The following is a 60948-nucleotide window of genomic DNA, read 5'->3' as shown; positions in this document are numbered from 1 at the left end:
AAATCCGCCATTTTGAATGAAGGTTATGTTTTTAAAATAGGAATAGGGTCATGTGTTACATGATTTAAGGCACAAATTTAATCAGAAGAACAATAGTGACGTAATTTCGATTTACGCGCAATTGGTAAAAAGTTACAGGGAAATAAAATATTGTTGCAGCATATGTATTAGTCCTTTACTCCACCTTGTAAATTTTGTGTTAATGGTAATAATTAAATAAAATGCAGGTGGATAAATATTAGGTCTATGTTAAGAGTTGCCTTGGTGGCGGCCATGTTCAAATCCGCCATTTTGAATCAGACAGAAGTTTTAAATAGCGAGCGAGAAGTAGATGTGAACAGGATACAAGAAAAACAACGAAATGGCGTGCAAGTACAGCATCAAACAACTAACATTTTAACGCCACCATTGTATTTTTGATTAACTTCTAACCCGAAGTCATCTATTGCATTTCTCTATTCCCATTTAATTTTGTGCTGGTTAATGATAAAGCAAAAATGATTATACCGTTGGATTTATGGTAAATTTGCTATTAATAAGGTGTAACTGTTATGCGTTTTGTTTAAAACTTTTGTCTGATTCAAAATGGCAGATTTGAACATGACCGCCATCAAGGCAACTCTTACCATAGACCTAATATTTATCCACCTGCATTTTATTTATCATTAACACAAAATTTGCAAGGTGGGGTAAAGGACTAATACATATGCTGCAATAATATTTAATTTCCCTGTAACTTTTTACCAATTGCGCGTAAATCAAAATTAACGTCAGAATTGTACTTCTGGTTAAATTTGCGCCTTAAGTCATGTATCACATGACCCTATTCCTATTTTGAAAACTTAACCTTCATTCAAAATGGCGGATTTCAAGATGGCCGCCGTCAGGTATACTCTTACTATATGACTTCTCCCTAGTCCTAATATGTACCCATATATTTGTTAATCACCTTTTGTCGTTACAAGAGGTCTTACAGAGCTTATACCTCCAACTGTATGAAGACTATTCTGTACTTCCATGTGATGTTCTGGTAGCTGTATCTCCTAAACCCCTGGAGCTTCGCACCTACAACTTCACTGAAATACTGACCACATTTAGTACTGCTTTCTCATATATGTCTCAGTCAGCAAATCGATTCACCCAAACATAAGGTTTACTTGTTAGTGTGTTATCCATTTCTGATGTATCCTCAATCTTTCTCGGGGATTGCAATGAAGACAAATACAATATCCTGGCCACTATGTATTAAAAGTTTCCATTACCCTGACTTTAGACATCGCACTGATAATAATATTAACTAATTGTTATCAGACAATCTGTTCTTCATTATATAATCTTTGTTATTTACAGTTTTGAAGTAGCATTTTGGACTAGTAACAGTTCCAGTTCATTCATGTGTACGTAAGTAATTTAATTTTACTTACATTTATTATTCGCATTAGTATAATATGTTTCAGAGTCTGTATATAATACATACATATTTTACAATGAAACATTGAGTTTTTACCTATGAATCTCTACCAAAGCTACATAAAAATACATTTATTCTGATATGTCATATTTACATTTAATAAAAAAATAAATATTACTTATAGAATTAGACAACTTAACTATAAACAAGAGCTTTCATAACGTAAGTTGCACTGTAGAAAGAAATGACTTACAGCAATTATAAAATGTTGGTCTATTTCAAGCAGATGTCGTAATGATACGATGATGTCCACAACACTTTCCGAAACGGTATATTATGCCTCTTTCGTACAAAAGTAATATATAGATGCACTTTCTATCCTATTTTTTGGAATATTGAAAGTAAATTTAAAAACTTTTTTCATATTTTTCAAAAATCTTGTAGCTGTTGAGCCAACTTACAAGAACAAATAAGTCTAAATAGTTCCTATTTTTTAGAAAAGAAATTAACTTAACTTCATATAAACCTATATAAATGCATATAGTAACGTTTGTTTCACAGTAAAAAAAAAGTACATTACAAACTAAATAGGAACATAATCGTTTACGTATACGAATACAATTTGAACATTCTTTCTTGTGAGAGATTCCTGACTTGTACAAAATTACAACCGCACAGGTATTTGAAATATGTTTTATAACTTTTTTTTACGCGTAAACATCCAACTTCATTGAAGTATAGTTGAGAACTCATCTCAATCCAATAGGAAATATGTAAACACCACCAAATAGCACTACTTCGCAAAGAGAATTTGCGTTCATAAAAGCTTCCATTTAACTCTTTCAGGCAACGAGGAGACGAATGATATCATCTGTAAACATTTCAGTGATGACATCTGGACTGTTACTTAAAACCGTAGAGTCTCATTTCTGAAACAGAATTAAAGTTTTAAATAATAATGGGCTTTAAATATTTAAAAACAAAATCTAAAAATAGAGAGAGAAAAGATTATAAAGATAAACAGAGATTTAGCACTAAAGACAAGTACTAGGGATGAGCACGAGACGAGTCGAGACAGGATTTTCCTGACAAAATTCGAGTCGAGACACGGCTCTTCCAATAGAGAAATATACATTTTTCGAGTCGAGACATCACTTTTACAGCACATTTTCGAGACGAGCCAGCCACAAATCTTGTCTCGTGCGCATCCCTAAGAAACACCATACATATAACAATAGTTTTCTAATATCAATAATACAATAGCTTTCCTAATCTGTCTAAAGTCCACATTTGCTAGTAGTTCGACGGCGCCACGAAGTTAATAGAGTAGGAGTAGTGCCAATTTCTCTTGTTTACGATGGAAAAGATATCTGAAAGTTGGATATTAAGAGGAAGCAGGATCGTATACGGCTAGATTCTTCTTTCATGCAACCATCGTCATGAAGGGGCGGGGGCTGAAAACAGTTTCATTCACCATTCATTTGCATGTGTTTTGCATCCCCCTCAGTTGAAAACGTCGCTGTAGACTTGCGGTGAGTTATTGGTGAGAGGCCAATACTGAAAGTGTTTTTTCGTTTCAAAAATATGTTTACTTCTATTGGAAGATCTCTGTTTAGTCTTGTATCTTATCGCGAACATTTTGTGTCTCGTGTCGTCTCGCCCGGTGACACAATCGAAAGCCCATGCTTGTAGGAAAGGTTTCCGCGGAATATTGTCCGAAAAACAGCATTCCAATCTCGTTTCCTGTTCCGTTTGCCTCTGTTCCTGCTATTGCTCGGAAATCTGTGGCTACTCAGACATCTTACGAAGACTTGAAGGGAAAAACTAGTGTCGGTAAAACAAGTTATATAAATGTACAGTCACCTAACGTTTTACCGACCTCCATTCAACGGATATTGGAATCAACGGACAAAATCTAGAACAGCAGATTCACCCTGAAAATCCTGATTTCAAGCTAAAATTATCAAATTTACTGTATCATACTATATATTTAGAATATACAGATATTATTCACTGTCAGATCGCATAATATACTAGATTAAAAGTACAGTGCCGTATTAATCCTTTTTTTATATAATGTAATTGTGGATTTAATCACTGAAGACTTAGTGTTGAAAGTTACGAATATCCGGCAATATCAGTCGCTATTCTTTCCTTATTATTTGTTAGAGCGAGGGATGAGTATAACTTTGAGATTATATTGGACTTTCAATCTCATTACAAGCCCATTTCAAGTTGGTATGTAACTATGTACTTTTATTTTATCAGAAGCTATAACAGGACTAACAGAAGTGACAAAAAAAGTATTCTTTAAATTACTATACGAGAGAAAATCAATGAGCAAGGTCGAGAGCATTTTATAGAGATGCAAACAGTTTATCTATACGAGGGGGGTTCAATAATTATTGTCCCTGGCATATTTAAAATATCTGAGCTGGGATGGCTGGTAGGGATTATTGTAGCCTAATGTCTTAGATGTCTATATGCTAAATTTCATAACCATAGCTGCTATATTAATATTCTTTTTTGTCGTTTCAGGTGTGAGAGGTGTCACCTAGCTTGAAAAATGGAGAAAAGCGAACAACGAGTTGTCATCAATTACCTCCAGAAAAAGAGGTTAAGCCCAAAGGAGATTCATGAGGACATTATCAGTGTGTTGGCTGATGGGTCTCCTTTTTACCAGGTGGTAAAGAACTGGTGCCGCGACTTCCATTACGGCAGGGAAAGCTGTCAACAGGCCCTTGGTGCTGGTCCTCCAACAACAGCATGCACCCCAGAAAACATTGATGCTGTACACAATATGATTATAGCAAACATACGAATCACAGTGCAACAGTTAGCAGACATCATGCACATCTCCGTAGTCTCAGTGGAAACCATTGTGCATGAACACTTGGGATTCAGAAAGGTGTCAGCGCGATGGGTACCCAAAATGTTATCTCGTGAAAATCAGAAAGACAGAGGTCGATGTTCAAGGACTGGTTTGGAGGTTATGGGAACAGACCTGAAACAGTTCTGTGATAGATTTGTGACAGTGGATGAGACGTAGCTCCACCACTATGATCCCGAATCCAAACGACAGAGCATGGAGTCGCGGCATAGCAGTTCGCCTCCCCCACGCAAGTTCAAGGTGCAAGCATCAGCACGCAAGGTTATGGCCACAATTTTTTGGGATGCGAAGGGTGTGCTCCTTATTGACTACCTGGAGGTTGAACACACTATCACTGGGACACTATTATGCAGCCCTAATTCCTAAGTTACGCGAAGTAATCTAGGAAAAACGGCGCGGAATGTTGCAGCGAACAGTGCTGTCCCACCAAGATAATGCTCCGGCCAACAAAAGCCATATTACTGGTGCCGCAATCCATGCTGCTGGTTTTGATGTGTTGCAACATGCTCCCTACTCACTCGACCTCGCCCATAGTAACTTTCATTTGTTCCCAAAGTTGAAGGAGCACCTCAAGGGGAAGAAGTTTCACTCAAATGCAGCTGTTATTGAAGCTGTGGAGGAATGAGTCACGGCTCAGCCAGAGACTTTCTTTGAAGCTGGCATAGTGGCTTTACAGCATAGGTGGAAGAAGTGCATTACTATGAAAGGAGACTTTTTGAAAAAATAATACTGCTTATAGGTCAGGGACAATAATTATTGAACCACCCTCGTATATATAATTTTGTTCAAAACTATCTTGGCTATCCCACATCTTTTTAAGATTTTCCACATATCCACATATAAACCAGAAGGCAAAAATTGTATCTTCTCTAACACAGTGCACGCTTTCACTTGTGTTTGTGTTAACTATGTTTTATGATCATTTCTAACAGCCGACATATTGCTAAGGAGCGCGTTTTTACTATCAAAGGCAGGACAAAGAGAGAAAGTTGAACAAAGAGGAGGAGAAAGTGAAGTAGGTAAAGTAGAATAAAGAAAATGTTGTCAGTGTACGATTAGTCACAAATACAAGTAACGTATTTATAGAACTATCGACTACGCTTGTTTGGCTGACACCTGTTGTTTATTAACATTATATTTGCTCTCTCCTCCTTAATTTCTTTGTGTGGTTTACTGAGAATAGGAACAGCAAACTGTGACGTCACAGAACGTCCAGTTGGAAATGACTGACGTTAGTCCTCTTGAAGACGTTCTATTCATTTACAAGAATACTTTCCTTTCAAGTGTACAACTTACACATGTTGATTAATTCTTTTGATATAGTGAAAAGTATGTAATGTTGAAGGATGTGATTCTGGTCTCGCATCCAAACTTTCTTTTACCTTTGTAGTACAGAAGTTTGTTGAACATTGCAAAATGTGTATTGAAAAGAGCGGAAAATATGTTGATGATATGTGTAATTTGCATTTCAATAAAATGCGATTTGTGTTTGCTTACTGAATTCTCCTCGTGGTTTCACACACACAGTTTAGACAGAAAAATATTCAAAATATTACCTGTGAAAATTTCATCATTCGATTCTACCAATTTTCGTAACCTTACGTTTGTAAACTTTCCTTTCTGGCCTTTGTATTCCTCTGGAAGTATTTCAGGACTAATATGAGAATACAATCTTTCAATATATCTTCCATGAAAGTGTATCTGAAATTAACCATTAAATATTTAAACGTATTAAATGTAAATAGAAATAATATTGATACAGGTCAGTCACTTACAACTTGTATGCGCATAAGTCGGACAAAACAAAATTTCTAAGGGTTAAAATTAGAATATAATAGTTCTCAATGAATTTCTAATATTCAAATATAAATAATTAACACTTAACTTTAAAAAAAATGTGAAAAATTATTTTGATTAGTCAGATTGAGAAACTTCCAATATAAAATTCATTTTAACACATACTATAATTTAACACATACTACAATAAAACTTGCAAGAACTGAATAAACACTAAACTAATTGGAAACTTCGTTTCTTGTCAGAGTTTAAGTGTTAGAACTGGAAAAATAACTACTGTTGAAATAATGACCTGAAAATCTTAAAGTACAGGTTCATGCGATAAAATTATGCAATATTGAGTCACTTCCGCGTGCAAATAATCAGGCGTAAATCCTGTGATTCGGAACTATTGCACGATATTTAAGAGATGATGATCTAATATCATAACAATAATTAATAACAACGTCGTCTAGAATCATATATTACTCAAGCTGAAAACCCTCAACATCAAATTGAAACGTTTCTTAAGCCTTTCTTGAAATGGTCATCATTCATCGAGAAAGGAAAGGTTGGATTTTCGTTTATGTATGTATGCTATTCCTATGTCTACATAGGGGCAAGTGGCCATCAGATGTGAAAATAAGTCTCAACTATTTTGAGATAGGCATATACATATTGGTAATATCAACACCATGCTTCAGCGACCTATTAATAATATGTAAGTTGACCAAAAAGAGACAGATCCTCTGTGAGATTACTTTCCAAGAGAATGGACCCAAGTCAATATTAGATTTGAAGAAGGAATGTATAATCTGCAACTGTGCCTCAAATTACTCTTAACTATTATTCTGAACTAAGTTCCTTGATATTCATAAGAATACGTTTCTAAGCTCTGAGTTAGTCTTATGCATCTGTACAAAACTAAACATTAACACACTATTTATTCAAGAGATATTTATTAGTCTCTAATTTCACATTCCATATATGGGTATCTGATTCTAATCATCCTCCAACTAATTCTCATACAGTATAATCATATTAACATAATGAGACAAAGAAATTTCACTACATGAGAGAACATACGATATTTCATGAGTCCTAACCCATCCTGATCTGATTGCGATCTAACATGATTTGTTTTCACAGTATCTACGTATTCTAGCAACCAATAATCTGTACAGAGGCATGTGCCAGTATTCCATAACGTTGTATGTCTGTACCCTTGTAGCCTCATTTCCAACATCACCTTTATGAACTAGGTTGTTACAACCCTAATTTAGCAACGGCTGAGTAAACTGCTGAGTAGCATTGTATAGAAGGTTAGTGCGAGAAATGTAGACAATCTTACTTACTACATCACTAAAAATGATAAATAAGTCACCTAATAATTTATGTTCTCAAAAAACGAGGTTTTTCTAATTTTCATTTTTCTATCTTAAATCTTTCTGACGTGACAAGTATGTTTACGTAGAAAGAATGGATATTCCATCTTAAGTTGCTTTAGTTGTGTAACATACGATTGATTTGCTTTTTAATATGTTTATCATTAAATTAATATAGCATTGTATGTGTTAATATAGGACCTAGCTAGCTAGGGTGAGTAACTACCGGCTTTGGTTTGCAAATAAGAGATCCCGGACTCGAATTATTAAGTCCGCATTTCTGACTAGTATTTCCCAGAACTGAGGAATAGAGATGAAGTGTGCACGGTATACTTAAATACATGGAAAAGTGAAGTTCTTTTGGATTGTAAGAGTTATTTACAATATCTGGACATGAGTCTGTTAAGCTTCGAAAAGAAGTTTCAGATAGAGATCTTCAAGATGAAATACGTAACAAAAGTGGATTTGATTGGACTTGATGTGTAATGTTTGCTGTTGTTCTCAACAATATTTGTTTGAATATATTTATTTCAAACTCTACACTATATACACTTACCCATATACAATTTTTAAGATTGTTATCATTTTTAAAAACTTCCATGGCGAAATAATCACAAAAATAGACAATACCATCAGTATGCATTATATGTGGCAAAAATGCAACATGCGGTTACAGAAAGCTATTACTTCAGTAGAAAGAAAACAAAATATTCTTTCCACAAAAGAAAGCAAATAATTCGTTCCGTTATCTATCTTCTACATTAAAGTCATCATGTGCTGGTTAAGTGAGAAGGATGCAATATTCTTAGTTTCTTAGTACAATACAGATACAATTAAGTATTTTTAGTTTTTTTTAAATACTGACTGCCTAACTTAAACTACGTACGATTTGGGTTTTAAATAACAGAACAAATAATATGTTACTTCTTTTTCTCTCGAATCGGATTAGGCATTTACGAAAAAAAAAAACTTTGTAGAAGTGTCAACATCGAGGTATCACCCAAGATTTTCCTCTTTCTCATTTACTATCAATTTAAATCAATTCTCATGTTTTATTTGTAGATTTATTCAACTGAAACAAAACAAATATAAACTTACCCTCTTCTTTAATTTATCCTTCAAGAAAGGTTTAAATAAGGCGTAAATGGCATTGAAGACGAATGGCTGATTTAATACATGAATTGCCTTCATTTTACAAGGAAATACATCCTGAAATTGAAACATACATTATTATTATTTACTTAGGTATTTATTAGTGCAACGCTAAATAGGCATTTTTTAAAAAATATTTTAAAAAAACGAAGATAGGAATTGAAAATACTTAAAATGCAACTTATGGTTATGTAACAAATGACAATGAAACATGAATCTCCGCTATAAAGACTATTCTTAAATTAATTTTATTTGTTTAAAGTGTAAATGTTATGCAGCACATATTATAGTTAATTAAAATGAATTTGTGAATTATTTGTAAAATATTTTGTCCTACATTAAACAAAAGATATTTGCCGAAATATGGTTATGTTTCTTACATTCAAAGATTCAGGAGAAAAAGATGCTAATTCCTTTTTTCCTCCTATTTGTTTAAAGTTTACTGCAATTTAGAAAGCCTCACAATCCCTAAATGTTATAGGGAAAGAATTGATGGGGCCCCTTCAATATTTGATAAAGAAACAGGGAAAAACTAATATTTAGATGTATTTGAAATTAACAAATTTACTACAAGCTGTTTAAATAATAAGTTATATTGATTGGCTAATGGTCTACTTTCACTTTGAAGAAGCTTTACTGATGTCATGGAAGTATATCTCGTTTATTTATTATAAACTCACAAATAACAAAGAAAAATTGATGAATATACTAACAATACCGGTTGGTTCAAAAATGTATGCATTGTTTTATTGTAGGGTGACTAACCGTCCCGTAAAAACGGGATTGTCCCGTTTTTTCACTACCATTCCCGGTGTCCCGAAAAAATCTCCCGGGACGCCACAATTCTCGTATTTACATTGGGTACAAAGACACTTTCCATTCTCTAAAATTTCTCTAATTTATATTATTTTCTAAGCTATGTGATTATATTAGAACATGTCTAATTACTGAGTAACATCACTACGACGTTTGCGATTGTGGATGTGGTGACTGCACTGTTTCCCCTCCCAGGTCTCCTCAGTCGAAGACTTCCACTCCGCAGATGACAGTGCAAAGGATTGAAAGCCTTATGAAGAACAAATGTCACCTGTTTTTGCTCTCGAGCTCTTTCGTGGTTAAACTGTTAGCGTACGCGTCTTTGGCGTGGGAGACCCGGATTCGATTCCCGGCTGGAGCTCATATGGTTCGGATTCCATGTTAGTTAGTAGGTCCCGTCTCATATAGACTCGCTGCTGAAAGGGATGTTAAACTCAATATCAACTCAACTCAACTGATTTTGCTCTCTATTTTGGGCCGTGGAAAATTGAGGCACTGTCATCAGTACAGTACAGTGTCTCCGTGATTTGACTAGACAATAATTCTTTAAGTGAAGCATAAATATAGTTTATCTATAACCGGCTTAGTATCTTCCACCACGGAATTAAGAAAATTGAAAGGAAGTGCAAAAACAAGTGTTATGGATATCAATAATGGAAAGCATGCTTAAAGCTATGTCTAAAAGAAAAGAGGAACAGTTTTTATCATTTAATGTAAAATCCTTTTTTAAAAGGAATGAAAATACCCAACAAGACAAAATCAACTTCAAAAATGAAATTAATGAGTTTTATGAAACTTAAATTGAATATCTAAGGAAATGGAGTGTATTGTTCCCTACTTTTTCAATATTTAAATGGATGCTGTTGAACATCCTCAGTTGGGTGCAGGTTGAAAATAGTGTTGCTTACTTCAAAGAGAAAAGTATTGAAATAAATGATTCTTTCCTTTTCGATCACGTGGCTTCGTTGAAGGATTTCGTTAATAATAATATGAAGGAATGGAGATAGGATTTTAAAAGAAATCCCTCCAGTGCCACAAGAATTGGGTTTGTTTTTTCAAAACCGATACTAGGTCTGAACAGCACTCTGAATCTTTAAAAATATACAAATATGTGTTTGCGATCCCTGCTCATAATGGCAATACTGAAAGAATTTTTTCGCTTATGAACATCCAATGTACAGACAACAGAAACAGGATGGTAGTGGAGACCCTTTCTGCAATTCTTCAAGTGCTATACAATTTTAAAATGGATTGTTGTGATTTTTATAACTTTGTAAACTTGTTAGAAAAGAAGGAAGTTTTAAAGATGACTAGGACAACAGGTACGTATTCTCATGAATCTAGCTCATGAAATGAACTAATGTTTTGCATTACACTATTGTCACGAACATACCTCATGTTTTTTTAAATATTTCATAACATAATTGATAAAATATTTCATATTTTTTAGTAATGTTTTCAAATATTTCATTATTTTATATTTTCATTTCTTGTTAGCTGCTGATAGTTACTTCTTCTTTAACTGATTCTACAACTTTTTCAATAGATTTTAAAACAAAAAGTGTAAATTTGCCCCTTTTTATGAGAGATACAAAAAGAGGAGCAAACCTTTAAGGGGAGCAACCTATCCAAGTGCTAAAGGGGAGCAACCTATCCAAAAATAAAAAAGTGTCCCGTTTTTTCTTGTTGACGATTTGGTCACCCTATTTTATTGTGAATTTTGTAATTGTGAATAACTCTAAAATGGATTGATGGAAACGTCTCAATTTTTGGTAGTTTAATGTTTGAAGTTTTGTTATTACATTGCTTCCCAATAATGGTTTATTTTGTTTTCTTTTTTTTTGTGTGTGTGTGTGTGTGTAGGTGGAGTAAGTGAAATAACATTGCTACAAGGCTGACATTTGAAGAAAAGAAGGCGGTCTTAAGAAGATACATGAAGTAGGAAACCAGACAGTGTTAGAATGAATTTAGAATACAACCTCCAACAAGTTTAACAATTACCCGATGGTGATGTTACAGATGTGCACGAAAACTGTTCTGGGCGTGTCACAGCAACAACTCCTGGTAACTCCTGTACTAAGCAAGGACAATTCATTCGCTCACCATACAAGTCTATGACATAGTGTGTCCGTGAATCCAGTATAAGTTGTGGAAGTGTTCGTTGCATTTTGAGGACTGCAAAGTGGAAGATCTACATTCCAAAATTGCTACACGCGATAAAGGAAGACGACTCAGCTCGTAGATTGGAGTACTGCTTGTGGTTTCAAAATATGATGGGCAACGACGAAACGTTAGCAGAAATAATCGTGTGGTCTGATGAGACCACATTGAAACTCAGTGCTACAGTAAATCCATACATTGTGCCTAGCAGTTTGCTCAAAATGCGGAAATCCACGTGGACAAAGGTGTAAATTTACCTGGGGTGATGTGTGGTGTGGATTATCTTATCGTGGTTTGATCGAGCCGATCTTCTTTGACAACACAACTACCAGTAAGAAGTACCTGCAGATAATAGAGACCTATTTTACCTGCCATTAAATACCTTTAGCGGGACGAAATATTTTATCTCCAAGACAGCGCTCCATCCCACTACCATAATCTTGGCTGGAAGTTTTTCAATGAAAAGTTACTCGAACCATGAATATGTCGAAGTGAGTTTGTGGAATATCTTCTTCATTCCTCAGACCTCACTTCTATAGACTTTTACTTATGGAAGATTGTCAAGAATGTTATTTGCCGACAAAATCCTTGTACATTACATGCCTACGAAGAACCATCGAAAGTTGTTGTGCAGATATCGAATTTGGCACGCGGCATTCGGTACTTTGTGCAGTAATTCGGCGACATTGTCAGTGTATACCAATGCTAATTTTCAATATTTTGAATACATAAACTAACATCAATTCTTCATCACTAGTTGCAATGTAATAACAGAACAATAAACTATAACACTAACGAACATGAGACGTTTCCGTCAACTCATTTGAAAGTATTCACAATTAAAGAGTGTATATAGTTTTGAGCCACACAGTATCTATGTTAGGTTGTTGGCAAGTGAACCAATGAGTATAGAAAGAATATGAACCTTAAAAAAATAATTATTAATTTTCTTATGTAAATATTTTCCAAAAGAAAACCACATTAATCTGTTATTATGTAGTTAGTAAAAGGGAAATAACGTAAAAGATGATAAGACAAAGAAATTTATTAAATGTGTGAAGTGAAGTTTTGATCAGTTTTAACGAATTTGTTACTCTTGTGTATTATTTCAAAAATGTTTTGAACAATTACCAATTAAATTATAATATCAAGTAGACTATTTAATGTTTAAAAAATAGAAGAAAATAATGCCCATTTGTAATCAGTAAAATTAGCATTAAGCTATATTGTGAACATTTTATGTCAAGCTTTCATTATATTCTTATGAAATATGGATGAATGAGCATTTTAATGTTGAGTTCAATAGAAAATTATTTGCTGATTGATTGTCCTTTACGTATTTATACATAACTTTGATTTAAAAAGACAGGATCTACTATTTATATACGTTCCGGATCACTTTGGGGCTTGAACTTAATATATTTGACAAATGTATAAACTAACGTTCGAGATCGCCCCTCACAAGAAAACGGATATAGTCCTACCTAAAAGAAATGTCGATTACACGACCTTGGCATATGCTCCAGTCAAAAGAAAGAAAAAAGTATTCAATAAGGACACATCAAGCAAGATATTTTTTTAGAAACGTGTATATTAATATATACTTGAATAAATGTTAAGTTTGAAAATTGACAATGTAAAGATTGATAAGTAGGAATGTAGAATTTTTGCATTCATGATAACACCGGAGAAGTACTTTTTTCTGCAAACAATTGCTCAATTGAACGTAACAACGTATTAGAAGTTTGGATTTAAAAGAATTTACGTAAAAAAGAAATAACGACACTTTTGATCTATATTCTATTTTTTAATGATTTCTGATTATGTGTATAACAAATATGTATTAGTCATGGAAACGCTTGCAGATGTATATGATGTTCCATGGTCTAATGTTCAGTGAAAACAATGCTTTTCTCATTGTGATAATGTAGTAATTATTGAATTCAGGAGAAATTTAAAAAGGAAGCAGTGCTAAGGCTACGACAATGTTTTGTTGAATTATTTCTTAGTTTGTTAGAGCTTTTTATTCTTTATTAGCTTTTTGTGTAATTTTTAAAAGCATATTTTCAGATCATTTCAACTATATGTTGTTCATTGTAATTAAATTTTTGAATAATACTTCAATAACATATTACTTCATAAAGGAGCACCTAGATTTCTGTTTTTGTGTGTGTGTGTGTTTTCGTGTTTTAGTAATTAATATTTCAGGCTGCAGAAATAAAATTTTTTTTATGCTTTAGAATTCTAAATTAGAGTTGTTAACTAGAGTTAGTTTTATTTTTAGAAAATTTTGGAATATAACAATTATAAATATTTTGACAGTAAGTTGAAACCATAAGACACTCTCATTTTGAATGGACCAATATTTAAATGGAAGAAATTGTATTTATTTTCTGAATGATAATTTTGAATAAAGAAATAAATTAATTATACTCTTCTCATGCTCTATTTTGGCTTGATTTAAAAATGCAAGTGTGAGGGAAAATAACATAATTTTTAAGAAGGAAGATACATCGATGTTCTGTAACATTTACATTAAAATATCTAGGTCTCTATCGATAAAGTTATTGTCTTCAAAATTAATAAATATTTAATATAAAGTAGTACTATTGATGTAATTAAAAAATGAACTAAAATTAAATTTAAAGCATACTGATATATGATGTAAATATTTACTGGTATATATATCCTTAATCAGTAATAAAAGGTTCTCCAATGATTGTTCGAATTTATTTGTACTTAAATACGACATTTGATTCGATTAACTGAATGATTCTTTCAAATTTCTTTCAATTGGAAGGGTTGGGAAAATGTAGTCCATATTTTCTTTCCGTGTAAAGTAGTTAACGGATAATGATGGATAAAGTTACATAGCAATTTGCATAAAATATATATATCTGATGTCTAAATATTTCCAACTTCGTTACATTCGTAGTGCTGTTTAAAGTATGAATTATTTGTTATCTTAAAACACACTAAAAGTGAAGCAGCCCTATCCATCCCAAGCTCTTTAATTACTAATTAGAAAATTAATAAATAGAATGTTACTAAATGTAGATGTATTTAAGATATCTTCATGTAATAGGCAATAAACTTTCCAATTTTTTTTTCGTAAAATAGATATAACAGTAAATACTTTTTTAAATCTAAAACTCTTCACTAAGTTATTAAAATTAGGTATATCAATTTGAAACATTTTCTCAAAGATAATGAGATGATATAAAAATTAATGCAAAATTAAAAGAAAACAAGATATTACGTACTATCTTTGATCAATAGTGGGTAATCTGTATGTTTTATTAAATTAATGAAAGATCAAAACTTACTTGCAGTATGGCTAAGAGCATACGAACTACTTTTGGGGAGAAAAGTTTTGCATGGTGAATTCCAAACCCACCAAGATCAAGGAAAAGGATTACTCCGGTTACTTGCGTGACAGGGTCCAAAATAAGTTGTTCCATTGTGGCCATCATAGTGGCAAACATCTCATCGACGGTCACTAGGTTCACATCCACATTGCCTTTATTAGAAAAGAACAATAATTAGTTTATAACAGACAATTTGACAATTTAACATGTCTCTTCTAAAAACACTGCATTTGCAACTATGGAATTAACTCCAGCAACAATGAAGTTTTTCACTGGAAATAAACTTATAAAATAAATTGAAATCTTATTGTTCTTATAAAATAAATTGAAATCTTATTGTTCTTATAAAATAAATTGAAATCTTATTGTTCTTATAAAATAAATTGAAATCTTATTGTTTAAATTATAAAATTTGAAGAAGGATTAAGTCTTCTTCAAAACGTATTGTTGATGCAAAATACAAACATACTTTACATTATAAAAACAATTTTATAGACTATTCAGTATGTAATATCGAAAACAATGTTTACCCGTAAGGTAATTTGATTGTGAAATATAAAATATGAAATAACCAAACAGTCTAAAACTTATCCATTGTTAAGAAACTTGTCATTTTAATAAATAAAATCATTGTCACTGTACAATATCTAGTTGCTACTAGTCATCTCTCACTACATACAGTGATCCATCTTTTGTTTTTATGAATTCGACATACATTTAAAATATTACAAGAAGAACAATCGCTAGTATCAAGGTGATGATCAGTCTACTTTGAATACTGTAAACTAATAACTAAACTTGATATTTAAAATAAAGCCTATAAGCGTTTCCAAAATTGCCTCAGAAAGCCGCAAATGTTTTCACTAACCCACTGTTGACTTGTTCGAAAACACACATATTATTATTATTATTATTATTATTATTATTATTATTATTATTATTATTATTATTATTATTATTATTATTATTATTATTCAATGTTACTTATTAACATTAATGTCTTGTTTGAAGCTTTTAGTGATAAGAGTATGTGTTGTATCTTTTTTAAGTGAATATTCTCAATGCAAGTGCATGGTGAAAGTTTCCATGAAATTTCCTCTTAAATTAATTAATATCCTTAACGCAAATCAATATCACATGTATAGTCTTCTTTACTTTAAGAAATGAGAAAAAAGTAACAATTGTCTGCCACAGTTCATGAAGAATTGATTCATTATTTGTGTATATTTTGCATTACTCGATGTGATGAATCAATCTGTTTTCATTCTTTTAATACTGCCGAATAGTGGGTTGACCAAACCATTTGTAACTTTCTACAAGAATTTTTTTAGAAGGTTTAGGGGTTCGTTTTCGTTTTCAAATAGTAAATATTAATCCAATAGTATATTTAAATATATTTTTTTAAATAACTTAACTGCTGATTCATGCTAGACGTATAATCCCATTTCTTCTGTAGCCTGTAACTTGGGAACATATTGATGGAATAAAGTTTCATATGTTGAAGTCAATGTTATTTATGATCTACTGACTTTCGTACTGAAAGTGATCGATCTGTTCCAAAGTTACAAACAAAAGAACGGGTATAAGTTATCAATGCACTTACGATCCTGAATATACGAAATTGATATATTCCAAGATGCATAGAGCTGCTGTTCTAACGGCGAAGATGAAGTTATTTGCATTTACGTTTCTATTCTTCAGAAACGCAGAACACGAGTGAGAATCTAAAAATTTCTATTCACGAAAAATTTTGTGTAAAATCGAAGATGATATGAGTTTTGAAAATTCAAACAAAACTTATAAAACGTAGTTTAATTTCAAAATAGGTAAATCCACTTAATATGACTTCAATACACGGTAGTCAAAGATACAAAAAAGAAATCAAAGTTCCCGTTGTTCGATACTATTATTTCAAACAATGTATAACTTAATGCATTTTCCTATAGCTCCAGCTTACCACTATAGGATTTGAATAGAAATATAAATAAAATACAGAAATATATCAATAGAAATCAACTTAATACTTAAATATACACATTACAGAAAGTATGAAAGCGTACCAATTTCAAAGAAGAGAAAATAAAATAGAGCGAGATTAGTAGTAACAGCATCCATTCTTGTACAACATATTTCGTAAAAGTAATTTTCCATGTCTTAGTATCTTTATATGAAATTACCTGCACGAATAATGAACACAGGTCTTCCGAGTTCATCTCTGTCGTCCAATATTGTATGAGCTTCCATCGTATACACATTAAAAGTTTCACTGAAAGTTCCGGCATGCGCATAGTTTGGATACCTCATTTTCATGTCATAATAATTCTTTATCTAAATGATAATAAAAATAATACATTAAAATTTAGTAGATAGAAAATATGTAATATGAAGCTAATTATAGATTAAGTCATATTTTTACACATAACATTAATTGAAGTTTTCATCTGCATTGCTCATTTAGAAAAATATTTTACTGAAACTGTTTGGTTTAATCTTCAATTAGAAATCCATGGTAAAATATAACCTAATCATTTTATTGTATGTATATTATACAAAAAGATATTGATGTCTTTCAAGATTAGTTTGAATATACTAGTTCAACTTCATGGTTAACAGTTTTGAGTGTCTAAGCCATATATTATCTAGACTATTGATTTATATGGGAAAGTATTTTTTTCTGTTCTTTGAACTCACTTGGAGTTTTAATAGTTTGGCTTTGAGCCTGATGATTTTGTTCTTCAATTCTATTTTAATGCGCGTTGTTTTGTCAAATCGAGTTTGAATTATAAATGCATTTAATAAATTAAATTTATGATTATTAAAATTATATGTTACAAAACTTATTTTAAAAAAATTACAAATGTTTTTAAAGTAGAAAGGGGTCACACACACGTTAGTTCTTGAGTACACTTCACGGTAGAAGATGTTATTGTAGCTCAGCTCACCAAGTGAACACGAGTGTTTGAAGAGAACATACCAATTAAGATACGGACGTCTTCTGAGACAGTCCTGCACAACAGCAAAGACATAATGGAAACGAAGGATAACCTTTTACGATAATTCTGTCGCTCTGTCAACGCAATTTCTGGAGCAAACAAACACCAACTTACACGCATACACAGGATGCATATCACGGGGAATTGTGTCCGATTCCATATCGGCATACCTCTGGGTAGATCTAAGTTCGTGACGTGATGAGCACCATGATCCAGCCGCTTTACCCCCAGATTTCCCCAGGTATCTATCTTAAGAGCCTGACTGAGAACCTGAGCTATTTTGGAAGCGATACAATGGGAATGCATCTTCCTACCGGAAACCAAACTCGGGCAGTCAGGTTGGTTAGAAGACGCTTTACCAACTACGTCACCGCGAATGCAGAACATGAAAGGAAAAATCATCCCACTATATTTTCATTTCTATCGATTACAAACGTTAACTATTTTAATTTAAGATTACTTACCGCTTGAAATGCTTTGTCTACGTTATGTTTTCTGCAACGAAGGAAGGAAAGTAAAAAGTGATCGTCGATACGAGAAAACATACTGGAGTCAGCTGAAATGAAATAGAAATTTAATAAAATTAATTAACAATATTTATTTTATTTGACAATAGTTGTTAGGAAAATAATTTAGTAGTACTTGATTTTTTCATAAAAAATATTGTTCCTAATAAAATACTACTCATTCTTATTAATATAATTGCAAATAAAACAGAGATAATATTATTTTCGACTAAAATATATAACAAATTTATAACCTCAAAATATGACCATTGTGAACTTTTCATTTGAAAGGAAATTATTCAAAACTTTTACTATTATATTCTATAGAGCTTCCCATGTTCTAAAGTGAATCTTTGCTTTCTAAGTTCAAAAGTTTTACTAGTCACTTGAAGTGAAGCGTTTAATGGGGCAAAGTAAGTATTGCTAAGAAAAATTAGAGCTTACAACACAGTAATTGTTTGCGTTTTGTAAATCGACCCACTTATTATAATCAGCAGTTAATTGATGTGTTTAGTTAAGTTGTGTCTGGATTCTGATAAACACAGTAGGCAGCAGGCAATTTTTCCGTGAGTGGATATAATTTACATATACCACTGTCAATGATTCTTATTACTTCAGAGACATATGCGCTAAGAAGTAATATGTACCACTTGTTCGAGACTAGAACTCTGCTGTCATAGAGTTATTCAAGTAGTCTAGTCCCTGGCCATATTACCCATAGGAATTTCGAGGTGGACTAAGTTTCTCTTTCGACCCAAGTAAAACATGTGTAAGCGATGGAAAAAAATCTTGGGTAGACATCTATCAACCAGACATAAGTTGGAAATTTGAAATTCAATGTGGCGAAATACCATATATTTCTGAAGCTAGAATATCGCATCATATAATGAAACTTGTAACTTCCTTTTTATTCGAGACTAAAGAAAATGTATATTGAAAGTAAGAAAAGTGATAAAGTTCTTACATAGTACTGCCATTTCAAAATATGACGGCCACTATTTAGACATTTTAGTTTTTTTTCGTATATTCTTATAATTTCATCGAAAATAACTATAAAACTATAACAGATACCAAAACAAGCACCAAGTAAAAGTGATAGAGCAGAATAAAAGCTTTCCAACTGTACCAATATATTTTTCCTATCTTTAAATTTGACGGAGTTTGTGAAGTTTTAGTAGCTCTGGGTATTAAGTTTGAGAGCAAATTAAGAAAGGTGAAGCCAGCCTGTCCATGATTTCAGCAGCCGATGTTAATAATTGATGGACTAGTATGCATTACATAGCTCTTTACTTCACACCTGAAAATGTGTTTTTAGAGTTCAGAGTGGATCTAGAATAAGTAGGTATACGTATAGCAGTAGTAGGTAGGACACGTAGATTTAATAATATTAAGGTACTCATTTCTCCTCATAGGTCTACCCGCCTCGCCCTTAATGTTCTGACGAAGTGGGTAATTCGCATGTCCTTTAAATCATGCACATGTTAATTCCTGTAAGTATTTGCACTATTTCAATCGTGATACTTAACAATAGGATAGACATAGTGTATATATGAAAAAAGTTTCCAATAGACACTACCTGCTAAGATAACATGGCTTATAATTGAAATATACTCCCCCTCCCCGTATTCTATTTCATCGCTTAATTTTCTAACGTCCTGTGCTTCTGAAGTTTAAAAATTTAATAGAGCTTCACATGTTCAAGGGTAATATATTTCCCAAGTTTGAAACTTATATTATTTTAGTCTATAGTGCTTCGCACGTTGTAGAGTACTATGATATCCAAATTCAAAACTTCGTGTTTTATTTCATAGCGTTCTCCATTTTGCAGAGTCTTATGTTTTCTCAGCTCAAAAATTTATATCTTCTATTTCACAATGCTTTCCGTGTTCTAGGGTACTATTATTCTCAAGTACAAAACTTTTACTAGCGCTTCTTCCCTTCTAGGATGTTATGATTCCGAAGTTAAAAATTTTTCTTTGTATTTCATAGTGCTTCTCGTGTTGTAGGGTTATATGTTTATTATTTATTTATTTATTTATTTATTTATTTCGTTACTGTCTGTAGTTTTATACTTAGTTAAAGTAAGTATTTAACCAATAACAACTTAATCTTGTTTCAAAATCGATGTTTATAATAATGATTAAGAATTAGTCAGAATCGATTATATTTCCAGGTATTCTATAATGTTTAGTAACATCAGTAAATTTTGCTTACATTTTTAACTACAAAATAGAAATGTTCCAAGTATAGCTTCAGATCAATTTTCAGAACAAAAACTGAGATACCAAATTCTTAACATCATGTTTTCTCTTGGAGAACCAAAAAGTATAGAAATGAGTTTAGCTCGTAAATTTTGACTCACTAGAAAAAGAAATATAGCTCAAACCATTTTCAAATTAATTTTACAATTCCTCAAATTCAGAGCATTTATTATGACAAGATGTACTAATATATTATAAGCAGCGTCGTGAATTCCACAGATTTCTCTTCTACAAATATTCTGATGTAGTGTCTCATCTGTTATATTTCAGCACTTTATTATTATAATCGAATGATTCTTGAAATGTTCAATACACAAGTAAGTACTTACCTAATACCTTAGATCTTAGAGCAGCAATGTTTTTGCGTGCTATGCTTGGAGTCTCCCCCAAATCTGTTTCGGCTCTTTTTAGCCATTCTCTCGGTAAGTGATATTCGAAACGCCTTGTGGCGAATACAGAATTTTCCCTGCCCAAACTGCTGAACAGCGAATCTAGCTGAGGCATATCGAATCTGCAATAAAAATTAGGATCACTTAGAATATTAAAGAGTTCAAATTATTTAAAATATAAACATCTTGCAGTAATATCAATGCAAAACCTAATATTAAATTAATTTAGGAACATTGTGCTATTGTACTGTAGCCAGTCTCCCTTAATCTATATAAAGAAAACTGAAAGTGTTCTTGTTTCCATCACGGGAAACGGCTGAACCATTTGAAATTATTTTTTGAACATAGTGTATATTTCAAGCAAGGTTATTATTATATGATTTTGATTGAAGTACGTACCTAAAGGGGTGAAAGGGGGTTTAAAATTTATATCAAATGTATAGTAGTTCAAGAATCTCTCCAATTAGGAAGATGAAACTTGGTATATACATTCATTTAAAAAAAAAAAAAAAAGTTGTCGCAGCATTTTCGAGAATTCTATTTCTAAGGGGATAAGAGGGCAATGATAGGAGGGAAATTTCTATAATATTTAATTTCCCATTTTATATTCATAAAGTAAGGATTGAACAGTTTAAAACACATTTTTTAACTTACTACTTTGGTAGACCTGGGATTGTATCACTACACTTTGATTGAAATGGGTATTCTATGGGGGAACGGAGTTCAAATATTTCACAAATATAACGGCTGCATTGCTTGAAATTAATTTTTGAGCATAGCACTTGAGTCAAGCTGGATTTTTATCATTTTATCTTGATTCAAATATGCGTCCGAAGTGGAATAAACTTAGTTCGAAAATATGGTAGCCGCGAGGGCTCAGTGGTAGAACGTTCACTTCTGGTGAATGGGGTTCTTGGTTCGATCCCAGCTCACGCCAAGTGCGCTTTGTGGTGGACAAACACTGTGTGCGTCGGTTTTCTTGGGGTTCTTCCGTTTCCTCCCACTTTCTTCATTCCAAGATTTCGTTCATTTCTCTTTATCACCATGTCCTTTAGCATAGCCGGCATAACCGTGAGACGTAAAACTTAAAGATTTCATTTAATATTTTGAGTTCAAGTATACCTTTCTAATACTTACAACAAACCTATTTTCTCTCTGCGAAGAACGAGCATTTAAGCTAGTAATTAATAAATTTATTATACTACACTTATGTTTCGCACTTCGATTCTCCCTGTAACAGTTTGAGACAATCTAGCAGCAATAAATAAACTCATTGAGTTATTATTACTTCGCAAGTTCTCATTTTGAAATGAAATATACTTATATAATGCACTTATTTAAAATTACTGCAATCATCACCTACTGTTGAATACAACTTTTTCTTCTAGTATGCAGGTAAAAATAATGTAATTTTATAACTCATCAAGAAATAATAAACTTTTGTAATTATAGAAAGGACCCAGAAATTAAGGATACAATAGACTTATGTTTTTTTTTTTTTTTTTTTTTTTTTTAAGGGAAAGGAGGAAAAAGTGAACTCTTTGGCTGGAGAGTCGAATGAATGTGGTCGATCGATACACACACTTACCTGGGTGGTGGTATTTTTAAGTTATGCTTGAGGTCATCTGCTTACTTTAATTTCTATTTCCGACTTACCTGCAGAGACGGCTACCTCGAAATACAAATGTTTTCGAAATATTTTATGATGATCAACACTAAAGAAAAATCTTTGCCATTATCGGACACCAAAAAAAAAGTGAAAATTATCTAAAAATCTTTAGATAATTGCAGTACCCAGAAAAATCAGACGCATACGATGTTGTCCATCACAAACTTACTTGGTAGGAAATCAAACCAGGGACTCCACGCACCAGAGGTAAGCGTTCTACCACTGAGCCACTGTGCTACATACCAGGAATTAAGCCTCAAACATATAGACCCTACATATAAGGCATGCATACTAATCCATTGATTTCAAAGTTAACACCAGTTTGGAAAGTGCCATTTTTTGAACTTGTTAGTTGTACTAAATACATGACTAGACTCTGCAATGTGTTAACATATTTCTCTGACAAAAACTCCACGAGCAATTGACCTAATAAATCGGGCCATTATCAGCCTACGATTGACCCTGAACCAGGGGTAAAAGTGGATCTGAAAAGGTAGGGGAACGTTTACGTCACGCCGTCCTCAGTGCCTATCTTTACCAATTGATTTTTTTTTTTAAGAAAGTGGGGAAGCGCCACGGATATTTTATGGAAGCGGGGAGACGACGTCCCCATGCGTTTCCCCTCACTTTTAGCCCCTGCCCTCAACCATAAATTCAGCCTACTATTGGACTGAAGGCACCATACCATGTTGAAGAGGATAATTTAAGCAGTTATTAAATAAAATAAGACATATGAAAATTGTTAAGATCACTGTTTCACCTCTTCCAAATACTTTAGTAAACCCGAAATGAAGGTATATCTTTAAAACTAATCATTTTGGACGGAAAACAATAGTTTTCTTTTCTTCTTCTTTTTTTTTTTTTAAATCTTGAGCTTGAAGGTTGTAATAGAAATTAAAGAGTGCTCTCCAAGCACACAGTACGCATACAGGTGTTGTGCTTATAATGAAAACTTAGTTTAATAACAAAGTAGTGAACCATTATGCTCTCTACTACCAACGTTAATAGTATTTTGATTTCCGTCTAGAGCAGTAATCGCCAAACCATTAATCGTTGGCTACTAGGTCTACTAGCTTGCGGGGTCATTTTCGGTAGGTCGCGTTAACGCTCCGGTTGGCTAAATTTGATTCTTTCACTTCATAGGCGTTCATTTATTGGCATTAAGAGTTCTAAAAGTGTGATATACAGTGTCATTGGAGAGCATGCTTTAGTGTGTGAGGAATTGACTGAAGTTTATAATTTTAATAATGCAATTTTATAACTTAAACACGTTCAGTAATATTGTAGTATTTTAAAGCGATAGCTTAAATCCGGTGCTTCTTCTTTCTTTTCTTTTCTTTTCTGTATTCCTGTTACTCAGTAGGTGCATTTTTAAAAGAAGGTTTCACTCCACACTCTACTCACTGCAATGAATAAAAATTAATTTTTAATCGGGTGTTGAGTAGGGGTGTTCGGAATTGAGATTTGAATTCCGGAATTCGGAATGTCGATAATTCCGGAATTTTTCGGAATTCCGTTTTTCGGAATCTCGGAATTTCGGAGTTTTCGGAATCTCGGAATTCCGGAATTTTCGGAATCTCGGAATACCGGAATTTTCGGAATCTCGGAATTCCGGAATTTTCGGAATCTCGGAATTCCGGAATTTTCGGAATCTCGGAATTTCGAAATTCCGGAATTCCGATTATTAGAAATTTCCGATGGAGTTTTAAAATTCCGGAATTCCGACCTTCCGCAATTTAGTATCGTGTTCTGGATTCCGGAATTCCGATCTTCCGAAATTTCAGATCTTGTTTCGAGATTCCGGAATTCCGAACTTCCGATATTTGCGATGAAGTTCCGGAATTCCGAACTTCCGATATTTGCGATGAAGTTCCGGAATTCCGATTTTCCGAAATCAAATCTGTTGGAGGCTTTATATTTTAGTATAGATATGTGGGAAATACCAACTGAAAATGTTCGTTGTGTAACAACAGTAGTGCCAATATTGTAAAGGCCATTGTTGACTTGAGCGATTTCCAATCTTTGAGTTGTTTCGGCCATACTTTAAATATTAGAGTAAACAAAGCCCTTGAGCTACAGGGACCTTCGGAAACAGACAAATTATGAGTCAAAGCAGGAAAATGAGACATGCGCTGCAAGAAGAGTAAAATGCATTAGGCCTTCTGAGTAAAATACTTCCGTCATGCACGCCAACAAGATGATTGTTTACTTTCCTTTTGATGCTGGTAGTTTTAACACGCCAAGAAGAAATAGCAAAAGTTCTGTCTCAAACAATATATAAAAATCTTATCCTTCAGAACGAAGAAACAGAATTATTAACTATGATTATTAATTACACTGGTATACAAATTTTGATCAAAGTCGTGCTTATGTTTGTTTTTCGTCGGTTTCTTAATGATTTGCACCCACTGAACACGAGTATGGCAGTTATTTTCCCGTAATGTCAAAATTTGTGATTATATAAGCATATCAGATTTTATTAAAACAGTAACATATTATACAATTGTATCTTATGAGAACATTGAACTACAAGCATAACAAACTTTGTAGTCGTGCTTCTGTTGATTTTTCATTGGTTTCTTAATGATTTGCACCCGCTGAACACGAGTACGGCAATTATTTTCTCGTAATGTCAAAATTTGTAATGATATAAGCATATCAGATTTTACTCAAACAGTAATATATTATACAATTGTGTCTTATAGGAACATTGAACTACAAACATAATACACACATTTTGGACATCAACTTTCTGGATAACAAAAAGCTACATAACAATACATGAATACTAAAATATATGAATATTACATTTCGTATAAAAATATATACAAAAGTACTTGAGATTGGAGGAAAGTGTTCATCAGGTACTGGAATTCCATAGTCAAAAGTGAAGATTGGTGGTTCTTTGTCTTTTGTGGGAAACGTTCACTTCGTCACGGACTAACCCCAAGCATAATCACCCATTATTGCACAGTCCCACCTTCCTTGGTATCTGCTTTCTATTACCTGAATGTCCTTATGCAAACGTTCCCCGTGCTCTTCGCTAACATCTCCTTAATTCTCCCTAAAGAAATCCAGGTATGAATGAAGCATATGTAATTTTAAAGACATTCTACATCCCAATGCTCGATATTGATCAATGAATGTCTTAACTTGGTGATCAAACGCTTCACTTCGGTTATGCACAAGAAATCTCGTCACCAATTTATAAAAGGCTTCCCAAGCGTTTCTTTCCAACTCCGTCATTTTTTGTTTAAGTGTAGTACTATTAAGCATGACATAAATCTGAGGCCCTGTGAAAATATGAGGCCCTCGTACCAGCCAGAACTTTTGCCTTTGATAAAGGTGGAAACATTTGTTTGATACATTGTAGGGCAGGTGAATTGTGATCCAGAGCTTTCAGAAATTGTTTTGCCAATTCCAGCTTAGTATGTAATGTTGGCATGAGAATCTTCTCCTTGGGCACTAATGCTTCATTTATCACATTATGTGTTCCTGGAATAAGCTCCATTCTTTCAGGACACACGGTTTTATCATAATGCTGGTTAGTTACCAGGCTGTCCCACAGACATAGAAAGCACGGATATTTAGTATAACCACTTTGCAACCCAAGAAGAAAACCAACAATTTTGAAATCTCCACACACGTCCCATTAATGTTCCTCATATTTAGTTTTCTCCAAATCAGCTTCACATTTGAATAACTCTATTTAATCAATTTACAATTCTGCTGTGAATCTTTAGAATTTATATTCTCTATTTGCTACTCCAAACAATTATCTTTAATAACAAATGCGATAAAACCTAGCGAGTATCGAAATAAAAGCACGCAAATTGCTCTGCATAAATCAGTATAGGAGAAAAATAAAACATGCTTATATCATTGAAAATATTGACACTACATAAATATAAGTGCCAGATTCGTGTTCAAGGGGCCAAAATACATAAAAATTCATCTAGAAATAATCATAAGCAAAATGTTGTATACCAGTGTTAGAATTATTAACTATTATCATCCTTACAAATGCTTTGTGACGGTATGTCAGCAGAAACATCTGTTACAGCGTCGGACATATGGCCATCATATGAACAAATTTCAAAACATTTTCAAGTCGAAGAATCTCAACTGAAGACGATATATCATAACAAGATGAAGCAAGTACGCAGGAAACACATCTTTCATTCTATGACTTTTTGACTGAAGAGGGAGATAGTGAACAGATCTTAGAAGCAGCCTCAAAGAAGATGAAAGAAGCATGAAAATGGAAATTTTGTCTCTTCTGAAATCGCGATTCGAGAAGGATGAAAGAAGCAGAATTCTGTAGAAGATTTGTGCTTTCTTAGATCTCAGGTTTAAAGAAGATAATTTGGGTAAAAATATTGAGATAACAAAAGGTAGAGTACTGTATAAGTTGAGACTTATTCCAGCAGGAAATCCTAAAAAAAAGATAATCGAGGGAATGTTGGTACTAAAAGATTAGACAGTTGCCTAAAACGCAGGACATTTGGTGACAGGATAAAGAAGGCAGTCAAATAGAATAATTGAACCTGTACTTAAGCCTTAGGGATGCAGATTTGGAGGAAGAGCCACTACTTTGGTGGAATAATCATTCTCACCATCTTTCAAGATTAACAAAATTAGCGAGAAAATATTTGTGTACACAAATAATCTTACCGCTGAGCATGCTGGGCAGTTAATATTTCTGTCCATGAACAAAGCTATTGTCCCAAAACATTTTAAAATACTATTGAATATAAGCTAAATTTTCTCATTGTTTCACATCTCTGGCTTAGTATAACAGGGGATTCATAAATCAACACGAAGTACAGAGTCCGACATAATTATTCTAACATAAACATTTTACTAGATTTATCATTTCTATAGGTATGCAAAGAAAGTAGACAAAATTACAACTGCTACAAAATAAATTTGAGTCTTCTACTAAATATATAAAATCATGAAAAGCATCGGATACTTATTTCCACTACCAGAAAGGATGAAAATAGTTTGTTTACATCTGGATATCAGCATTCAGCAGAGAACAGCTAGTAATTAGTTATGTTCCCCTCTCTATGGATTACTACGATAACTTTTTAACATGTCTCTACTTTTTTGTGCTGACTGCAGAGTTCATATTTCTCCACTCTGAAGAAGTTCTTTCAGATGGTCCTTACTTCTAATGTGATGTTTCCTAACACGATCTTCGAGCTCGTTCCAGATGTTCCCTGTAGGATTTAAATCTGGTGATTTGATTGGTATCTTCAAAGTGTGAGGAGTGTTATACACCATCCAAAGCCTCATAATTTCCGCAGTATATTTTGGATTATTGTCCTGATGGAAGTAATAACCATTTCCCAATTCTAGCTTCTGTGCACTCCTCTTAAGATTGTTTTCAAGAATTCTCTTGTATTCAAACTTTTCCATGATTCCATCTATGAGCACCAGTTCCCCAACGCCTGATGAAGCCATACATCCCCATACCATCACACGGTTGCCTCCATGTTTCACTGTAGCTACCATGTTCTTAGCTGTATTTGATAGCCTTCACACTGTAACACGTCCATCACCCCTGTATAAGCAGAATTTGTTTTTATCCGACCAGAGAACGAGATCCCAGAATTCTGTTGGCTTCCCCTATACAGGTTAACAAATTTTATACTCTTTTTCTAATTCACACAATTGACATATGGTTTCCTCGTAGGAAAATTGGCATTGTAACCGGCACTATGTAAAACCCGTCCAACTGTTCCTGTGTGCATCACAGTGTCAGAATATTGTTCAAGTCTTCCTCTAATCTCAGATGCCGGATTCTGCTCGTTTGGCTCCTGTCTCTAGTAGTAAGTTTAGAAGGAGCGGCGTATCTCGGCTTATTCACAACACTATTAGTCTGTTTGAAGCGCTGAATGATGGAGAACACCATGATTTTGCTTCTGTTGACTGTACTATCAATTTCGGAGAGTGGTTTGTGTTGTTTGTACAGATTAATTACAACATTTCTCTCTTCGACTGTTGTCTCCTTACCTTTACACCCCATGTCACTTGTGAATCCTTAGCTTTACACTACAATTGCGAGCTGCTGTTGCGAGGCACAGTATGAAATCACCGACTGTGTGGTGGGGGCATAAAACATGCATCCAGTCATGTGTCTACTCGTTTGGAGACGTTATGTCGTTCTATAAGTGAGACCGCAGGAGAAATATAGTAGACTCTATATATTGTATGCTAAATACATGCATTATGATATTTTAAATATAGTTTCGGAGACCCATAATGGTAACGTTTATATGTTTACAAATTCAACACTACTAAGCAAATATGATGTATGTTGTTTATAATACATACAATGCAAATAAAGTATTAATTATACGTATTATTCCAATACTTCTGTCGGTCTGTGTATCTGTTTTTTTCTTATTTTCAAAGGTACGGTGAATTTAAGCTACTGAGAAGGGTAAAGTCACCACTGTCATTATCACTGCATAGATGTATCTGTATATTATTCAAATAACATTTCCTTTGATTTCATAATGTTAATACATTATTTCAATATAATATTTCAATTAATATATTTCTTAAGTTTCATAATATTTCGTATTTAAAATGTTGTTTGTACAGCATAACATTTTCTTAGTTTTCTAGTGTTACATATTAAATATGCGTAATATATATTGTTATTATGTTATTTGTATAACATTTCCTTATGTTTCATCGTGATAAGTACTTTTTATTTTAATTTGTAGTTAATGTACATTTCCATTCTGCCTTTTACATATGTCCTAGTGAAACTAACCAGACTGAAAACGCTATGAAAGGATAAAAAAATTTTCAAAAGTAACATTTTGTAGTAGAAATAGTTTACAGATACAATCAGGTTTAATGGCATCCATCAAATATATAGGATATTATTTCTAATTTCTAAAACATTTATTCTTTTGAAAATTTTCGCGAACATAACTATCCTCCCACGAGTCGGGATCGAAGAACTGATTTTATACATCAGAGTACGACGAAATAAAGGTTGTTCTATAACCGCGAGTACCGTGTTCAGAAAAGTATTAAAATGTACAATGATAGTATTGGATTTGAGGTAATGTGTATTTTTTTAGTTTGTAAATTAATTGTAATAATGTATATTTATTCTAATCTATGAAAATTTATACGAAATTTATATTGCATTAACCAACATCTTTAAACATAATAAGGTATTTTTTGTTTGTTTATTTAATTGATCTTATGAACAGGTAGCCTAACTTATAAGAGTAAGAATCCGCTATTATGTAAAGCTCTGATAGAAAAAATTACGGTAGAAACTAAAATTATAGGTTTCCTTTAAATTAAAGAAATTTGAGAGGATTAACATTCTATTGATATGGCATTTCATTATTACTTTATGTTGAAAGCTAGATTGATTGTATATTTTCCCACTGCTTTTACAAATATTAAATACAGTAATTACAAATATACTACATTGTATTTCCAATCTTCCTCAGTTCAGATCTATCATATTTTTATTTCTTCTTTATATTAACGCAAAATACATTTGACATTAAGGAAAGTTTTCATTTTGTGTATTAAAAAAGGTATCATGGTATAATTGAATTAATTTTTGTGCCATGCTATCTACAAAAATTACATAATTATGGTATAGCATTATGCAAAACCTACGTTATGAAAAACTATTTGCTATCAGCTAATTACGGGACCGACTACGTATGTGAGCTCCGAACCACATGTTTTCGTTGAAAAGTTGTTTTCCTAATACAAGAAAATAAAAACTAAGAAAACTATGAGGGAGAAGAGCTAGATGCTTTGTCTTATAAAAATGGATGTATGTTTGTTCCAGCATAATTCTGGAACACCTGAAGCAATTTCAACCAAACTTGGTACACATATGACTAAACTAATTCTATGGCCTATGGAACCCGGAGGTTCAATGCCGCGTTCACAAAAGCTCTCCACTGACTTCTATCCTTAGCTAACTGCATCCAGTTTCTACTTTGTATTCCAATCTCTGTGAGATCCACCTTAATATTGTCATCCCATCTGCGCCTAGGTCTTCCTAATGGTCGTTTTCCGATTGGTCTTCCAGTCAAGATTTTGAAAGCGTTTCTACTTTCTAGCGTTTCTACTTTCTACTTTCCACCTAAGCCTCCTAGACTTGACGACACTAACAATGTTGGGTAGACCGTATAAATTATGTAGTTCCTCGTTATGAAGTTTCCGCCATTCCCCATTCCCATTCCTCTTGGGTCCGAATATTCGTCTCACGATCTTGTTCTCAAATACTTTCAGTCTATGTTCTTCCCTCAGTGTAAGCGACCATGTTTCGCAACCATACAGAACAACAGGGATGATTATCGATTTATATATTTTAAGCTTCAAATTCCTCCACAGAATTCGCGAGGACAAGATATTTTGCACCGAATAGTAACACGAATTCCCTGCTTTTAGTCGACATTTAATGTCTTCGTAAATATGATTTTCCTCGGTTAATATTGATCCTAGATATTTGAAACTACCCACTTTATCAAAAGTATTATTTAATATTTTAACGCATCCACAATTTTCCGTATTACGGTCCCGACACACTTCCATGTATTTAGTTTTCTCTGCATTTACTTCTAAATCCATGTCCCTGTAAGCGTTTAATAAGATCTCTGCATTTCTTTCTATTGTTCTCCTATCATTTTCTATTAAATTTACATCATCAGCATATGCCATAACCTGGTGAATACCGTTCAACTGTAGGCCCTGGTTGCTATCTTTGATTTTCTTTATAGCGTATTCCAGAACAAAGTTAAATAATAATTGCGACAACGCATCTCCTTGTTTCAGGCCATTTTCGACGTGAAAGCTCGTGGACAAAAATTTTCCTACCCGGACTTTACTTTGGGATTCATTTAAACATATCTTAATTAATCTACGAGCTTATTATCTCGTAATTAGCTTTCTCGGTATTCTAAGTTCTGTAAGAACGTTGTATAATATTTCTCTCCTAACCGAGTCGTATGCCTTTCTAAAATCTAAAATCTCTTCGTGCGCAGAACAAGCATTTCAGCTACGTATCCAGAACCTGGCTTCTAAACATTAAGGAGTACGAGGGTGAATATCGGCTCAAGTGTGCAAGTAAATATATAGGTAATGAATACGAAACTAGCAATCTATGGCTTCACCCTGTTTCTAAGTTTTTCATTTTGTATTTCTGCATTTTGAAGCCACGCAGGGAAGAAACTGGTCGATACTCTATCCCAGCGTTTCCCAACCTTTTTCAACTTGCGGCACACTTCAGGGTAACTTGAATTCTCGCGGCACACATATTATTATTATTATTATTATTATTATTATTATTATTATTATTATTATTATTATTATTATTATTATTATTATTATTATTATTATTATTATTTGAAAATATAAAATACTGTATTATTTTTGTCTGATTAATGACATCCTTCTCACAGAGAAGAAAGCTAGACCACTGTTTTTTTCCCCGTGGTAAATCATTATGCTTATTTTTCATTTTAATTTAAAAATAGAAAACAATTACAATCAGATATAGGGCTCAAGTTGTTAAAAATACACTTTTTTTTTCGAAAACTGTATCCAACCTTTCATTAAGAAGGAGGATCACTAAATAACGAACGAACAAACGAATCTCTTTTACTTTTAAAACACAAATATAGGTAATTCGTATGCATGTTTACTTTGCCGGAAGGATTGAATAATATTTTAAAATTTCAAATTACGAAATAGTCTGCAACAATAAAGAAGCAATAATGGTCATAACAATGATAACAAATACTTTTTTTTTTTAATTAGAAATGTACAGAAAAATGTTCTACAGAAAAGTAACACAGTATGAAACTTTAAATTTTAGATTCATAGTAATAATTTGAAATACAAATATACCTTTTTCTGTATGTCTTGCAATTTGATTGCTATAGAATTAATAATTTTGTTCCGATTTCCTCGCGGCACACCAGTGACCCATTCGCGGCACACCGGTTGGGAAACGCTGCTCTATCCGTATTGCACTAGTGACCCAGCTAGCAACGATGTATAAACATGTTAGAGCCTGCCCTTGGGTAGAACATTAGAACAAGACAAGAACCAGTAAATGAAGTCTTTACACTTTGTTCAATGAGTCCTTCTTTTCAGCTCTTTTCGTTCTGCAGAAAGACGGAGTATTGCCGCCACTGACAATGAGTAAAAAAGAGTAAGTTTCATCCTTACATTGTCTGAGTGTTGATGTCTATCTCATAATCATGTTACTTGAAGATTTCAGATGCTGACATTTCAGCATTCCGAGATTCCGATATGCTGGATCGACGTACCGTTATTGGGAATTTCGAATTTCAAAGATTCAGAAGTGCTGAACCGAAGTCCTCATATTCTGGAATTCATAAATTTCTAGCTGAAGTTTCGAGATTCCGGAATTCCGAGTTTTGGAAATTACGAAATTTCTGACTGAAGTTCCGGAATTCCGAGATTCCTGAATTCCGATATTTCGAGGTGAACTTTCGGAATTCCGAAATTCCGGAATTTAGAGATTTCGAAATTTCGGAATGAACTTTCTGGATTCCGAAATTCCGAGATTACGGAATTCCGAAATTACGGAATTCCGAGATTCCGAAATTACGGAATTCCGAGATTCCAAAATTACGGAATTCCGAGATTCCGAAATTACGGAATTCCGAGATTCCGAAATTACGGAATTCTGAGATTTCGGAATTCCGGAATAACTAAATTTTTAATTCCGATTCCGGAATTAAGATTTTCATTCCGAAGTATTCCGGAATTCCGGAATCCGGAACACCCCTAGTGTTGAGCTCCCTCGTGGCTAAGCGGTTAGCGTACGCGCCTTTAGCGTTGGTGACCCGGGTTCGGTTTCCGGCGGGAGCTCATGTGGTTCGGATTCAGGGACGTACGCAGGGGGTGGGTCATGGAGGTCCGGACCCCCCCCCCGAAATTTCGACTTTTGTGTAAATTTAGCCTAATTTTAGGGGTAATTTTAGGAATGTTAATGGAAAATACCCTCCTATTGAGTTTGGACCCCTCCCGAGATAAATTCCTGCGTACGCTACTGTTCGGATTCCACGTTAATCAGTAGGTCCACGTCTCATATAGCCTCGCTGCTGAAAGGGACGCTAAACTAAAATCAACAACAACAATAATCCGGTGTTCAGAAAGGGATGGGGTAAGAGAGGCTGACAGACCCGTAGCCAACCCAAGAATGTATGGGGGACCGGTAGAAGTTAAGGGGGCCATCCAACCATATTATAGTTCATTTGCAAGCCTACTGTGATAATTTTAGGGGGTAGTAAAGATTTAGGGGGCCCATCCCCCGTGCCCCCCGGATACGGTCCTGGGGCCGATGATCTCGTTAGCTCTTTATTTTTATTTGAAGGACTAGTAAACTTTCCTATTGTGACAAATATTCATACGTACTTTAGTGATACTTTAGCAAACTTCTAATATAACTAAACACTGCTTTTGAAATATAGTCAATCGACTGTCTCATTATTTACTTTTTAAAATTAACGTTTAATGATAGGTTTGCTCCATGTGTTTTTGTTCTGCATAACAATGAGAAAAATAAAAGGTATACAGGACACCGCACTAAACTTTCCGTTTCATACAAAATGATTTATACCTATTATAGAATTATAAATTAAAGACTCGCTATAGAAAACAATGTAAGTGCCAAAAGCAAAAGTTACTGTAACAGTAGAGACAAAAGATAGTAAATTGTGCCCAAATATCACAAATGACAACCTCCCTGCATCTGTTGCCTGAATAATGGGGATGAAGAATGCTTAATGAGATGCAGTTAGATCGCTTCTGTCCACTATCCGGAATGGACAGGAATAAACCATAATTTAGCGAGAGGTTATAATTAAATGAATGACATTAAATAACTTTAAATAACAATTATATTCTGATTTAATAAGTTAAGTGTGACGTGTGATGTTAAGTGTTTGGATATAACATGACACTCTCAGATTCAGAACCTACAAACTTCTGAGAATTTAAACATAGGCCACAACACAGCCGATAACATACCTTGATACTCCTGTTGTCTAAACCATGGGAGACGATTTGGAACTGGGTACTCCATGTCTGGTGTCCAGGTGTCAACCGACAACCGGAGGTCGTCTGGTCTCGAACCTGAGACCGAGGTTTCACGCACCTCGTTCACTTCTTCCTCGGATGTTCACGCTTGAATCGCTCTATCCAAACTTCCCTCACAATGCAACAAAGAATAGGTTTTTATTTCATCTTCCAGACGATGGAATGTGTCTCCTCAACTCTGGAGTGACGTCAAAATGTCATAGCTGTTAGAAACTTTCGTTTCTCCATTGTTGTGCCATGTCCAAAATTCTCAGACAGCTTATTTCTGCTAGTCTGCATATTATGTCATATCCGAAATTATGTATTCTGTGAACAAAGCTGAATACACAAATATTTTACATCATCATAGAGCTTACAAGCTCTTTTCTTAATTTCTGTCTTTTCATCATAATTATGTCTAGACGACATATAAACAATAACAACCTCATGCGTAATTTCTTACTACATGACAATGTTTACTTTTTCTCTGATTCTTGATTAAACACAACATGACTTTATTATATTAAGATTTTGAATCAGATTAATTTTAAAAACAATGAACAATAAAATGATACTAAAAATGACTAATTATCGGATCCATCCACACAAAATAGAAAATATTATTGCTTAGAAATATAACCTAGCATATAACGAAGTATGAAAATCTAACTAAGGCAGTAACATATTTTAAAAAATAAAATAAGTCAAACAATTTCAAGGTGCCACTTACAATGTTTTCTACAGCTAGTCTTGAATTAAATATTTAATAATGGAACTACACCAAATCAGTTCAGCAATTTCTGACCAAATTGGCCGAAAAGACTCATTCATAAGCGCAAACTACCCATTGTAGTTTTTTTTAATGAAAAATTATTTCTACCATAATCTACGTATATTAATATTGTATTTATTTATGAAATATGGACAAAATTGCCTGAGTCGTTTAAAAAAAAAAAAAATCAATGAGGGAAAACATGTTGCCAAGAGTGAACTACCCTTTCTGAATTTTAAAATGAAAAATGATTTATACTATATGGTAGGTTTCGTAACGGAACATTTATTTATAAAATATGAACAAAATTGCCTCCGGCAGAAATTCACCTCCAGGAGTAAACTAGCCCTTTTGATTTTTTGCTAAAGAAACGACTTATGCAGTTGCTGAATATTCATTTATGGAAAATGAACAAAAGCCTTAGAGACCTTTTCGAGAAAATAACACTTTATTTATTTCACTACCCTTATTTTTGAGGGTAGGAAGAAACTTGATACCCTCTTCCTAGAGATTCGTATAGAAAACTTAGTTTCAGATTTGGTCTCGATAGGGTGACGTGGAGCACTTCTGGCACGGGGCAATTATGACAAGGACCTATAATTTTTGTGTATTTCAGTTTGTTTTAGCTCAGTTCAGTATAATATGTGCTATTTAACATAACCCCTAAACAAGGCAAGATATATTCTTTTTAACCGGTTTTAACACTAGAACGCCCGAAGGTGTCATTTTGATACTTCTTGTCGTAAAACCATGAATAAAATATTTATTTCTTAGGCTAGAGGTTTGAAACTTTTTGATTTTTTGCAGAATAATAATATGAGCACGGGAAAGAACCTGTGCCCAATTAATTTGAGTATTAAGGAAAGTATGACCAGATTTGTTAAAAACGCCCGAAGTGTCAAATTGATACTCTAGCTTACATTAAGAAAAGTTGAGCTTTCATTTTGTATTCTGTGATCATATTTACTGTTTTGCACTGCACTGAGCTAATTTGCACTGCAAAAGTTGTTGAAGATCTGTTTATGCTAGTTTTAGTCTTTTGTTGTAACACGTGACCAGAGTGCTTTATAAGTATTTTAGTCTCATTGTTGCGTCAAGTAAACAAGATTTTATTTTTGGACATCAGAAGTGTGAATTTTCACTGAATAAACTTCCAAGACAATATCGCATCGAGAACAATTTATGGTAAATGCATCTCCATACTTAGGTAAGCATGAACAGGGACCAGAAAACCAACGGCTTGCAGATTATGTTCTTATGAAATTAGTGGAACGTATCTTTAACACTGGTCGTAATGTTACCTGTGAAACTTTTTGACTTCGCTCAAACTTGCAAAGGAACTCCAGGAGAAGAAAATAACCATTGTTGGTAGCTTGAATAAGGTGAGAAGAGAAATACCTGATGCCATTAGAACGTCTCAACAGCCATGTTATGATTCGGCAATGTACGATCACAAGGGAATAACTCTTACAGTTTACCAGTGCAAGAAAAGAAAGAACGTTCTGCTTCTCTCCCCTCTTCAATCTGGTGGCGTCAAATTATCAGCAATAACAAGAAAACTCCAGAAAGTGTTTTCTTCTACAACACTACTAAATAAGGGGTTGATATTATTGACCAGATGACCATAAAGTATTCGGTCAAGACAGGGTCTCGACGATGGGTTGATCATAGCTTCTACAATGTTTTCGACTTGGCAGCCAACAATGCTTGAATTGTCTGTAGGGAGGAGGCATTTAGCCCCCGTTATCTCCAAGAATGTAGGAGTGGTTGCGGCAAATTGGGCTTCAGAGGATACTGGGAAACGGGTGAAATGTCAAATCAAAAAATGCAAGGGAAATCTCACGACGAAAAGGTGCTCTACCTGCTTGAAACTGATGGGGAAAGTGCACTACTCGGGTTCGCTATATTTGCATCAATTGCGATGAAAATAGAAGAGTCGAAGTTACAGAACTTTTCTTGTGTCATTTTTTCATTTACTTTTCTGTGTACCAAAGTAAATTGAAAGATATGTGAAACTAGTTTCTTTACTAAGATGTTACTATTTATATAAAACACTGTAAAAACAGTGACTCCCATGTATGTAGTATTTTCAAAATTTTTAAACTTAAAACATATTAGAACATGTATATTCAGTAAGAATTTTTCTGTTTTAAAATATATTTAGTAGGAGAGTATATTCGAACACGATTAAACATATTTTAAATTTAGTTTCTTTATACTAAAGTAAGCGGAGTCAAAATGACACCTCGCGGGCGGACTAGGGGTCAAAGATACTGGGCGCTCAAGTGTTAATAGCTATCAATATAATGAACCACTTTCACCCACCGCACAGTGATTTCATTACACTTTGCCTGGCGCTAATTTTTAAGCTAGTCATATTTTAAATGCGAGACAGTAATGCCATCTCGTGCCCAAAAGGTTCAATACGTTTAAACTTCCTAATAACGTATTTAACCGCACGTAAATATAATTGGATTGATAAGCCCTTTCTGGGACCACATTGTTGGTTACTGATTTTCAAAATGTTAAATAACTCATTTCGATTAAGTTTGGTTTTACAAACGAAACTTTTTTTTTATATATATTTTAACCCTGTCTGCCAGTGGGTCCGCCGGTCCGGGAGACAAAAAATCTCAAAGAACTACCGGTACTTAATGGAGCACCATCAATTTTGGGTACAATGTAGAGGGTCAAAAGTTAGAAATGGAGTTCATTGATGGAGATTATATTCAAACCAGAAGTAGTAGAATCAACCATTTCCGGTTTTAATGTTGATCTCTATTAGTGTTGCTACGAGACGAGACGAGACGGAACACTTTTAGACGAGACACGAGACGAGACAGACTACTTGTCCCGTCTCGAAAACGAGACGAGATACGAGACGAGACGAGACGTCTCGTGAAATGTCTCGTCTCGTCTCGTGTCTCGAAAGTGAAAACGCTGGCGGGAATGGCCAAGATTGAAATTGCCAGTGGTCCTATAGATTGCAAAAGGAAAATCCCCTTTGTGAGAAAACATGTTGAAAAGCCTTCATAGAAAAGTGTCCTCTGTCTATTGAATGAAACAATCGTGATACATGAGCTTCCAGGAATATCATCCTTAATCTCTTGTCCCAAACTCCCCTTGCTGTAAACTGAGGAATTCTCATTTTTTTTTCATTTCTGGCTGGAATAATGACGAACAAAACAAAGACAGGGAAGATTTTTGCAAGATCAAGAAACCGAACTACCATAACCAGCTATTCAATTTGAAAACTGGGTAAGGTCTACACTCATCATAGCCTGTAGTTGAAAGTTCTGGCTGAGTTGGCAAAGGAGAACAGGCTACACTTGCCTTTATTCTCTGGTGGCGCGGCGGTATTCTTTTGGCTAAATGTACAGAAACGGAAATTGAAGTACGTCATCTTGCAACTAAAATTTTGTCTTCTCTCTTTCTCTCCCTCCCTCCCTCCCTCTCTCTCTCTCTCTCATACACACGCACACACACACATATACACATTAAAGAACGCTTTTACCATTTTACCAATCGCCCGCTTACAGCAGTCATGTTGTAAAATTCACCTCTTCGTTTGGAAGCCGGGAGAAGGACAAAGAAATCAACAAACCCTTCAAATTGTTTGCTTTCTGCAGATTTATGGTAGTAGCAATAACACTGGAAGTGAAGAGGTTTTACAGGGGGCCTTCCTTTTGTTACGCGGCAATGTTTGATCTGACCAGAGTGCGAAATTGCCCTCTGCTTCCATGTTTAGAAGAGGGTAATACTTCCCTTTCCTAGTGAAAAATATTCATTAGGACCTGAATTATCTTCAAAAATGGTTTCTTACAGGCGGATAAAACCTTCTGAACTTAATAAATGTAAAGAACATTTGGTATAATATTCATAGAACTGCGTTGAAAGCAGAAAATATCATGAGAATGATCAAAATTCGAACATTGAAGAACATAATTAACAGAAAAAAAATAGGATACCCAAACCATATTTTTAACCCTGCTATAAAATGTGTATCCTATATTTTTACTAATTCCTTACTTCCATGAAAATAACCTGGCGAGGATATTCTCTCCAAATTATTCAGACTGAAATCCTTTTATTCCGTACGATTTCGCCCCCTGACACAATACGGAAAAACAAATGCTGTTAAAATCCATACACATGACCCTTCCGGGGCTCAACCCGGGGAATTCAAGCCTATAGTCTATTGCCGCACACCGCTCGGCTTGGTATGAAGGTGTACCTTGTATGATTACGAATAGATCACGACAATATAAGAAACTTTAATCCAAAATGGCCACCCAAAAATCATTTTTTTAGACCACTAGCTAATCTGGGTGTACTGTCATGAGTTTGTTACACAAACGGGGCAACCACCATATAGGGGCACACACCCCGCGGGTATGGGAACAGATTTGCCCCATTGCAATGGCACTTTAAGTAGAGCTTACTGTGCAGTAACCTATAAAATTTCAATCAAATAATTTCCATTACTCAATAAAATTATTTGGTTCTAAGCTTTAAAAAAAATAATTGCAACAAATCTAAACATGCTAAAATGGAAAGTAGTTTTTGGATTGGTATGGGTTAACACTACGAAACCTAAAGGCTGGAATATACGAAATCAAAGTGTACACACACATCTATCTATCTATCTATCTATCTATCTATATATCTATATCTATCTATCTATATATATATATATATATATATATATATATATATATATATATATATATATATATATATACCGACACTATAAAGCAAGTGGGCTGATAGTATACGGTAGTGTCGGGCAAGGGCGTCCATCAGGGAGGGCAAGGTGGGGCGCTCGCCCCCCTTAGAGGAAATTGTACTTGGGAATATCAGAAACACAATCGATTTTTTATATTAGTTACAGCAAAATTTGAAACTATATTTGAAACGTCGCTTATACTTCTCCCCCCCTTGGAAACCAGAACATGGGCGCCCTCGTATGGTGAGACCTTTACATCGAACTTTGTTTGTCGTGTGAACATTATTTGACATTAGTGTTTTCATCTTCTACGTACCTATGAGCAATTTAATATATATTCGTGTATTGAAACTGGTAAAACAAATTTGTTTCAAAATGTTAAAAAAAAAAAAGCCAGGGTCGAGATGCCTCAGACAACTAACAGCAGAGATATATTATCTTGTAAACTATTTGTCCTTACCTTGTGAGCTTATTTGAATTTATTTTTAAGACCTTTAGGCAACTTTGGCCCACTCCGAATTGATGATGATGGAAAAATTAGTGGAATGAAGAAAGTAATAGGATACAAGACAACTTCAAGAAAACACACACACGCGATGTTTGTTCACCACAAAGCTCACATGGCACTAACCGAGATCGAACCGACTACCACACACACCGGAGGTGAATGCTTCACGGTGTAGCCACAGTGACATTTCTTCTCTTGTGTGTTCTGGGTAATAACTTAGTTGTATCTTGATTAGCATGGTGCAGTCTCCTACATTTTACTTTCGTTCCCATGGTATGCTGCTATATTTTTTACGAGACAAGACGTGACAAAACGAGACAAACGAGACGAGACGAGACGGGACAAAACCTCTCGAGACGAGACACGAGACGGGACGAGCACATTTTTTCGAGATGGGACACGAGACGAGACATGCTTTGCACGAGACAGCCTGAAGTCTCGTCTCCTCTCGTCTCGTGGCAACACTAATCTCTATAGAACAATACGAGTGGTTTCTTACAATCGACACACAAACCAATCTCCTTCACGTGGTGTACATGTGACATTACTACTTGTTAATGGTGTCGTTGGTCAGACCAATCGATGAATTGGTGATTTTAGGTTTCTTTGTCGTATGAGATTTATTTAGCATTACTAAACCTTAGGTACACGTAGGTCAGAAGGACTTTAATTAATTTAATCAACAAATAGTGGGATGATAGTTGGAAATAAAATTAGTAGAACCATGTGTTGCGGCTGAAAGATCTACAATTTACTCAAAAATTTTTATTTCTATTCAAAATGAGCCACAGCATTGAATACTTATGTTATTTTATTAATATCTCAGTGAGAAATGAAATAAGCTCTTTAAGTTAGTATTCCGGTTATGTCCATAAGGCTGAAGAAGAACTATGATTAATGAAATTGAATGACCAAGAAATAATAGATAAAATGAGAGTGTGTGGTAAATGGAAGAAGCCCGAGAAAACCCACCGACATGATTCTGTCTACCAGAAACACACATGGTCTAACAAACAGAAAGCAGACTTTGGTAAATGAACTTCGGGACCATCTTTCGCACGGTAATAGTGCACATTTAAAGTGTTAATATTACAAACTGGAAGAACGCAATAGCCAGAAAGCGTTTTAAGGTTTCCGACTCGCCGCATATATGATAGGACGCGTTAAGGTATTAAGTGACGGCGGGGCAGAGTGAGGAAGATCTACATCTCACGTGCAAAGGGTCCCTGGTTAGATTTCCGCTCGAATCATTTGTTTTGCTTTTTGCTTTAACCAATAAAGTAGTCATTTGTAACTACAAGTAAAATACTAATTCACCATATGTTTATAACGCATAAAACAATGTAAATATTAAAATCAGTTGTAAAACCTTGCAATGTTCCATGTTAACTAGCAAACACATGTAACCTATTCTGTAAATATATTGATAATAGAATCAATTACCCGTCGCTGGATTAAATTAAGAAAAAATAGTAATATGTACCTTAGTCAGTCACTTTTTACTATTACTAAAGCGTTTTTGATATCGGTCATTTTCGATTATTTTTATATATCCTCTCCCCTCCGCATGTAGCGAGGCACGGCATCGGAAGTGTCATTGTTCATCTCAGCGACTCCGAAAACTATGAATTCGACACTAATATTGGTCATTTAGATCATTTTTATATATCTCGCCCCTTCCCCAAGTTGTGGGGCTGAATTTGAATTTAAACAGCATAAGAAGTGTCACTGTTCATCGTAGCGACCCTGAAACCTGTGTTCGACACTAATATCTGTCATTTTTTATCATTTTTAAATATCTCACGCCTCCCTCACCTTTAAGTTACACCGTCAAAGTGATGTGCCAAAAACCATCTCAGGTCTAAACTTCATCTTGGTTGTAAATTTGATCGAGATCGGTTCAGTAGTTCAAGAGTTCTTAAGCTTTATTTGTTTTTAAATATTTTCCCCTCCTATCTCCTAAGTTCTACCATCAAAGTGAAATGATAAAAAACCATCTTAGACCCGAATCTTATCTATGTTAAAAATTTGATCCAGATTGATCATTTGGTTCAAGAGTTATTTAAGTTTTATTTATTTTTAACTTCTCCCTCCCAATCCCCTAAGTTCTATGGTCAAAGTGAATAGATAAATAGCATCCCTGGCCCAAACCTCATCTTTAAAAATTTGATCTAGATCGGCCGAGTGTCAAGAGTGATGAACTAACAGATAATCACTTTCAATTTTATTTCTTACATACTGCTTATATCTCCTCCTCCTTCAACCTCTACGTTGCACCGTCAAAGTTAAATAACAAAAATTATCCCAGGCTCAAATATCATCTATGTTAAAAAAAATGATCAAGATAGTTAGATGGTTAAAAAGTTGTTTTATTTATTTTTATATATAAATCCCCCTCCCCTCCCTAGATTCTAGTCAAAGTGAATATATAGAAAAACCCTTTCCAGGCCCGAAACCATATCTATGTTGAAAATTTATCGAGATTGGTCGGGTGGTTTAAGAGTTATTAAGATTTATTCATTTCATATATTTCCCTCCTTCCCTCCTCCTCCCCTAAGTTCTACCGTAAAAGTGATACGCCAAAAATCACGTCAGGTTCGAACCTCAACTATGTTGAAAATTTGGTTAAGATCGGTCGGATAGTTGAAACATAATGAGGTCACAAAGACAATCACTTTTATTTTTATTTTTTTAAAAATTATCTCCCCTTTCTCTACGTTGGACCGTGAAAGTGAAATGACAAAAACTTCCGAGGTTCGAACCACATCTATGTTAAAAATTTGAGCGAGATCGGTCTGGCGGTTTAAGAGATTAAGAGTCACAAACATAGTCACTTTCAATTTTATAATACAGATCACAAGTTATATTATAGTTACCACATTCGTTGTGTAAGAAATGTTCTTGACGCTTCGTGTGTATATCTGTGGCCACTGTGCGAATTACAAGAAGATGATGGTGAAATCCCCTTTGGGAATACTTGATGTATGCTAGAACCAGGGTCGTCATTTCAGACGACAATAGCATGGGAAAGTATGATAGTTGCAGTCAGGGGCGTCATTTATTAGAGCAAGAAGGGGCAATTGTCCTCCCCGAAGAGTTTGAGAAATACATATACTTTAATCGATTGCCTACTAATACACTAGTACAAAGTCTTATGTCGGTGGTGCTCATGTTCCCCTCAAGGGAAGTCTGAAATAACGCCCCTGATTTTAGTACACATCAAGTTTAACCAAAGGAGTTTTCTTTTCATCCCCCTTGTAATTCGTACACTGTCCACAGATATACACACGAAGCGTCAACATTTTTTACACAACGACCGTCGTAACCATAATATAACTTGTGAAATCAATATATTTACGGAATAGGTTACATTTTGTTACTAGTTAAAATGGAATGTTGAGAGATTTTACAACTGATTTGAACATTTCTATAGTTTTATGCATTATAAACATGTGATGAATTAATATTTTACTTGTAGTTGCAAATGACTACTTTATTGGTTTAAGCAAAACAAATGACTCGAGCGGGAATCGAATCCGGGATCCATTGCACGTGAGATGTAGATGCTCCTCACTCTGCCACACAGTCACTTGATAAATTAACGCGTCGTATCATTTATGCGGCGAGTCGGAAATTTTTAGACGCTTTTTGTCCGCTATTTCCGACTATTGCACTCTCCCAGTTTGTAATATTAACACTTTAAATGTGCACTACTACTACTAAAGTCTGCTTTCTCCTTGTAAGATTCAACCAATGAACTCCCGCGTTAGATGTAAGCGCCCTACCACTTTCCTTTAATTCGCGCTATGGTCTTAAAAACTCTCAATATTCTAACATGACAGGGACACTAACAGAAAAATTTCGAGCACAGTTAACACTTTCAGTCCTAGGGTTATTTAAATTGACAAAGTCCTGTGTCCTGGAGAAAATAAGGGTTATTTTTAAAAATCATATCTTCTTCTTAAGTTTTTACTCTAAACGGTTGAAACTTTCAGAAATATAAGAAAAAGTACCAATCTACTAGAAGATATCAGTTTCCGAACAAGAGCTATTTAAAAAATCATTGCAAAAAATAACTTTGTTTATTGCAAAGTAATAATGGTAGAGTTTATGAATGATAATGATATACCTTCTTTAGTTCTCTTTCTACAATGACTGAAAGGCATTCTTGGATCAGATTCGTCAATAGATAATTTACAAAGAACTCAAAATTACTTTATCGAATAAAAGAGCGTACAAAATTAATTTTTGGTTGGTATTTTAAATTTTAAATGAACGTGTCGTTCCCGAACGACACTCGGATTTAACGTAAGTTTACAGCCTGCCGTTCCGGAACTACAATAAGATTGAAAGTGTTAAAACGCTCATGTTCTTGAGTGGAGTTCGAACCCAGATGGATTTCTTCTCGCAACTCGTATTGCTCACAAGACGAGAAATTTCTCGCCCCGTCTCAAAATTGAGACGAGAAACACACTTTGAAATTTCATACGAGACGAGAAATTTCTCTAGTCTCATGGATAACACTAGTCACCCAAGTCTTAGATCTCAAACCTATTTTAGTATTTATGGTATAAACACTATGAATTGATATAGTTATTGTATGAACCTAATTGAAGAGCATTTATTAACGTTTCAAGATACGTAAGCCTTTACCCACTATACTCCAATAATAATTATAGTTTAAATGCTGTTATATCATACTCTTTGTGGACCTCTCGTGACACAGAAGGATTCTGATAACTTCTAGATTAAATTACGAAAAGAAAACAGTGCATACATTTTGTACAAAAATTTACAACTCTAGACGACACGAGAAAAAATTTCTGAGAATCGAGATGATATGACAAATATTCTTCAAGAATCGAAATAAGGCAAGATTTCTGCAAAATTTACAAGATGAGGAGATTGCAACATTCTAGTCTCTTGGTTAACGTTACTTGCACCAGAGAACATTGACAGAATCCGAATTGAGTGCCAGGAATTGAACTCGCGAATACATACACTATAAATGAAATCTTTGAGTTTTACGTCCCACAGTTATGCCGGTTAGGCTAAAGGAGACGTTGAGGGTGAGAAATGAATGAAATAGTGGAATGAAGAAAGTGGGAGGAAACGGGAGAACCCCGAGGAAACCTACGCAAACGGTATTTGTCAACCGCAAAATTTGCTTGGGGCGAGCTGGGATCGAACCAAAGACCCAATGCACTAGAGGTGAACGCTCTACCACTGAGCCACCGCGGCCCACGTACACTATAGGAACACGTGTTAATCATTAGGTCAGGGGGAAGGGCACCACTGATTCACCATGGCCCCTAGAATACTTAAAGACATAGTTAATATTTCTCAGAAAAAAATCTAGTTTATAAGTATGTAACGAACTTTCATACTATATACTATTTTCTCTTTCTTTCTTTTTATCATTTCTCTTCTCCGTTGAAGTTGAATATTACGTTTAAAAAAATCGAAAGGTCGTAGGTGAAGATATGAGAACGCGGAAGAGCGGAAAAGTAGAGTATTTAAGTCAGTAGGTACAATTCACAGTTGGTCTTAAAAATAAAACAAAGAATATCTTTTGTATTATCTGAAAGGGTCATTCACTTTTTAGCTTCACTTTTTCTTCGGTTCTTCTTTCTCTGATCGCGTAACATAGTGAGAAAAACATTTTTGGTCTTTTGATCATGAATTAGAACAAATGTTTTTCTTCCGAGAAAAAAACTAATAAAATTAGTGACACACATCTAACAAGGAAGTTATTTAGCGTTACAATTTTATACACTAAGAACACTTGAAATCAACGAAAAAAAAAATGATCTACATTCGCTACTAAGGAAAAAGCTCCTATAATTGTATCATATTTCGTAATTTCGTGCAACACAATTAACAGAGCGCTATGAACGGATAATGATTTTTAGTTGTGTGATGTGTGATTAGCACATTCGTTATAGCAATCTTTTCTAGCTTCCTAGACAAGAATTCGATAAATCGTAACTAAAGTAATTCCCAAAATGTTACCCGATGCTGCGTCACCACCGAAAATTATTTTTCCTCACTTAAAATCAAACCTGGTACTTTGCAATAACAATGGATAGATCAAGTTTGACTCATCTCCATTATTGTTTCCGGATATGCCATTTATTACTAGCTCGTATTTATGCACACAATATTGAGTTAAATATTAAAAATATCTATTCGTAAAATTTGCGTCTTAATAATTTATTTTCAGAATTCGGGACCCTATCTTCTAACTTTATCTTACCTCTTGCTATCTTTTAAACAAAGAGTTTAATTTCAAATATACAATGTTTAGCTGGACATTGAAACGAAGAAAAAAAAACTTATTCGTAAATTCGTGTGTTAGTGAGCATTTTCTAAATGTGGGACTTTCTTTTCTAATTTTCCTGTCTCTTTCACTATTTTTTAAAAATAATTTTTATGACGTGTATTTGGGTACATTGTCACTTTACAGTATTAATTTGTTTTCATCTACTATACAGGGTTAGCATAAATGATTCGTTTGTTTTAAAAAGGCTATATTTTCAAAAGTATTACAAGTACACGCATGAAAGATATATTAAGAGAATTACAAACTCACTAAATTTGCACTGTGTGGCAGCACGAGTCCATGATCTTTCCTATTGGGTGTGGCAATGTCCGGTTCTTTTCATTCTATGGTTCCGGTTCTGTGTGGTTCTTTTCATATATCTTTTATATGTGTACTTGTAATACTTTTGAAAATAAAGCCTTTTCTAAACGAATGACTAATTTTTTTGTATTTATTTTTGAAGATAGTCGAAAATAGATAAAAAGCTGGTATGAATGTGTAATAAAACAAATTCTACCTGTTAATAGAAGAAAGCAGAACAGGTAATTAAATGTATAAGATTAAATTTATTTTATGCATTACACAGTAGTTATAATGCACTTAATCTTCTATAACTATATCATATAGATATTGTAACTACATCAGCTGTAATTTCTATTTTAAAAGATAAACTTTCAAAACTATATGTATTTTTTTTTTTTTTTTTACAATTGTCTTACTGTTTTATTAAATTTCTGCTACTTTTAATCCACTCAGGGAAATAAAAAACATTTGGCACGAACATGAAATTTCGTGAGGTCAATTTTGTGTACACTTAGATAATTTTGCACTATATTTGTTTTTAGTTTTCTTCGAAAATTTACTGATAACACGTTATTAAAATATAACTTTTGATCAATCTTTCGTACTTTGTCAATTTTGTTTTACCCTTATGCACAGATTAAAGATAGTATTTCACGGAACTAATACTTTGAGCTTTTTAATGTATTGTATGCAGCTCCTTTTTACTGCTACCCACTATTCTCGTTTGAAATTCGATTTTTTCTCGATTCAACTAAGTAACACGTTTCGTTTGAAAATCATTGGAGATTGTACACTACATTGTTTACGGTATAATTATTATGTGATGAATATCAAAATTGCTGAGTTAGCCTTCTCGTAAGATAAATAATTCAACTGTAACTTCTGTTTTAGTAAAAATACTTCCTGGAATAAGAATTTTGTATGAAATAAAGTTTAAATCTCATCATGGAGCAATATTTGTTGTTTTAATAATAGCTCAGAACAAGTGAATGCATAAGAACTATTTTGAAAATGTCGCCACAGTCTGTCTGAACGAGAAATATAACGTTAACTTTCAAAATCAAGTAAGACTTAATATAAAGTAATTAAAAAATATATAAAAGTATAACGTATGCAACTTATAACAATTTACTTTACAATGTTTCAAATTTGATCACGAGTCACAAAATAAAGTGAATTGTTTAATCTAATATATTCCATGGTGTGACCTTGAAATACGAAGTCAATTAAACGAAATGAATCATTAACAAGAAAGATATTGGGAAAATACGAATAAAAAACTTCCAGATTATTCACATATGCGATTATGTACAGCAGAATCAAACATACATAAGGTGAGTTCGAACTAGGGACAGTTCAAATCAGAGATGAGGATCCTACCAAAGTGTTACTGTGTGTTCTCATATTAGCTATCTTCATATAACAGTTCGATTATATTTCATAGTTTTCGTAATCAACTCAACGCCTTGTGCAGCGTTAAACATGTGGCACAAATCCAACACTCTGATATTTAGAAATTACTTTTGTATCAAACAGGATGAAATTAGTTTATTAATGACATTGAACTCTACGCTGGTTGCACTTACTTCAAATATTAATAAGATTAGACTGTGAATAAAAAGTTATTTGAACACTAAATCATGTGAAATTAGTTCCACCAATGACAGCAAAAATTAAATTCACTTAGATCTCAGCTTAGTGCAATGGAAGACTTAAGTATACAGAGTATTTCAGTAGGATGTCTTACCTTTTAAACGGGAATATTATTAATGATGATGTATTAAGATAACCAAGATTATCTTTGAGGGAAATAATTTAGTTACATTTGTTGAAAGTTTCTCTCTTTTCCTGCAGAGACAATCTTGTCAGTTTCGTCATGTCTACATCAATATTGTTTATTTTCTTTGTGGTGTTGTCCCGAGGTTTTGGATAGTACATGACTACTGCCTGTATACTCAGTCTTCTACAGAAAATAATCTGTTGACGTTAAGCCTGGTGACCTTGAAGGCTACAAAGTTTTAGAGATTTTAATGTCAGTCTGTATGGTCTTAGTTTCACATGCTTTGGCACATTGACACCGACTAGTCGATGTCTTGTGATAGACGATGCAATGACTTGTGGAAAGAGAAGCATTCGCTCAAGAAAAATCTTCTGAATATTGTGCATCTACAATGGCTGATTGTGTTTTCCTTTTTCAATGATTAATGAACCATTCCTTCCCATCTTTTTCACTAACCTTAGAATTGTCGTTCGATTAAGACCATAACGAATATTAGACTAATATCGGTAAGGTCTTTGTGTGACAGTGAAAGAACTGGTTAACATAGTTCTTAATAATTAAGATACCCTGAATGAATTAGGCAATCCATTTTAGTTATGTGATAAGAAAGAACAATGTTTAACCTGCCCGAAAACACAAGATCGATATGTATCGCAATCGAAACTTCTGATCCCATACATCATTTTAATGTATATGTAATATTCTGCATACCAACCACGGATGCAGTCATAATTATTGGAAATTTGGACGTTCCGTTCAAATTGTATTTATTGATTTAAAAAATATATATGTACAGTTTGAATAGATTTGCCATCTACTAGAGGCGAAATACAGACAACTATTATTTTAAATTTTCTTGGAGGTGAAAATGTATGTAAAAAATCCCACCATTGAGCATTGTCTAAAATAGGAGAGAAGTAATGGAAAAAGGAACGTTTATATTTTTCTAAGTAGATAAAGGATCATTCACGCATTCACTTATGAGACCAGAAAATTTCAATGAAGATTGAGTGATATAGAAATCGCTCCTAAAGTATTTCTATACCAGTAGCAAAATGGAAATCTTATTCATAGGCTAATTTCATTTTGATGGAAAACTGTTTTCCCATATTTAATAAATAATATGTGAATCAGTTATTGTAAAACATATATCATCAACTTCAATATATTTTCTGAAATATATACGAACCACTACATTATTTGCGACCTTCTTAAGATCTAGTTTAGAGAGATTTGAAATACATTTAGAGCTGGTTGAACTATTATTAATAGACGAATAAAATTACGAAATTTTCTACAAAAAAAAATGCATGACAAAAAGGCAAGGCGTAATATATGATGACGTAATTAATCAATTATTTTCGTCCTTCATTTGATTTTTTAAAATAAATAGTAGTGTCAGGTGTACACCACTTGAAGGAGTTTGTATGACGTGATATTTTCTCAATTAATTGAAAGTGAAAGTGGTAGCAAATTTGTACTACTTACGATTTTAGTAGGGAAATTACAGTGTAGAAGAAATATATTCTTTTGACGCTTAATTAATTATAGAAAACCGTTTCTTTCTTCACATTACTGTTTTAGTGTATACATAGCGATTAACGTTAGACTAGAAAAGGTTTATTTCTTCTGTTCTCAGTTTGAATATAAGGTTAAGAGAGAAAATGTCATCTATTATTACAACGCTAAATCTATTCCCAAAGAAACCCTTCTCGCTATCCCGTATCGCTTTTGCTCTATACATGAATATTGAAACCGGAAGTTGCACTGGATTTCTATCACCACCTGTTTTAGCAGACAGTTAAGGATAGAAGTAGAATATATATTCTTGGGCTGATTAGTGCCTTAGTCAAGTGCAGTAAACCGTTTCCCGTTATCTATTACTGTTTTCGCTCAATAGTGTTCAACGTTAAAACAAGGAATGATTGTTTTCTCCTACTTCTGCTTGAATATCACTTCCATTAACGAATAATTGTTAACTTTTGATCCTCTACGTCCTGGTTAAAATTGATATCGATCCATTAAATGTTCTTGAGATTTTGTGTTCCCGTATTGACACACGGACCAAGTACATGCATAGAGGAGTTTTGATAAATCAAAATCTACAAAACTCATCCCATCCTGACTAAATTCGGCAAAGATGTTATCATTGGCTTTCTTAATACATAAAAAAAAACATTTTCCTATACAACTCTGTGGTCATCGAGCTATTGAGCCATGAAGTTAGAGTTTGATCATAATATATGACGTACATGGTCTGGAGACCTCATCCGATTGCCACCAAACTTGGCATGGGAGTTGACATTGAGTTACTTATTGTTAGCCAAGTGAAGACTTAAAAAAAAAATCTTGTGAGGACTTTTAGTTCCCGACCTATAGGCTATCAAATTTGAGGTTTACACTTAGACTACAATGAGAGAGAGGAAAAAAACTACATATTTTTTAGTCTAGAAAATCCGGAAATGCGAAATTTAGGAGGACTCTGTATCACAGCCAGCATTTTCTCTACAAGGCCAAGTACAGTTTGGTTGCTTAGCCAGGACTAATTTGTACAGTTGCAAATAGACGGAAATCAAGATATGTCCTCGGTTTTTATGTGCACGGTACAGAAAATCATTATTATGTCCAGGGTTAAATTTACTACTAGGCCCACTAAGCCGAGGCCTAGGGGCACAACTTTCTCAAGGGTACACGTTGGACGAAAATTTAATAATGGAGATCAAAAATATTACAAAATTTTAATAATAATACTAATATATATAGTATGAAACACCATCCTCCAAGACATTCAGCATGATGTAATGAACACTTTCTCTTAAACAGCGAAGATGAAGCCATCTTAAATATTTTAAAGGTAAATGTTTCCACAAAACTGTATTTTGGACAATTACACAAATTTTACTGATATTGTTTCATACTACTTTTTCTCCTGTTTCATTTACTTTCCTGTTTAAAGTGAATTTAGTTTTATTAAAAATATAGTTTTATTTCTTGTAATCAAATTAATGTAATCATTATTTTTTTACAGTAGAAACATATTTTTCAACAATGTAAATAATGGTGAAAACTTCGTTTTGGTGAAAATGTCTGAATATTCACACTACTAAGGATGAAAATTCAAAACGAATTTATTATATTATTGCACTACAGTCCGACTCAAACCTCCTGACGTTTAAGGCGTGTCCTCCTTTTCACAATATCCAATGCAGATTGGGCAACGTTGTCTAATAACTTTCTTCCTGGATTAGGAGAAAGTAATTTCAAAGATACGTCCTTAAGATATATGTCACTATAGCGTTAATAAATTTGTCTAAATTTATAACAAATTTGTTTTTCAATATCTCAATCTTTCGCGTTAATGTTTCACGTTGTTTGTGCACGAAAGGAAGCGAAATCCGACAACGTTGCACCTGCACATCATTGGCTTTTGACAGATGTCAAGAGGTTTGAGCCGGACTTTAGTGCACACTGTAAAAATAAAACTGATTATTTTTCTCTGTAACTTATATTTTTGAAACGTAAATTTGTTACAATTTAAATCTTTCTGTATAGCAGATTCTAAATAAAAATCCATTAAAATTTATGCATAAACGTTCAAACCAATGTATGAATAAACCTTTTATTGGTTAACGTTTTTGCACAACGTGCTCAGGGGCGAAAAATATCTTTCGATCTAGAGGCGGTAAAACAGTAAATCCAGTCCTGGTTATTTACTTTGATAAGCATTATCTGTGTTGTGTACGGACACTGCACAGTCCAGAAAATCTGCACCTCAATATGGATTTTCTAGAATTGCAGTTCTCCTGCTGAGGTAGGAACAACGCCAGCAAAGCCGCCTGCAGCAGGAATCTACGTATTTTCGTTCTAAATACTCTCGATTTTTCACTCCTTGTAAATATGATAAGTGTATACCGAACTCATTCGATCTAGATCAAACTTGTCAGGGAGACAGGACCTGAACTTGCTTGGTATGCATGCGATTTTTCGTTCTTACACCTTTGTTTTCCGAGTTATGGATCACCAAATGTGAGATTTAGGTTTAGTCGAATTTTCGCAAAAATAAATAAAATAAATAAAAGCTAATTGCTGTTTACAGCAAGAATTAGTGAGAATAACCCTATTAAACGTTAATTTGAAGAAAAGCGTATACTTGTTAAACAGCAAATAAACTCACAGCGTACTTATAACTAAGATTTACTCAATTAATGAATCAAGGTTTATTCTACAAAATGGAAACCTCATTACTACATACAGCTTTCTTCCAACTTCGGGAAATCTCATGAAAATTTACTCAAAAATTTAAATTAATTGAAATAACTAAAGTGTAGTATTGTTCAAAAAATAAATTAGCCACCTACCTTGTTTGAAAAAAAAAAAAAAACATAATTCTGGTGGCAAGCATACTTGGGAAATTCTAATACTTTGGTTCTAATTAAATAATCTGAAATGGTCGAGGAATATAAATATTTCTTTGAATTAACCACAACTGTGAATTAGAGTGCAGGGCTTTCAAAGAGAAGTAAGTGGCCATTTTTTTTTTCAGGCTGTGCGTCTATAAATTGCTTGTATCCACACCTGAGAGAGCTAGCAAATGTGTATTTCTTCATTTGTAACATTTTGTAGAAAACATCCAGTGTGTTATTGATATAATAATAATAAGTAATGCAGGAATTAAATTTTGGAGAAGCCTAAGGAGCTGAACCCCCCGCATCTATTTTATAGAGAGAGCTTAGGCGCATTATCAAATTACTCAGCCAAAAATAAGCGCCATAGTTCCAAATATTAAATATAAAAATACGTACTTTGCAGTAATATTTTTAATATCATCAACGCTAACGAGATGTGATACGTTTGCTTGATATTAGTTGTTTATTTCTGTTCCATACGTATAGCAATAATTTAATATTTAATACGTACTGGGCATTGAGCTACATGATTAACCCTTTGGTGATTTTATAATATTTAAGGTAAATTTTACACTTTCAGTCAAGCAGTTGCTATAGTTTCACTATTTATCCTAAACCCATAGTTCATACCTCATTCTCTTCAGAATAAAGCAACTTTCCAAACAGTACCATTCGCATGGCCGTATCATCTACCTGAAAATGGGAATTTGACGAAAATGGGATTTTTTCTGAAATAATGACCTTTTCAAATTCAAACTAAACAATGGTAAGAAAATTGTAGAGAGGGGGGAGTGAAAAGGGAGGGAAAAAACCACAACACGTCTACTCTATCTGGTGGTCATGTCGACGACATACATATGTCTTCTTGAATCCCATAAAACGTTTTAGACAGCATTTGCAAGAGAACAAAATAAGCTTTTTGTGTTCTAATCTTTAAGGCCAAACAAATGACGTCATGACCCCCACTAACTTGGTGAGCTCCTTGAAACACATGTAACTTCCTTGCAATGTATGTACAATTAAACACTAAAGGAATCTGCAGTAATAGACGTTATGCGAGCGTTTTAAAAGAATACACATGTATGGTAAATATATATATATATATATATATATATATATATATATATATATATATATATATACTCTCTCTTCTTTGGTTCAAGATAACAAGATAACGTTTGGTCCAATTTGCCCCAATCGATAACAATAACGTGTCGATGGTCAGCCCCCATTTCAAACATGCTCTCATTCACCGTATCCTTACGTTAGCGCAAAAGACAGTAACTTCATTTACTTACGTTGTTGTCCAAATAATCGACAACCTTGCATTTTCATTTAACATTGGCCCGGCGGGAGCTCATGTGGTTCGGATTCCACGTTAATCAGTAGGTCCACGTCTCATATAGCCTCGCTGCTGAACGGGACGTAAAACTCAAAAATCAATCAATCAATCAATCAATCAATCATTTAACATTGGGCGCATAAAGACTGTACAGCCCAAACAGTTCCTCCAATTTTAAAAAATCCTTACTTTAGATTGAAAACATCATATTTCGAGATGGTTTCTCCTCTTACATTTTGTTGTAACTCTGATAACAACAGAGTTGCACTATGTCAGGGACTTTTGAGACACCCTATATATATATATATATATATATATATAATTCTTTTAATATTTAATATATTAATATCCATTACTGAGCTTTGAGCTACGTGGTTAAGATACCCTCGCCTCGGAAGACAACATTTGGTCTTAGATCTGCGGATCGATAACATTACAGGGTCGCGTTGGCTCAGTGGTAGAATGTTCACCTCTGGTGCTTGGGATCCCGGGTTCGATCCCAGCCCCCGCCAAGTGAACTTTGTGGTGGACAAACACCGTGCGCGTGGGTTTTCTCGGGGTTCTCCCGTTTCCTCCCACTTTCTTCATTCCACCATTTCATTCATTACGCATCATCACCGTCTCCTTTAGCCTCACCGGCATAACCGTGGGACGTAAAACTCAAAGATTTCATTTCATTTTCGATAACATTACAATTTAATCTCCGAAGTAATGTTCACACGTAGCAGTGCTACAGCGTACACCACATGGAGGAGTTTGGTTTGGTTTCTGATAATTCAAACTCCTTAACACGCTAAATTTTACCAACCTCTATGCTTAAAGATTACCAACCGTATACGAATTAAATGAAGTGTACTTTAAGGTGAATGAATATTTAAAAATATAAAATATTTAGTCGTTAAGTTTGTTGCGTAGAAAGTCATTTCGTTTCATTTTTGCATTCTACAAGATTAGTATCTTGCATCCTGAGCATTATGCCAGCCCGATAATATCATCAGCACTTCGGGTAATATATTCAGCAAGGATGATGTTCACAATTACATAGGAATACATAGGAAACAGATTTGTGTTTGTTCACGTCATGGGATCAAGTGGGTGGATCATCCCTATCAACGAACACGATTATTAATTGACCCTCTACATACTGAGCAAAATTGATGCTAATCCATCAACGAGTACTTGAGATTTTGTGTGTTCCAACGGACATACGGACAGACAGAGTAATTATATAAAGGAGGATTTGGTAAACTCAGCTCCTTAAAATCCATTCCTTTTTTTTGCAATATCATCGAAACATTGCTGCTTCTTAACCTCTCTGTACCCAGTCCATGTTTAAAATTGTAGTTATCCTTGAAATATGGTTGCATTTGTACGTAAAGATCAGACACTTCTAAAGATTCAGAACTGCAGTAAATACATGATTCAGTGATAGAATGATAAAGCTTTGAAGTTTAATATTCCTTTTCAGTTTCGAGGCTATGTGACATATGAACCTACAACATAACGTCAGACAGTGGCGGATCTAGCCCGGGGCCGAGGGGTCTAGGTCCCCTAGTTTTTTGAGTGATAAAAATAATTTAAGCTATTATTTATATATTTTGACAGTTTGTAGTAAATTCATGATATACCTATTATAGTTTGGGTTCTGCTGCCACTGGTTACCTTCTAGACCCGCCACTGACGTCAGATTCGAACAACATCAGCTTCCACTGGGAATCGAACTCCGATCTTCTATGCTGAAGGCGTATATACTAACGCCTTCAATACGTATACACTAACCACAATAGAGCTCATTTTCATAATTAAGGTTCATTTTATTAAACAAAGCGCTCGTGTCCTTTTGCAAATTATTAACTCATATGCGATATGTACAAGAGTGAAAGATAAAGAAACATTGAATCATTATTGTAGTGCTTACACTATTCCAAGATACTGTATTTCCTAGTTTTCCTATAGCGATAAGGGAATACAAAAATACAAAACTGCTAATCACAATAATAATAATAATAATAATAATAATAATAATAATAATAATAATAATAATAATAATAATAATAATAATAATAATAATAATAATAATAGTAATGAGTTTCCTTGTGGCTAAGCGGTAGCGTACTCGCCTTTGACATGGAAGACCCGGGTTCGATTGCCGGCTGAAGCTCATGTGATTCGGATTCAACATTAAAGTGTATGTCGCCTCATACAGCCTCGCTGCTGAAAAGAACGCTAAATTAAAATCAAATATTATTATTATTATTTATGATCTGTCAATATTATTCAGATAATGAAGTCCGAAGCCTAAGATAGACGAGATCTTACTCATATACGAAATATGGGATGACGGCACTTGAGTTGTTGTTGTTATTGAGTTGAGTTTAACGTCTCTTTCAGCAGCGAGGCTATATGAGACTTGGATCTAGAGTTTAACGTGGAATCAGAACCACATGAGCTCCTACCGGGAATCGAACCCGGGTCTCCCACGCTAACCGCTTAGCCACGAGGGAGTTTAGAATCCCAGTTGAATGTCCTAAGGGCAAAACGGCCTACGGTATACCAAGCGGCACTGTGGAGTGCTTTAAAAAATAATTTTCAAGAAATATTTGGGACAATGTTTCTTTCCAAGTACTGAATAATCAAGTAACATAATAACGTTCGTAACATTACAGAATATTAATAATAATTTACAAAACAATGAAACCTTCTGAAGGTATAATTTAATAATATTAAGATGGAATAAACGAACGTAAATTGAACCAATTTGTAAAAGAAAATGTCAAGTCAATAATTTATAAATAATTTAGAATTATTGTTACATCTGGTCATTTCTGTTAGTCAACTACCTCATGCCATTATTTGGATTTTTAAAAAGTGAGTTAATGAAACAAACCTGTTCAAGAACTTGAACTGAGTCTCCTTGTAATCCTGAAGATCCTAAAGATTTACATTCACAGTAAAACAAATATATAACTCGTATATTAAACCGTTTGCCAATCTAGTTACCAGGGTATGATCCATTAGTAAAGAAACAATGAACTCATCTATTTGTTGAACAACAATAATTTAGATCATAATTCTACCTACCTAACACTCCGTATGCTTGGTGCTGTAGGTCCGAAAACGTATACTAAATACCACTATATTAATTACTTCCTTGAGGAAATGGTTTACGATTACGTTTCCTGTCACCGTAGATTGCTCTGTCAGGAGAATTGGAATCCGCCCATCGAAGATCTTGAGAATGATACTACTGAATAGGAAGTGATTCTTACTCAAGGCAAATGGCTATGTTGACGGCTGAACCGAGAACCTCTGACACAGCGATTTATCAAGTCTTAAAAGTCAAAATGATATTTACTCTTTCTCTCTCTTTTTTTTCTATTACTGAACATCATCATAACAGTTGTGTATATGTATGTGTGTTGTTTATAACCTCTACTAAGGAAGGTGGGTGCACTCAAACCAGCATTGTGAAGCGTTTCGGACATTGGGTCAAATGTCAGTGTTACGGCCAAAGTCCCCCACGTCAGACTCTGTGAATATGATTCCACAGGCGAAGAAAAAAAGAGAAAAAGAAAAAATGTGTAACTGTATGCAATTAGTCATACACTCTTTGGAAAGTACATGACTATTGCATAAAGATTGTTTTTGTTATGTTTTCTTTATAAACTAATTATTTTTCTATTGCTAGCAAATATTTGTAGTTGCATTTATATTGCAAAATTAGTTTAATTTCCTAAAATACAGCAAGTGGGTTTCAGAATCATGCTAATAAATATATTCGTAAATTTTAATATAGAACACTTAATAATAATAATAATAATAATAATAATAATAATAATAATAATAATAATAATAATAATAATAATAATAATAATAATAATAATAATCATCATCATCATCATCATCATCTCACATAACATTTGCAGCCAACTCCTAATAAATTTAGAGGTTATGGTTATTCAGTCCCGTAGCAAGAAATGGCCAGATTGAATCAATTCCCCTAAAACTTTTAGTTGATTGCTGTATATTCAAAACATAAATAGACAATAAATTATTAAAGCTTATTTTGCTGCAAGCAAAAAAAGAATGATTGTGGGGCACAGTATGAAAAATAATGAAAGTTGAATAGAGGAGGAAAACGGGAATGTTAAAAAAAAAATAAATAATCTTGGCACTGAAATGCTTCTACATATAGTGTATACGTATTGGACATTCATAATTATTAAGCAATAAGAAATTAGGGATAGCCCTATTGCATGTGATATAGAGCGTACGTATTAATTATATAAGACTTCCAAACTTCTGAGAATATTAGCACTTTAAATACCTCCAGTTACTTGTTAGTGCTGGGAGATTTATTCCAAAAATATTAAGTGCCAGTATTCCTTCATCCGCCGCAAATTTTCGTAGGCAGAATAGACAGAGAACCAAATATTGATACTTCAGGTTCATTGTTTCTTCGAGACTTCGTGTATTTGTTCAACGAGCTTAAAAAGTTCGTTACTGAATTCTGTATGTCTCTCTCTCCCTCTCTCTTCTCTCTCTCTCTCTCTCTCTCTCTCTGTGTGTGTGTGTGTGTGTGTGTGTGTGTGTGTGTGTGTGTGTGTGTGTGTGTGTGTGTGTGTGTGTCTGTTATTTGCGATTTTTGTTTTAAAATTTTGAATCTCCATTTGCGATTTTTGTATTTCAATTTTGAACCCTCCATTCGATAGAGCATAAAAAATTATCTCAAAGAAGTTATATAATTTTTTGCGTCAGTTTCACCGTTCCCGAGATATTGGTCAAAAAGTTCCGATTTCGGAAGATTAAGTGCCATATCTCGGAAACTGTAAGTTATAGAGATCATTAGGCAACCAACTTTATGCTTTATACAGCTGTATATTATGCTTTATTTTGCTTTTTCCTAAATTAAGCCTTAACACGTTTCTTTCCTTGAATTATACTTCATTTTTACTCATAAAAATGTATATGAAACTATTAATTTTTCCCACTAAAAATTGCATCAATACAACACACTACCTCCTTTTGTGCAGTTTTCCTTAAGTGATGTTTCGAAGAAAAAACATGTAACTACACAGTAGACTTCTCATATTCAATGAACTCAGAACAAAGAGTACAAAATAGTAAGCCTGCCATACGTCCCATAAAAAACGGAACAGTCCCGCTTTTGGGCCCGAGTGTCTTGCGTCCCCGTAAATCTAGTCAGGACAAGCAAATGTCCCGTATTTTAATCCCGTCCCATTTCTGCTCAATATCAACTTATTCGAAAAGTGAAAAGTCGAAAATTCTGACATTGGCTGGGATTTCTGTAATTAGTGAACGAACAATAAGCTGTAACATGTAATAGCTTCGAGCTAGTTATCATATCATCCTCTCCGATTTGAAAGAAAGCAAGCCAATAGACTCACAGCGCAGTTGTAGTAGTCCGCCAGCCAGAGGCGGATTAAAGGGGGTGAGGGGGCGATTGCCTTTCCCCCCAAGAGCCCTCCAAAATATTAAAATTACACACACTGCTGCTTGTAGCTTACCTCCACACGAACGAAAGTTTGGGATCGTTCTTGCGTTATTTCAAAAGAGGGTTAATTGTTTAAATTCTATTTAAAAATGGTCTCTGTCCAACATGCTGCGTTTACGCTAACGATAACTCGAGTCATAATATCAGATAAATTTCAGGCAGAAGGACGATGTTACTTGAGGCTATAACATCAGGAAAACTATCCATGGCTGGTTCTTTCCCATGAGAGTTTTTTTTTTTTTTAATATTGCTCATTTTTTGCAACGGGTTTGGTTGGGGGCTATCGAATAAACATCCTCTCCAAACTCTTGTTACTAAACCTTTGAAGAAATTTGCTACTTTCTACGGTATTTTAGAAACTCAAACAAGGCATAATAGTACATTAAT

General features: G+C 34.0%; 1 protein-coding gene across 1 annotated transcript; it reads right to left on the bottom strand.

Annotated features, from left to right (window-relative positions):
- Positions 1 to 1084: 1084 nt before the first annotated feature.
- LOC145693290 (alpha-tocopherol transfer protein-like) lies at positions 1085 to 58424 on the bottom strand. The gene is made up of 8 exons (XM_081769142.1): positions 58128 to 58424; positions 21048 to 21229; positions 18416 to 18507; positions 17136 to 17286; positions 14917 to 15110; positions 8561 to 8671; positions 5858 to 6002; positions 1085 to 2340 (listed from the first exon to the last, which is right to left on the bottom strand). Exons 2-8 carry the CDS (start codon positions 21220 to 21222, stop codon positions 2315 to 2317), a joined length of 894 nt encoding a protein of 297 aa, XP_081625268.1. The 5' UTR covers positions 21223 to 21229; positions 58128 to 58424; the 3' UTR covers positions 1085 to 2314.
- Between the last annotated feature and the right edge of the window lie 2524 nt (positions 58425 to 60948).

The sequence above is a fragment of the Thermobia domestica genome, chromosome 8, assembly GCF_964235325.1.
Source record: "Thermobia domestica chromosome 8, izTheDome1.hap1.1, whole genome shotgun sequence".
NCBI classification, from domain to species: Eukaryota; Metazoa; Arthropoda; class Insecta; order Zygentoma; family Lepismatidae; genus Thermobia; species Thermobia domestica.
The sequence above is the reverse complement of the archived record's forward strand: the minus strand, read 5'-3'. Positions and strand labels throughout refer to the sequence as shown.

Bases quoted from the DNA above. Each gene is read 5' to 3' on its own strand.
- LOC145693290 (XM_081769142.1), bottom strand. From the start codon at position 21,222: ATGCCTCAGCTAGATTCGCTGTTCAGCAGTTTGGGCAGGGAAAATTCT. The intron at 15,111-17,135 runs GTAATTTCATAT...TTTCTAATAAAG, and splicing joins TGTGTTCATTATTCGTGCAG to GCAATGTGGATGTGAACCTA. The intron at 6,003-8,560 runs GTAAGTTTATAT...GGTTAATTTCAG, and splicing joins AGGATAAATTAAAGAAGAGG to ATACACTTTCATGGAAGATA.